The sequence below is a fragment of the Zootoca vivipara genome, chromosome 10 (genome assembly GCF_963506605.1).
Source record: "Zootoca vivipara chromosome 10, rZooViv1.1, whole genome shotgun sequence".
NCBI classification, from domain to species: domain Eukaryota; kingdom Metazoa; phylum Chordata; class Lepidosauria; order Squamata; family Lacertidae; genus Zootoca; species Zootoca vivipara.
This window is the reverse complement of record NC_083285.1, coordinates 59734209-59796115: the sequence shown is the minus strand read 5'-3', so window position 1 is coordinate 59796115 and position 61907 is coordinate 59734209. Positions and strand designations below refer to the sequence as shown.

The 61907-nt window shown below is 44.5% G+C and overlaps 2 protein-coding genes across 5 annotated transcripts in view; both read right to left on the bottom strand.

Annotated features, from left to right (window-relative positions):
- Positions 1-3298: 3298 nt before the first annotated feature.
- SLCO1C1 (solute carrier organic anion transporter family member 1C1) lies at positions 3299-29992 on the bottom strand. Its single transcript, XM_035128465.2, has 14 exons — positions 29403-29992; positions 27782-27923; positions 27554-27686; positions 26797-26921; positions 26465-26611; positions 26230-26328; positions 25794-26039; positions 24534-24698; positions 21740-21935; positions 17425-17581; positions 14977-15161; positions 12002-12066; positions 10800-10917; positions 3299-7493 (listed from the first exon to the last, which is right to left on the bottom strand). The coding sequence occupies exons 1-14, from the start codon at positions 29529-29531 to the stop codon at positions 7271-7273; spliced, it is 2130 nt and encodes a 709-aa protein (XP_034984356.1). The 5' UTR covers positions 29532-29992; the 3' UTR covers positions 3299-7270.
- Positions 29993-42574: 12582 nt separating this feature from the next.
- Positions 42575-61907, bottom strand: part of PDE3A (phosphodiesterase 3A) — a 275569-nt gene continuing 256236 nt past the window's right edge. For all 4 annotated transcript variants that reach the window (XM_035127082.2, XM_035127086.2, XM_035127085.2 and 1 more), the window contains exons 14-16: positions 61776-61907; positions 60592-60832; positions 42575-51629 (exon numbers count right to left, since the gene is read on the bottom strand). The exon at positions 61776-61907 is cut by the window's right edge and continues 24 nt beyond it. In XM_035127082.2, the coding sequence (XP_034982973.2) occupies positions 51421-51629; positions 60592-60832; positions 61776-61907 (582 nt within the window). In that variant the 3' untranslated portion in view covers positions 42575-51420. The remainder of the gene's footprint in view (positions 51630-60591; positions 60833-61775) is intronic.

The following is a 61907-nucleotide window of genomic DNA, read 5'->3' as shown; positions in this document are numbered from 1 at the left end:
ACACCTAAAGCAGTATGATGCCACTTAAACAGTTGTGCTTTCCACCAAAGAATCCTGGGAATCGTAGTTTGTTAAGGGTATTGAATTTGCCTCTATGGAATTGAATCCCACCAGAAAATAGCCACCATCTGGAATTGAATCCCACCAGAAAATAGCCACCGTCTGGTAGCACCCTTGTAGTTATTTTTTTGTGGTCACAATAAACTACTTATTGCCCATTTCCTTTTGCTCCACCTATGTGTTAAATGCATCCAGGACTGGTCCCAATTTGCAAGGTTAATGGTGCTAGAATCCAAATACTATAGATCACTGGACAAAGTCAACATCCCCTCCATTTTGCAGAAGAAGATTAGATCCATGCTTGTCACAAACTTGCTCTCGTGCAACTGATCACTGCCTGGGAGACCCGCCTTCTATCCTGCGTTGCTGAAGGCTCTATCCTGTTGGTTCACTTATTTGCAATATCCCATTTTCCATCGACAGAAAAGCCAAGAAATCTAACGGAAATGATGCACAAGTGTCAGACAAAAGGCTACCATGGTTCAAAACATACCCCGGCACTTGCTGTGTGCAAGATGGCAAGCAGCAAGGCATCACCCTGATTTAGTTGCTTTAGTGTTCCTGAGCATGCATGTTTATGAATGTGAATCAGAGACAATAATGAGCCTTCTTTCTAGGGCTGCTGCTTAACGCTTCACCAGAAAAGAGGCACCGCCTCACCAAGAAAGAGGACAATGAGCGTAAGAGAAGGATGAGCATAAGCTTTGCAGGTGCTGAATGCTAGGTATCTATGTGCATTTTGAAAGAATAAGCAAGATTGAAATAGAATTGCATCTCACCACAGTAGGGAAGCCTGTGACCAGCTGGCTCAATCTGCTGTCCAGGTGCCAAATGTTGTTGATGGGATGATGGGCAACTTCAAGGCCCTGGCTGCTCTCCCTTCTGATGGTCCTGATCTTGAAACTGGGCTTGGACCAGACAACCCTTCAGACAGATGACTTGTTCAAATAAAGGACAGTCCACCCTGACACTCTCTCTCTCTCTCTCTCTCTCTCTCTCTCTCTCACACACACACACACACACACAGACACTATTCTATCGAAAATATATAAAGGTATCCCCAAGAGAGGGGGAAAATAGAAATGAAGTACAATCTCCCAGGAATAATGATGGGACTTCCTCCCAAATCGAAGGCCTTTTGCAGTTTAAGACTCAAGGCCAGCAGGCAAATATTTAGCTGGCGTCCCTGTCCTGAGCGCTGCTATTTAGTGTGTTATGAAATGAGAAGAAAAGCAATTATTTTATGCAAGGGCAAGTACGGAGTGCAACCTAACGGCCCCTTACTTCTTCTGTAACCAGTGGAAGGAAGAAGAGATGCCAAAAGAGGGCGTTTGGGGGAGGAGGGGGAGGAAGGTTTGAGCAGAGACCTCAGTTTTACCTTTTGCGTCTTTCTGTAGTGGTAGTGGTGGCGATGGGGGGCATGCAACACCCGGCCGTGTGTGTATATACAGAGGCCCTCAAACAAGAGCACAGCACTTGTTTTCACCCCCACCCCCCAGCCCACAAATCTGAAGCTGTTTCGTTGCCTTTGGATTAGCAGAAGACCGGGAAGGTAGCCAGACCCCTTTGGCCTGGAAACAGGGGGTAAATTAATGCCTGGCATTTCTGAACTGGGAAGGCAGCCAATGTCTGCTGCCCTGACTGAGGCTGGGGGTAGGCTGAGATTAAACTTGAATGAGGTTGGGACCCGAAGCCCAGGACTGTGTCGTGCCAGAATCTGCAAGTGTTCGGGATTACCTTGATAGTCTTCCTTCAGCTGCATAGTGGGTTATTTGTCACCTTGGAGGAATTTCAGTCTCAATAAACTGGCTGGCAAATTAGACGACAGGCAGATATATCTATATATCGTATCAAATATTTTGGGATTTTGGTTTCTCATTTTTCCAGCCTTACGTTCAGTTCTCCACATTGGCTTGCAAATATTTCTAAGCTGCAGGTTTGATGACTAATTAAGTCAACAGATTGCAGATGACACCAAACTAATAATAGGAATACCGATAGATTACCCTTTAAAGCTGAGGGTTCAAATTGCAAATCTAAAGACTAATTAAGTCATCAAATTTGCAGATGGCAACAAACTTATAACAATAATAATACATTTAAAGCTGAGAGTTGTTGGGAGACCCCTATTCCCTCCATAGAGCTGCAATTCTTCTTGCCAAGGAACTCTGGGAACTGTAGCTCTGTGAATAGAAGTCTCCTAACAACTCTCAGCTGGAAGTGAGAGCTGGACCATAAAGAAGGCTGATCGCCGAAGAATTGATGCTTTTGAATTATGGTGCTGGAGGTGACTCCTGAGAGTCCCAAGGACTGCAAGAAGATCAAACCTCTCCATTCTGAAGGAAATCAGCCCTGAGTGCTCACTGGAAGGACAGATCCTGAAGCTGAGGCTCCAATACTTTGGCCACCTCATGAGAAGAGAAGACTCCCTGCAAAAGACCCTGATGTTGGGAAAGATTGAGGGCACTAGGAGAAGGGGACAACAGAGGACGAGATGGTTGGACAGTGTTCTCGAAGCTACGAACATGAGTTTGACCAAACTGCAGGAGGCAGTGGAAGACAGGAGTGCCTGGCGTGCTCTGGTCCATGGGGTCACGAAGAGTCGGATATGACTAAACAACAACTCTCAGCACCTTTAAAAAAAGCCACAGATGCAAGGATTCTTTGCAGGGAGTTGATTGTTTAAAGTGGTATGATACTGCTTTAAGTGTAGACAGATGAGGGCTATGTGTATGCATATGCTCTGCTCTCTTCCAGTATCTGGCCCCCAGCTACTTACCCTAAGCAAATATATCCCTCCGATAGTGGGTGATTGGAAAGATCTTGCACTGCCTGTAGAAAATACTGGGCTGGGTAGAGTGTTAGCCTAACTGGATATGACAAGCTCCTATGAAATTGCTCAATTCAAGCTCAGTTCCAAGCTCTTTTCGATGCCATCAAATCACTCTACCATTTTAGGGAAGTTTTTAAATGTTTGATGTTTTATCTGTTGGGAGCCACCCAGAGTGGCTGGGGAGGCCCAGCCAGATGGGTGGGTGGGGGTATATTATTATTATTATTATTATTATTATTATTATTATTATTATTATTATTTTCCACCCGGCTCTTCAAAGGAGATTGTATAAACAAATAGAAACTGCAAATATAAACAGACGTTTCTGTGTACATTAATGTAAAAATAATAATAATGAAATGTGTGAATTGAAAGAAAAAGAAAATCATAGGCATTGCTCTTAGAATATATTTTAATTTGTTTCCAAAGGATTTTTTTCAAAATCACTTATTACATCATAGCTAGAAACTGTATACAAAACAAACAAACCAAGATGTGGAATGAGATGGCCAGATCTGTGCACATTCTTTTGTCCTACTTCCAGAAAAGTGTCGTCAACCAACCACAAGATTTTGTTTGGATCCCAGTTTGGCACTTCATGAAACAGTCCATCTTGGCCCAAGGCACTTCATAAGGTGTCTGATTCAGCTTGGGGTCTCTCTCTCTCCCCCCCCCCACTATTGAGAAATTGCAGATGAACAGAAGTGGGTTGAATTTTCAGAGATGCTAGCCCATCCAGAGTGCACAAAGCCTGCCAAACTGAAAGCAAATACAGTGGTACCTAGGTTTATGAACTTAATCCGTTCCGGAAGTCCGTTCTTAAACTGAAACCATTCTTAAACTGAGACGTGCTTTCCCTAATGAGGCCTCCCTCTGCCGGTTCCCTTCCACCATTCGGATTCTGTTCTTAGACCGAGGTAAAGTTCTCAACCCAAGACACTATTTCTGGTTTTGCGGAGTTTGTAAACCGAATCATTCTTAAACTGGATGGTTCTTAAACCGAGGTACCACTGTAGTTGCAGGGGCTTCTGTTCTAGACTAAAATAGGCCTCCCCCTCCAACAAAAAAATGAATTGTCTATAACTTTATTTTGGGGTGGCAGAATTGGATGAAATTTGCAGACAAGGTCACGGCTTGTAAGGGCATATTTCTTATTCTATTTTTCAAGGATAGCTTGCAGCAGTTTCCCCACAAGAGCAGCCATCACTGAGTCCACTATTCCTCCCCCCATTTACAATTGGGAAATCTGAAAATGGCTATAACTCCCCCTTCCTTTAGGCAGAAGTGGATGAAATTCTCAGGCATACTTCCATCTCCAGAGTGGATAAAGCTTACTAATTTATATGCAAATAGCGGGTGTTGTGCATGGCAACTGTAAAGTTTCTTTTTTTAAAAAAAAAAGGAAACATGGATAACTTTTCTATGTTGAGGTGGTACTGGACAAAGGACAGCCATTGCAGTTGTAGGGTGAGCAAAGAATGGAAGCCATTCATCTTCTCATGGGGTTTTGTGGGCAACAGGTCTGAAAAATACAGACACAAGGTGCCCCTGAGTAAGAAATGTGTGAGCTGAGACAAATAAGTCCAGGAGCTTTTGTGATTGCCACTTTAAAAATAGATTTGGGATTAGAAAGAACCAAAAGGGATTCACTTTCCAGGTTAAATTATTCCCTCTGATTACAAGCTTTGTTGATCAGTTAGCAGGGTTCCTCCACTACTTTCTTCTCATTGTGACCTTTACTCTCCTTTCCTTCAATCACTCCACCTTGGCACAATGGTAAGTTTAGAGAAGCACAATCACTTTGAGCAGACACTTGCCTACAACCTTTTTTAAAAATGTCTGGATCACTGAGGGGCCACAAAGCACTTCAGGGCTCCCTATTTCAGTGTGTGCTGTCTCATACAGATCCCCCTTCACCTCTGACAAGCCCAAAATCTCTCTGAGGTGCCCCACAGCACCTTGGAATTTATCTAAATCTGATAAACACCACTAGTTTACAACGAATCGTGGAAGCCTTGTTATTTCCTGCTCAATTTTCATGGGGCCATTTGTCCCCTGTGAAGGTGGAAGGTAAATTTTGGCTGCTTTGGGGGAAATTTCTGAGAATTTTAGAGACTTATGGAGCTGGTAGGCTTGACTTCCCTTGTTTAATATGATAGACAAATGAATAATAATGGGCAAGAGGTTGTGTTTATCTTCTTTACTTTCTTGAATATATATATATATATATATATATAAAAGCTTCCCAGCTGCTTGAAGCAAATACAAAGCTTTTAAAAAATTGTACAAAAAAGGGGGAATTTATTGGGCACCCGAGGTCACCCCACCCACCAAAATGTTCTGTCATTTCCTATCCCCAGTAAGAAGATTCAATGATCTAGTGGCTTCCTGTCCCTCACAATGATTAAGGCAAAACAAAATAAAAAAATTCCTTCCAGTAGCACCTTAGAGACCAACTGAGTTTGTCATTGGTATGAGCTTTCGTGTGCATGCACACTTCTTCATGAAAGCTCATACCAATGACAAACTTGGTCTTTAAGGTGCTACTTGAAGGAATATTTTATTTTGTTTCGACTACGTCAGACCAACACGGCTACCTACCTGTAACAATGATTAAGGCAGCAATCCTATGAATAGTGGCTTGTGAATAACCCCCACTGACCTTCATGTGAATAAACATTATGGGATCAGACTGTAAATTATGAAAGTACAATCCTTTATACATAATAGCAAAATACGTGCAAATTTGGGTTACAGACAGAGGCTGTAGAACGCAACTTTTCTTAGAAAGAAGCTGGGTTACTTTGAAAGAGAATTGTGTTGCTTATTTATGTATTTGGAGTAAAATATATACTGTACACAACCCAGATTGTAAATGGCATTGTTAGTTAGCAGCAGACACCCCCATCCCCCAATAAACCACACCAAACAGTCACCCAAAGCCTTCCAAATATCTGGAGTACAATAGCTGCCCTTCAAGCTGCCTGTAGGAGAGTCACAGAAGTTATTTCCTCATCAGCCTGACCTAGCCATGTTCACTTGCGAGTTGGTCCTTACTTAATAGTAGGTAGGCTTGGGAGTAAAATGCCAGTATTCTTTTTTTACAAAGAGGGGTGTCTTTTCAATGACGACCTATTGCAGAAGAAGGGTCGATACATTGCAGCTACCCTCTCCACAAACGCTGCTTGTCAGATGGGGTGGAGCTGCAATGATAGCTTCTGGGCAACGGAATTGCTGCAGCTTAGTGGGACAATGAGCTGTAAGGTATCGGAGATGCTGGCAAACACGCCAGTGGAGCCAAGCCAGTGCTCCTGTCAGTGTGTTTGCACCGCGCTGCCTTGCCCCTCCCCATCTCCCTCCTGGTAAGCAACAATGGTCCACCTACCAGGAAGCTAATGTAGCTACTCTACCCCACCCGCTTCGGCCTCTCCATATATGCTCTCTCCAGAAGCAAAGGAAAATACCGAACCCTTTTCCTGTCTTGATGCTTAATCTCAAGGGCCAAGAAGGTGCACAGTTGAGAGCTGATAGTTCCCGCAAGCTCAGGTAGCCATACTGAGTGCTATAGGAAACCAAACCAAAATAAATAAAGGGATTGGACAGCTAAGTAGTCCACCATAGGTTGAATTCACTCAGACGCAGAAGGCTTCTAAGATGCTTGCCCCACCTTTTAAGTGTAGCGGTGAGCAATCGTCATCCTATGAGTGCCTTGGAGTTGATATTTTGCCCTGTAAAACAAGGGTGGGGAGTCTTTGGCGTGCCAGATATTGTTGGACTTCACTTCCCATCACTACCATGGTCAATGGCCAGGGATCATGGTAGTGTTGTTTTTTTTTAAAAAAAATTATTTTTTATTAAAGGTTTTCCTGGTTTACAAAGATATGTGCAATGTCTCTCATAACATTTTTACAAAGGGTAGTTGTAGTTCAACAACATCTGGAGCGCTGGAAGTTTCTTGTCCCTGCTCTAAACATCAACATAATAATAATAATAATAATAATAATAATAATAATAATAATAAATGGGAGCAATTGTTACAAGGGCACAATGCCTTCTTAGTCATGCTGAGATGGCAAACCAGCCACAACCACTCCAAACGGAAGATTCTCTCAAGGAAAGCTGCATTCATCAAGCCAGATTTTTGTTTCATGTGGAGAAGGAAGAGTTTTGTTCTGTATTTTGAGAAAGGCAAATGCAATATTGCATTTTTAAAGGCCTCTACAAGTTCTAGAAAGGTGTTTGGAAGCTTATTGTATTTAGCAAAAAGTTGTGCCCGCCCACCCAGCTCTCTCATTCAAACACGTTAACTTATAATGAAACATAGGTCAGAATTTTCCACGTTGGAAGAGAGACTGCTTAAAAATACATCGAGTCTCCCTAAAGTCGAGTTTCTTTCTCTGGCCAGTAGGTTGTCTGAATCACGTGGTCGCTATTGACGAAGTCGCTTTTCCTGCTTTTAACAGAGGTGCTGTCTCTCTCTCCAATGGCTGGGATGGTTTCGTTGTGTGGGGTGTATCTTTTCTTCAGGATGATCAAGACAGCGACACTTAAGAAGGTAGACATGGTGCCTAGAACAACAGTCAAGCCCAGATAGATATACCTGTGAGGCAAGAAGAATTTTGAATCCATTACTTGCACTGATGCTTCTTTGCTTGATTGTGTTGCCAAAACTCATAATTATCTGAATTACCATAAAATATGGTTGGGGGAAAAAATCCTTCCAGTAGCACCTTAGAGACCACTAAGTTTGTCATTGGTAAGAGCTTTCGTGTGCATGCACACTTCTTCAGATAAAATATGGATTTGCCTTAGTGCTAATTCTCAGGTGCAATATTAGAATCATAGAATCATAAAACTCTAAGAGTTGGAAGGGACCCCCAAGGGTCTTCTAGTCCAACCCGCTGCAATGCAGAAATCTCAGCTAAAGCATCATGAGAGTTGACCATCCAACCTCTGCTTAAAAACCTCCAAAAAAGCAGAATCACTAGCTTCCAAGGAAGTCAGCTGTACTATCGAACAGCTCTTACTGTCAGAAAGTTTTTCCTGATGTCAGAATCTCCTTTCTTGTAACTTGAAGCCATTGGTTCAAATTGAATATATAATATATTATTATGTAATGTTGCTGCTGTTATTAATTATTATTCATAATTAACAAGCATTATTTATTGTTGTTGTTTAGTTGTTTAGTCGTGTCCGACTCTTCGTGACCCCATGGACCATAGCACGCCAGGCACTCCTGTCTTGCACTGCCTCCCGTAGTTTGGTCAAACTCATGTTCGTAGCTTCGAGAACACTGTCCAACCATCTTGTCCTCTGTCGTCCCCTTCTCCTAGTGCCCTCAATCTTTCCCAACATCAGGGTCTTTTCCAAGGATTCTTCTCTTCTCATGAGGTGGCCAAAGTATTGGAGCCTCAGCTTCACGATCTGTCCTTCCAGGGAGCACTCAGGGCTGATTTCCTTAAGAATTGATAGGTTTGATCTTCTAGCAGTCCATGGGACTCTCAAGAGTCTCCTCCAGCACCATAATTCAAAAGCATCAATTCTTCGGCGATCAGCCTTCTTTATGGTCCAGCTCTCACTTCCATACATCACTACTGGGAAAACCATAGCTTTAACTATACGGACCTTCGTCGGCAAGGTGATGTCTCTGCTTTTTAAGATGCTGTCTAGGTTTGTCATTGCTTTTCTCCCAAGAAGCAGGCGTCTTTTAATTTCGTGACTGCTGTCACCATCTGCAGTGATCAAGGAGCCCAAGAAAGTAAAATCTCTCACTGCCTCCATTTCTTCCCCTTCTATTTGCCAGGAGGTGATGGGACCAGTGGCCATGATCTTGGTTTTTTTGATGTTGAGCTTCAGACCATATTTTGCGCTCTCCTCTTTCACCCTCATTAAAAGGTTCTTTAATTCCTCCTCACTTTCTGCCATCAAGGTTGTGTCATCTGCATATCTGAGGTTGTTGATATTTCTTCCGGCAATCTTAATTCCTGCTTGGGATTCATCTAGTCCAGCCTTTCGCATGATGAATTCTGCATATAAGTTAAATAAGCAGGGAGACAATATACAACCTTGTTGTACTCCTTTCCCAATTTTGAACCAATCAGTTGTTCCATATCCAGTTCTAACTGTAGCTTCTTGTCCCACATAGAGATTTCTCAGGAGACAGATGAGGTGATCAGGCACTCCCATTTCTTTAAGAACTTGCCATAGTTTGCTGTGGTCGACACAGTCAAAGGCTTTTGCATAGTCAATGAAGCAGAAGTAGACGTTTTTCTGGAACTCTCTAGCTTTCTCCATAATCCAGCGCATGTTTGCTATTTGGTCTCTGGTTCCGCATTATTTATTATTAGTTAATAAATATAATTAACTACTTTATATTTGGTTACAGGTAGGTAGCCGTGTTGGTCTGGATCGAAGTAAAATAAAAAAAATTCCTTCAGTAGCACCTTAAAGACCAACTAAGTTTTTATTTTGGTATGAGCTTTCGTGTGGTATCTGAAGAAGTGTGCATGCACACGAAAGCTCATACCAAAATAAAAACTTAGTTGGTCTTTAAGGTGCTACTGAAGGAATTTTTTTTATTTTACTTTATATTTAATTATAATAAATATAATTAAATACTTTGGCCACCTCATGAGAAGAGAAGACTCCCTGGAAAAGACCCTGATATTGGGAAAGATTGAGGGCACTAGCAGAAGGGGACGACAGAGGATGAGATAGTTGAACAGTGTTCTCGAAGCTACCAATATGAGTCTGACCAAACTGCGGGATGCAGTAGAAGACAGGAGTGCCTAGCGTGCTATGGTCCATGGGGCCACGAAGAATCGGACACGACTAAACAACTAAACAACAACAACAAATATAATAGACAATAGCAATTTTATTATCATTAATTATAAACTAATTTTAATATACCTGTAATTGTTATGAATTGTTATATTTTGTTGATTGTGATTATTATTGATTATGATCATTATTTTTATTATTATTAGAATGGGCTTCTGAGCCATTTACAGTTAGAAAAAAACCCAATTACATAAGCATCAAGAAGTAAAGATCCATATTGAAAATATCACAATAAAACAATTCCATTGTTCTATATATGTTCTGAATCAATATGAATTGAACTCTGTTTTTTCTTGTAAGGTCATTTACAGCACATCCTTCCACCAACTCTGCTGAGAGACCAGCTTCATCAGGCATGCGCCAGGTAATATGAAACATCTTCTACATCAATAGAATTAAGCAAATGCTTGCCTGTTAAATGGCTTTCCCATCTACAGGCAACCACCCAATTTGTGCTAAGAACATGCTATTTGTAAGGCCATGAACTGTGGGCAACCTTTAATTTAGCAGAAATTGCTTGTTGACCTTAGAATTTAGAAGCAAATGCCCTCCCAGTTCTCTATCAGCATTTAGCTGGCTTAGATGTAGGCTGTCGTGCCCTTCTGTGACTTCAGAGCAGCTAAGCCAATGGCAGCCAGAGGGGACTCCTCTTCCTTATTCACATCCTCTATAACAGGGGTCAGCAAACTTTTTCAGCAGGGGGCCGGTCCACTGTCCCTCAGACCTTGTGGGGGGGCGGAATATATTTTGGGGAAAAAATATGAACGAATTCCTATGCCCCAAAAATAACCCAGAGATGCATTTCAAATAAAAAGACACCTTCTACTCATGTAAAAACATGCTGATTCCCGGACCGCCCACGGGCCGGATTTAGAAGGTGATTGGGCCGCATCCGGCCCCCAGGCCTTAGTTTGGGGACCCCTGCTCTATAACATCAGAGGTGACCAGCAACCTACTGAAGGCTGATTCCCAAAGGATCTAGGTTCTCCAGTTATCAATAAACTCAGAGAAGATTCTGAAGACCTGAGGGTTACAAATGCAGAAAAATCTCAAACGCAGTTACCTGAATGCATTAGAATCATACAGCCTGCAAGCTCCCTGGCCTCCACACCTTTTGCTTCCCCATTTGAGGCATGTTGTGTCTATTGAGACTCCAAAGTACACTGGAGCCGGGATTCCGGCTGTACAAAGAAAAACAAACATATATTAGGCTCACTCTGCCCATCAACTCCCCTGCCATTCATAGAGTCATATGTAGAATTGGAGAGTTGGAAGGGACTGCGTGGATCATCTCGTCCAAGTCCCTGCAATGCAGGAATCTTTTGCTTAATGTGGCACTTGAACCCACAACCCTGAGATTGACCCCCCTAGAGCTTCCCCCTTCCCACCCCACACAGCCACTAAGGTGACTTCATGCAAATCCAGAGTCATGATGTGGCACTGCAAATCTTCCAATGGGTGCTGCTGCAAACTGCCCTGAGGCCTGCGGGTGACGGGCAGTATACAAATTCAATTAACTCACAGCTGTCCATGGAGGCGCAGGTCAATTCTGTGTCCAGGGCAGCTGTCTATCAGCTCCATCTGGTACGCAGGCTGAGACCCTACCTGCCTGCAGACTGTCTTGCCAGAGTGGTGCATGCTCTGGTTATCTCCCGCTTGGACTACTGCAATGCGCTCTACGTGGGGCTACCTTTGAAGGTGACCCGGAAACTACAATTAATCCAGAATGTGGCAGCTAGAGTGGTGACTGGGAGCGGCCGCCGAGGCCACATAACACCGGTCTTGAAAGATCTACATTGGCTCCCAGTACGTTTCCGAGCACAATTCAAAGTGTTGGTGCTGACCTTTAAAGCCCTAAATGGCCTCGGTCCAGTATACCTGAAGGAGCGTCTCCACCCCCATCGTTTTGCCCGGACACTGAGGTCCAGCACCGAGGGCCTTCTGGTGGTTCCCTCGTTGCGAGAAGCCAAGTTACAGGGAACCAGGCAGAGGGCCTTCTCGGTAGTGGCACCCGCCCTGTGGAATGCCCTCCCATCAAATGTCAAAGAGAAAAACAACTACCAGACTTTTGGAAGACATCTGAAGGCAGCCCTGTTTAGGGAGGCTTTTAATGTTTAATCCATTATTGTATTGTATTTTTCTGTTGGAAGCCGCCCAGATTATTGTTATTGTTATTGTTATTGTTATTGTTATTGTTATTGTTATTATGATAAACGCAACAAATGAATAAATGCCAGTGAGACGCAGAGTCTGACTCATACTTACCAAGAACTCTGATGGCTAAAGTGTAGATGCCCAATGCAAAAGATTTGAGGTGTGGATTGATGCATCTGAAATATATGAAGCACAAAAAGGCATGACGTTCAAAACACATTGTTGCGTGAACTTAGCTGCAAAGGTGTGCTTATCTCAAGGAGGAACTGCCTGTACTTTTTACAGGACAGTTGTGACTCAGCAAAGAAAGTGAGAGGGGTTTGCAGGGGTGGAAAGAGGGTTGGAGAAGCTAGTAAACTCTAGCCCAGTGGTAGGCAGGCATCAGGCTTGTTGGATCTGCTTTATATTCTTGTATATGTGATTCCTTTTCATTCTAATTTTTAACGAATAATTTATTGGGGCTTTTCCATTTCTACATCTGCATAAACCTTTTCATATACTGTATGCTACATCTATAAATAAAATTGCTTCCCCTTTAAAAGTCCCAGGAGTTAGTCTTGGCATTATACTGCCACCTTTAGGATTCTAAGATGAAATACACTTGGAAGTTCAATATTATTACAGTAAACCCTTCTCAGATCTAATATGAATAAATATTTTCAGAAACAGGCTTCCATCAGGTGGTCTGCTAGTCTTTTTTTAAAATCCCAAATGCTTAATTTAAAATCAGAAAGCTTCCACAACTGAAGAAAGCCTCCAAAACACGAAAAACATTTTAAAGAGGAGGGATTGGGGCATTTTCCAATCTTGCAGGTGGTAACAAAAGAAATGTACCACCAGCAGTAAAACTTTGATCAGCTTATCAGGTGCACCTGGCAAATCAGGGACCTAGGAAACAGCACACATTTGACAAATGCGGATAGAATGTTGGTATCGCCCAATGGTGGCTCAGATGCGATATAAACCCTCCCTTTCAAATCCCAGTAACAGAAACTCAGTGAACCTATTATTTGTCTGTAAGACACTTGCATGCAAAAGAAGACCAAGGGCTCTCCCTCTGCCCCTGCCCCATATGTGGCACCCGGCTAGCTCCACCCCCGATACCCATACATTTAGTGAAGGCCTATAACGAGAGACCTTGACTTGGTTGGTTCAGCCCTTGTTCCTACAAATGCCTAGGGATGTGGGTGGCGCTGTGGTCTAAACCACTGAGCCTCTTGGGCTTGTTGATCAGAAGGTTGGTGGTTCGAATTCCCACGACAGGGTGAACTCCCGTTGCTCTGTCCCAGCGCCTGCCAACCTTGCAGTTCGAAAGCATGCCAGTGCAAATAGATAAATAGGTGCCACTGTGGCAGGAAGGCAAACGGCATTTCTGTGAGCTCTGGTTTCCATCACGGTGTTCCGTTGTGCCAGAAGCAGTTTAGTCATGCTGGCCAGAAAGCTGTCTGCAGACAAACACCGGCTCCCTTGGCCTGAAAGCGAGATGAGCGCAGCAACTCCATAGTCGCCTTTGACTGGACTTAACCGTCCAGGGGTCCTTTACCTTTACTATAAATGGCTGGCTTCCACTCGGCAGCATTGTTTTTAAGTTCTCAGACCTGATTTGCAGCACAGTCCTACAATGTTCCGCATTTGTAAGAACTCAATCGTTTAGTGTGGCAGCTCCTAAACTTTGGAACTCCCTGCCTATTGATACCAAGCAGGCACCTTCACCAACCTCTTTTTTGCACCTGCTCAAGACATCCTTGTTTCGACAAGCCTACCTGGATGCTTAAAAAGTTGAGGTAATCTTAATTGCCTTCAGTATTTTACCTTCATAAGGAGGGTTGTAATTTTCTCTCAGTTTTCTTGTTTTATCTTTCGGAAGAAGTGTGCATGCACACGAAAGCTCATACCTATGACAAACTTAGTTGGTCTCTAAGGTGCTACTGGAATGAATTTTATTATTATTATTATTTTGTTTTAGCTTACGGTATAACGCTTTGAGGGGTTGCTGTTTTCATTTGTTTTTTTGTTTTTGCAATCAAGTGGCGCATAAATTTTATGAAATGAATAAATAAATACAAAATGTTTTGTGGTTTCCTGCCCCACTTCCCACTGATAGCCACTGCTATGGAATGCTGGAAGGGCTGTAACTCAAGTGGTAGAGCATCTGTCTTGCACAAGGGAAGTCCCAGGTTCAATCCCCAGGTATGGCTGGGAGAGAACCCAGCTTGAAATCCAGGAGAACCACTTTCGGTCAGCGTAGATTAGAGTTTCCCAAACTTGGGTCTCCAGCTGTTGTTGGACTACAACTCCCATCACTCCTAGTTAGCAGGACCAGTGGTGAGGGATGATGGGAATTGTAGCCCAAAAAACCAGCTGGAGGCCCATGTTTGGGAAACCCTGGGGTAGATAAGTGCTGAGCTAGATGGACCAATGGTCTGGCTCAACTTCTCATGTCAAAAATGCAGAAAACCATCACGTCAACATCAGGCAAGTTCCACTAGATCCCGGCTGGGAAACCTGTTGCCCTCCAGGTGTTGCTGGAGCCCACCTCCCATCAGCCCCAGTTGGCTCAGCCAACAGTTAGAGATGGTGGGAGCTTAAGTCCAGCAAAATCTGGGGGAACTCAGGCCCTCTGCTAGATGTAGATCAGGTGCTCTACTTCTGGGCTAGCTGTTAAGGAGAGGAGGGGGAATTTGACGCCAATGGCAAAGGATGCTTGACGAATTTGATTTCTGATCCACACTTCCTGGGTGGGGAAAAAATTACCAAAAAGCATTAAAGCACACATTTTAGGATAAAATATGTTGAGAACTGTGTGCAATGAGATAAATTTTATTTTACATATTTAAATTAAGTTTTTGAAAAATCATGTATGCATGGGAATGTGTGTGTGTGTGTGTGATATAAATAATATATATAAATATCACACACACAAAATGCAGATTAATGCTGAAATAGGATGGAATCAGTGAGCACATGAGACAATGACACAGCCATAGACTGATCTGTCCCCTCCTGCTAAATTTCCATTCCTACATAATTCCCTTTAGCACTTAGGGATACGTATTGCATCTAGTGGAAATGACAAAGCTATTCACCGTAGGAGTAAAATGTATCCAGGGGTCCCTCCAATGGACAGGGTAAAAGATGTGATTACTGATACAACCAGAAAATAGAGGAACATTTTGGGGCATTCGTTTCCTTTTTGGCACGGTCCCATCACAGCTGAAGACTGCCTTGACGACAATTCCGTGTTCCCCACACAGCTGCAGTTATAAAATATCTGGAACGAAGCACGTAAAAATGTGGGTTCAGATACTGGTGTGTGGTAAATATGACATGCAAGGTTAATCATGGACCAAAGCTACAGAAAATCAAGGCCTTTAAAAAAATAAAAATAAAATAAAACCAGCACATTGTTCCTAACAGTTTAAAAAGCAAAACATTCCCAACTGTGAGAAGTTTTTGAATGCTGGAAGGGACACAGTGACGACTTCAGATAGCAATACACTTTTGCAAAAGTCCTGGCATTACAGTTTGACACCATGACATTTGACTAAGGTCAAAATGGGTTGGATTCAAAAATGTCCTTCTATTCAAGAAAGTTGTCTTTCCAGGAATGAAATCAGGTTTGATAGAGCAGAGGTGCTGTTTCCACATTCCTCATGAATGCCATTTCCAACATTGTTTGAGGGCCCCTCCGTAACCATTTTTTAGGGGGCACAGAGAAATGGGGAGCAGAGATTGGCACCCACTCCATCCATTTACAGGAGCTGACTGTGTCTTATCCAGTGAGTGGACTTCCATGTCTCTGGATCCAACCAATGGACTTGGAATGGGGAGAGGTGCTGAAACAAGCACAGATATGAGCTACGTTGTGCCAAAATCATATAATCATAAGGGATCCTGAAGGTTATCTAGTCCAACCCACTGCAATGCAGAAATCTCAACCATGACAGATGGCTACCGGTATCCATGGCTATAGGGTCTGGGCAGGGCCAGTGCCAGGGCCAGTGCCAGTGCCACTTGTAAGGGATCATTGAGCAAGGTGCCCTCTAGGTCTAACCAACCACAATATGGTGGATCCTACATCCACTTTGATGGGTACCTCCCCTCACCAATAAAAACCCTTATGATGTTGCATCAGCAGGCATGGACAACCATTTCCTTTCCTTTCTTAACTAGGTGTCAGGCTTCAGGGAATTCTATCCCTCTCCCAGTGGCAGGAAGAAGCAGAGAAAAACAAAGAAGAGTTCTTACTAATGAGTTTATTCAATCATCTCAGTAAAAGACAAAGGAATGCAGTCAGTCTCCCGTTAATGGCGTTGCTCCAACTGAGCTCCTGCCCCCTCCCTTCCTAGCAACAGCACTTCCCCTTATGGTGGCCACCAGGGGATGTCTCTTAGTCCTTTGCTCTTGAACTCTCAATGAACACCAGGTTCTGGGAGAAGGGGGGGGGTCAGAAATACTCTCCAGTGACAACGTGTCAGCTGGCTGCTCTGGCTCTGCTTCCTCCTTGTCTTCTCCCAACAACTCCCAACTCTTCTGTTTCTGCCTGTCTCTGAGCTGTGACCTTCCTCAAACCACTGCTGTAATTCAATACTGCCTTCCTCTTCTCTGGAAGCTTCAGGAAGACAAGTGAGGCGGAGGCGAGCTCCACCATTCCTCCTCAGTCTCGTCCCCTGCAGTCCAGTCCCTGATACTAGGGCAGTAGGGCTGGTGACATTTATAACCAGAGCACAAAGACGACCAAGGCAGCAGACTATGGAGAGGACATTCTGGAGAACTGGAGGTGTGTTTGGTGGGGGGGGGGGTGAGCTGCAGTCTCACTCTACCCTCTGTATCTGACTGCCATCGGTCCAACTGTAAAAAAGGGGGGGCTGGCAGCCCTCTTGAGCCCTGACATTTGCAATTCCATGTTGGGAGCTAATACTTGACTTGGAGCCAGCTTGATTCCACCATTGCAAATGAGCATGAGAAGGGTTGTGAGAATTGTTCCTTCGCTTAAATTTTTTAAAATTGGATTTAAATACAACACATGAAAAGTGGTGTTGTATTTTGCGAAGAAAGAAAAATGCAAAAAGGTGTAGTAGATCACTATACCAATTGTTAACAGTTAACAGTTACCATTTTGACCTATTGGATTTCATATAAATGAGTTCCAAATTCCATTATACTTCTCCATGGAAAGTCTACATCTATATGCAATCCACGCATAGGTGGCAAGTGTAGTCATGCCTTCAATCCACTGAATAAATGGAGCCATGCACTTTTATTTTTCCAATGCAGCAACATCGACCTTTTGGGCACAGTAAGGTCACAGAGAATCCATTGACATTGTCCAGCTGTCAAATTTGATATAGCTGGTATGTAGTTAAAAAAAAATATTATCCTCTGAAAATTTTAGCTTTTTTTGGTGCAGTCATATTTATATAATTCACCATTTTCTCCCAAAACTTTGTGAGTATAGGACATTGCAAAAACATGTGAATTGGTCCTTTGCTTATCAAAGTAAAGGAAGGACCAGTTAGAAAGAAGCCACTTACCATGTCTTTCCCACTTCCATTGGATGTTTTGCAACCAGCAAGGCAAGCCGAGATGTAGGTGATTCCGTTTTCCCCGCATATGGGATCCCATTCATTCTTGGAGCAGATGCAGCCCGAGTTGCACTCCGAAAACAGAGTTCGTTCCACCTGTTTGTGGCTGGAGAAAGGGAAGGGGGAAATAATTAGGAGAGGCATTTTGGAGTATGCAGGAGGCTGCTATGGGGACAGAAGCAGTTCTGCAGGCGGGGTGCAGCCACTATGCAAACTTTTGGGCTCTCCAGAGAGGAGGAGGAAGAGGAGAAAGATAGCAAAGAGGTCAGCACGGTGCAAATGCACTGGAGGAGCCAGTCCCGCAGTCCTCTGGGTACGTTTGCACCGTGCTGACCTCCCCACAGCCTCCCTCCTGGTAAGCAACAGGGATTCACCAGCTAAAAAAGATAGCATAGCAGCTATGCCCCACTTAGCAAGCTGTCTCTGTGTAGGGAGGGAGGAGGGGAGAATTCTCCTTGCCACTAATACTCCATTGGATACAACCCAATAGTCACTGAATTTCCACTTAGGTCACAGAAGTAAATGGGCAACATTGCAGACTCCAGTAACCATTATCCCCAACCAGCCTGGTCAATGGAAATGTAATTAATTAATATACAGAGGAAGGTGTCTCATATGGAGTCAGGCCATTGGCCAATCTAGATCAGTACTGTCAACACTGGTTGGCAGTGGCTCTTCAGTGTTATCTTTCCCAGCGCTACCTGGAGATGTCATGGATTGAACTTGAACTTCTGCATCCAAAACAGACGCAGCTATAGTCCTTCACCAAAAGGCTGTGGGGCAGTTTGCAACACAAAACCACATCCTAACTGTACAACACAAGAACTGAAAAGCAAACTTTTCAATGCAACCCGTAACAACAGCAGCAAACTATTCATAAAATTCCAACCCTTGACGTTCTCCACATCCAAAAACCTGATGGAAAAAAGCATGTCTTCCACCTGTTTTCTAAAAGAAAACAATGATGTGCTAGGTGCCCATAATTTAATCGACAGCCCCACCCACACCATACATTTAAATTGTGATGATGCCACTTTAAACAGTCATGGCTTACCCCAAAGAATTCTGGGAGGTGTAGTTTGTCAAGGGTTCTGAGAGTTGTTTGGAGGCTCCTGTTTCCCTCACAGAAATACAATTCCCAAAACTGTTTAACAGTCAGCGCCTGGGGACTTCTGCCCCTTGCACTGCGGTTCCCAATTGCCCACTAGGCAGTGCTAAATCCACACAAGGGGTTTTTACAGTATATGATGTCATAATGGCATTGGACGATTGACAAGTGGGTTTCATAACCCACCTGTCAGAGTTCGTCTGTGTGGTGTGAACTGGTCTTTATCTAGTCAAAAAGCTTCCTTACCCCTAGCTCTAGGTGCACAGGGCTATGAATTACTAGGACTAGGCTGCAGAGGTTATAAGAAAATACTCAAGAAAGAGTGCTTCATTGAAGAATGGCCAATGGCAGCCAGGCGAAGTCATTTGACACTCTATATTAGTCTCTTTCGATGGGGTCACTGCCAACAGTGATTACCACAACCTTTCAAGAGATTACAGGAAGGCCTATGAACTGGATATTGATTCAAGCTCTGTTTCCTTCTCCCTCGCCACCACAGTGTGGCATTTCCCCCTCTAATGTCGAACATGCTCAGCAAGCCTGCTTTCGACGACATGGCATCCTTTTATCCGAGAAAAGCTTTTCCATGTTTACTGTTCCAGGCGCTGCCATCAACCTCTTTGAAGGCAAAGATGCTAACATTTCCAGTACGCCAGAGGCTGTGTCTCTGAGACCAGGGGTTGGATGAGGAAATGGTTTTCCCTTATGGAATACTGATCCCAGAGTCAGAATTTTAGAAGGCTTATAATAGTGTGTGTATGGGGGGTGAGGCATCTTTTGAAAAGCTGTTTACCTTCTGACTAAATCCCTTCCTGCTCTGTACATTTAAAGCAATGTCATACCACTTTAAAGAGTTATACCTTCCCCGACACAATTCAGGGAATTGTAGTTTGCTGAGAGTGCGGAGAATTGTGCGGAGGCCCCTATTCCCCTCACAGAGTCACAATTCCCAGAGTCAACCCCTTTTCCCAGTGAACTTGGGGAATTGTAGCTCTGTGAGGGGAATAGGGGTTTCCTTGTAACTCTCGGAGGCACCCTTAACAAACAACAGTTCCTAGAGTTCTATGAGGGAAGCCGTGACTTTTTAAAGTGGTATTTTGTTGGCATCTGTCTGTCTCGATAGGCAATGGAGTGTGCCTCCATGGGGGAAGTCGAGCCGCTGCACTAGCAGCACCAAAGTGACCTTCCTGGGGTGTAAGCCTGGGCAGTGTATATGGAGGTCTTGGGCTGCCCAGATGACAAGTCCCCCCTGCTCTTGGCCTTGCTGAGGTGGTCCAAAGGAAAGCAGAGCAAGACGTTTGGCACCAGCTTGGCTGCGGGAATTGCCAGAAGGAGCCGTACAAGGTGCCATCCAAACGTCTTAGGGACTCCACTCCAGATTTGTGTAGAGTTTACTCCTTAGATATCCCACAAGGCAAAGGAGGTTGAGGATTAGAGTTTTCCTTCTCCTGGATGGGCTACATTTCCATGTTGACAAGCCCCATCTGCCCCTCACTTCCCTCTGCAGGATATGCAGAAACCACTGTCTTCAATGTTGGACCCACTGTCTTCAATGTTGGGCAGATTTCAAAAGATTCCAACTGAAAAACGACTCTGCCCCTGTGGAATCGGTAACACGGAAACAGTGGGCTCACATCCTTCTGTCATGTCCCCTCTACAAAGACTTGAGGCTCAAACTTATTACACCACTCCTTCTAACTATCCCAGGCCGCCCAACTGAGGCCACGTGGTTCTTTCTTCTATCAGACCAAAATGACCTGATAACAACAAAAGTTGCCAGATTCATCAAGGGTGCAATGAGACTAAGGGCCACTTTTTGAACGACAGTCATAGATATATGATTGATCCTTTTATCCATGCTGCTTTTAATTGTATATTGTGTGTATTCTGTTGCTATGGCTGTTGGCTATGCAAATAAAGTTTATTGATTGATTGATTGATTGATTGATTGGTGGACCCACTATTGGTCTCATCCACTTAATCTCCCATGCATGCAGGGGAAGCCCCTAACTCAGGCATCTCCAAACTCGGCCCTCCAGCTGTTTTGGGACTACAATTCCCATCATCCCTGACCACTGGTCCTGTTAGCTAGGGATGATGGGAGTTGTAGTCCCAAAACAGCTGGAGGGCCAAGTTTGGGGACGCCTGCCCTAACGCATCAAGAGTTTTATACCTATCAGCTACCCTCACTTGATTAGCTGGCCAGTCGAAGCCCTTCCTGTGTTGTCACATGCTGACGGCTTCTAGGGCTGAGTACAGGGTGGGCACCAAAGGTGGATGAACTACGCCAGAAGGAGCATGGCGTGTTTCCCCTTAAAGTGGTACAAGAGCGCTCTAAATGCATGGTGCTGGTACTAAGACTCTCTGAAAAATTCACATGGCCGAGAACACAGCTGGTAGATCACACACATGTTGAGTCTGTGTGCTGCAGGAAACTTCAGTAGCAGTGAAAAGCAGCACATTACAGTGGTACTTCGCAAGACGAATGCCTCGCACAACGAAAAACTCGCAAGACGAAAGCGTTTTGCGATGTTTTTGGTGACTCGCAAGACGAAGTTTTCTTTAAAAATTGTGGTTTTTTGTTTGTTTGTTTTTTGCCGCAGCAAACTGCGCTTCGCAAGACAAAATTATCGCAAGACAAAGCAACTCGCGGAATGAATTAATTTCGTCTTGTGAGGCACCACTATAGCTGCAGTATATTTTCAAAACTTTTATTTATTTATTTACTAAAATTTATATACCCTATTTCTAAACAGTTAGAAAATATTCATTAAAAATAGCAAGAAAATAATAAATATAGATAAAATCCACAGATTTTTTTTTTAAAAAAACCACATGTATGTAATAAAAGCACATGTATTAGTAAGCTAAACTGAACTGGTTTTTGCAGACATCAAAAACACTACAATGAAGGCACTTGCCTAATATCAAAAGGCAGGGAGTTCCAGAGAGCAGGTGCCGCTACACTAATGAAATACAAGTTCTTGCCAGTGCAGATTGAACATTGTGCGGCACTTAGAAAGCTGTGAGTTCCCTAGATGAAAGCGGTCAAGTTAGTCCACACAAGTATAAGAAGAAGGTGCTCTTGCAGGTCTATTTCGAAGAGCATTTCACCAAAGCCACTCCCCAGCCCCGCTGCAGCCCAGCTGGACGTACCCTTTGTAGGAGACGGTCAGGCCTGCCACGTCAGCATTCTTGCAGCCGATGGCAAAGAGCAGCAGGAGGAGGAGGTAGCCAAAGAAGGAGGATCCCAGGGACAGCTTGGCCGCCCCCAAAACGTTCAGCCTGAATTTTTTCATGATCAGCCCTCCAGAGAAAATTCCCAAAGCCACAGCAGGGATATTGATGAGACCTACAGCCCCTCAAACAAAGAGGAAAATCAATACGGCGTGGTCTCGTTTTTAGCGACCTATAGAATTCCCCTGAAAAATTCTGGTAGCCCAATAATAATTTTTTAAAAAAAGCAGCCAGTGCCAGTTATTGCTCCTTCTGTTGGAACACAACGCAAAGGAATATAGAGAAATACAGAGACACAGCTCACATAATTCTGTATGTAATGATATAGAATTCCCCAAAGGCAATATATAAAAAAAGACATTTACATTTCACCAAGTGTCCATTTCGTTAAATATAGTCTTTACATAATGTATGCAATGTCAAAATCAGGTACAAGTGTATGAGTAAAATAAAAAAAATTCCTTCAGTAGCACCTTAAAGACCAACTAAGTTTTTATTTTGGTATGAGCTTTCGTGTGCATGCACACTTCTTCAGATCATACATTCAGTGTATGAGTGTTATTCATTCAGTAAAGAGCAAATAATCTCTACAAGAGTACTTGTTGCTAAAGGATAATCCGTAGACTGGGGACGGGGGACGACCTATTCACACCCCCGGGAGTGTTGTAGCGTTGCCCTCAATTACCCAAATTGCAGTAGCAGTGCCTCAGCTGTGTAAAAATCATTCAATTCTCTTTCTTGAATGAATGATCATTTGGATGTGGCTTTGAGACACATTCCGTATCGCACTTGCCCATGATTTTGGTATTCCATACCTTCTGAATTGGACCCAGAGGGAAACACTTGTGGAGCAAATCATGTCAGTTTTGCCTTTATGCAATAGTTGAGTTCCTGCACACATTTCAGAGGTCCTTCTCTAGTCTCTACCCAGGCAAGAAACAAGCCTTTTAACAGAGTTAAGACACATTCCAGCCAAGAATAAAGGTTCAGGGAGGGTATGAAAAACAGCAAGCCTGAGGGTAGTTCCCAGGGTCAAATAGAGAAGCTGGGAGGGCTGGATTTGGTCCCCGGGACTCATAGGTGCCAACTCCCTGGGGCCCTGGGTGCTTGAGCAACCACAAAATTCCCCATGAAGAGGCCTGGCACCCACAAATTTTGGTGTTAGGGCCTTGCACGCTGCATGGCACCCATGGCTCCACGCACCTACAGTCACAGGGCGAAGCTGGCACTCCCTGTTTTGAATTAACCCTAATATCTACTGGAGGATAATTGAAGTTTGGATGCCAGGCGCCATTTTGATTCAAGATGGTGACTTTGGCCTGACTTCACCCATTTCTTTGGCACGACGGGTCCAAGCTCATAAATTACACTATCCATTTAAAAAAATCACAATATGTTTTGGTTTCTAAAAATTATTGGGCAGCACTGGGCACACCCCCTCTAGTTTTAATATACTTTTACAAGTTGCTGGATGTGGAAATATCTGAGGTAGACTATTTCTCTCTCCCCTCATCCCCTCTCATCTCCCTACTGCCCAAAGACAACATATCGGGACCTGTTTGGGTGTCTTGCATTATTATGCTATAGCAGTCTTTGCCAAACTCGTGCCCTCTGGGTGTTTTGAACTATAACTCCCACCAGCCCCAGGCAGCATGGTCAACAATCCAAAAAGTCTGGGGGGCACCAGATCAGTGAATGTTGCCCTATAGTAACAGCAATAAACCTTTTGCCTATTCTTCGTGGCACTTCCTCTGCTTTGCATAATCTTAAATTGTTTCACACATAGCTAGAGGCTTAGCACTAAGAAAAGCTTGACATACAATGGAAGGCACTGTGTTATGGGCAATAATTGCTGCTGAGTGCTTTTTCTCCTCCTCAACAGCATTCACAGATTATACTAGTTGAATAGGTGCCATGCCAAGAAATTCCAACTTCCATCTTCGAGGAACGAGAATGCAACTGGTCCAAAAATAAAACACTTGGGTAGCATCCAGCTAAGTTCTGCTCAAAGCAGATCCACTGAAATTAATGGACCCAAGTCCATCAGGGCTATTAATTTCAGTTGAGTGTATTTTGAAGAGAACTAGCATGGGAGCCAACCATGCTATGATATATAAGAAGCTCCATGTTTGCATCACAATTCTGCAGCCTTTGACATACCCAAAGAAAGCTCTGACCTGAAAACCATGCTTTGTTTCCATACCTAGCTTCCACTCAGCAAAGCTAGCACAGAGTGGCATCTGTTTAAATGCCATACTTTTATGTGTAACAGACAAGCTTCTTTTACTAAAAAATAAGGTTCAAAATCTGAGCTCGCCTTATACGATTGGCTGCTGCCATGATCCAGAGATTGCCAGTGGATATCGGGTGTGCTATTGGTGGCTGCGGCAAGGGCTGTTGTTGATTGGCTGCTGCTGCAGCAATTGGGCAGACAACTGCCGGCTTCTGCCAGCGAGGGAACAGACGGAAAGCGGCTATTGCAACACATGTGAGTGGCTGTGCAGATCATGTGGGTGAACTATTTTCTGCAATTCCCCCTTAAAATGCTCAACAACTCTGGGCAATCCTCCCCCCAAAAGTGCAACAACTCTGGGCAATCTCCCCACATTTTCTTAATTTGTAGTCCCCCAAAATAGGGGGGTGTCTTATACATGGGGGCATGTTATACATGGAAAAATACGGCAATCGTTTTGAAAAAGCACGGCATTCATACCTATGACAAAATTGGTCTTCGAAGATGATTGCCCAAACTGCTGCTCAATGTATTTTGCTTTGTAAGTCACCATGCCAATGAGAGAATTGAACTGGGTGATGCTAGAGCAGAGGTATAAAAAAAAAACTGGGTTCCCAAAGAGGCTTTTCAGCGACGGCAGGAAATCTGCAAAACAAAACGGTGGCCTGCTATTGAGAAAGTGGCTAGAAAACAGCACGCAATGCAAAATTGTTTTCAAAGACGTTGCAGGGTTCACACTAAGCTCAATGCAATGTGGTTCAGCCACATCCTCAATGCACTCATTTGATGGTTCATCACCCAAGGGTAGGAAAGCAAGTCAGGGTAATCAGTAGAGACTGTTGCGTGCCGAGGTTCCAAGACACCCCCCCCCAATAACTCACACTTCACACAATATTTTAAGTTTAAGGTTTTGGGCATTAATTTGGCCACAACTTTATTTAAATACAACTGAATGTGAGTGGTTGCTTAGGCATTGGTTCTTGCCATCTGTCCCCCGCCTGGGACAGATCTGACTCCCACTAGCCTAGTATGGGAGCCAGTAGGTAAGCACCCTCTGGGGGAGATTGGGGCAGGGGCCACGCCCTTGACCTCACCCTCAGATGCTCCCCGAGGCTCATGCGTGGCCCTGGCCCCTGGCGGGGATACGGGGACTACATGTATAGCCCCAGGATTCCTTTAAAGGAATACCCCTAAAGGCAGCAGCAACCATGAGGGGCAGGCCCAACCAAAATCCGTACCCCTCCACCATCCAATTTGAACCAATGCCTAACCGCCAACCTTACAAGTTGTGACTTATTGCAGCGTAGTAGGCAAAAACCACCTGGCACCAGCCAATCAGCCAAGTGGCAAAATTCCTAGCAGGCCCCTGATCCAAAACAGGCGACCCCATGAGAGGCACAGCAAGGTCAATGCAAGAACGCCTAAAATTAGAGGAGGGCGGGAGATTTGTTGCGAGCAGCAAAAGTGGAACTGAAAGCTGCTCGCTAAGCATATATAGGGTAAGGCTGCCAATCAATCATTTGCTACATGCAAATTTCCCCAGCAACAGCACACCCACCAATCACACATGTGGCCTTCCAAACTGACCCGCCTCTCTAACCCTGGGATGTCTTGTTAACCCTTCCGCAACCCATGTTCTCCTCTAGGGGGAGAACCTGCTTTACCAAACTAGCTGATTTGAAAAAAAAGAGATTTTATAAAGTCTGAATGTGACTCAGTTCACCAGCCACATCGCCTCACCTCTAGCCATCTCGAGAAACTTCGCTTGCTCTTGGTAGGTGATGCGGTGTTCTCGGTTATCTTCGTTGATGAACTTGGACTGCTCAGAGGAAGTGCTGGAATCCTTTCGGGTGTCTGGTCTTGGAAGATGTTTCGGTAAGAACCAGAAAGGGATAGCAGCAAAGATGCTGACCACCCCGGCTATTAAATAGCCAAGCCACCAAGCTCCTACCCATTGGGAGTCCTTCTGAGTTATGCTTATGCTGTCTGGGGAGAAAGAAATGAAGACGTCAGCCACCAGTAGGAACGGTTCAGTGGTCAGAGTGTCAAGACTAGGACGGAGGAGACCAGGGTTCAAATCTCCACTCGGCCACAAAGCTCACTGGACGACCCAGGGCCTTTCAGCCAAACCCACTTCAGAGATTGGGATGTGTTCAACAGCCTTGCTCAGACTCACCCATGTCTACAAAGCCAATGTCTACATACAGTGTGGCACACAAGGACCCCAAGAGAAAGCCAAAGATGGGGCCTATTATTGCAACCGTCTGCACACACCCTGAAAAAGGAAGCAGAACAGGCACATTAGGCTGAAAAATTGCACTTTGACCTGGCCAGTAAGAATGGACAAACCATCTGATATGGCAGAGGGAGAAACTAAAAGAAAATACGACCTGGTTTGAAAAACAAAATACCAATGTAAAAGGCTGCACTCTCTTCTGTGGCGTGGTCATCGATGTACGCAATCCCCAAAGGCTGGATCGGGGTTTCCCCAATTCCACGTAGCAGATTTCCCAGCAAAACGTAAATCCACATGGAAATTCCAGTTTCCTTTTCGCACCCTGTTCACACAAACCCAAGAGACGAACGTTTGTATTTTGACATCATTCTCCCCCAAAACATCCAGGGACTTTCAACATATACACACCCTTTCCCATCAAATCACACCAAAGCAGCTGCCAAGAAGAATCATTGCACCAACATCATATTTCCTGGAGTAGTGCTGCTATTATTTTGTTATTCTTACCTGCATGGATTTGTGCCTGAGCTCTTTCCAAGACTGAGACAGGCAGCTGGTTCTGATCCTGGAGACACGGGGAGATGCTGACAGTTGAATTGGAGGAGGAGGAAGAAAATATCTCATACCTATAGCTGTGTAAAAACCAACAGTTTCTTTACAAAGTTACCACCTGTCACACGCTCCTGTTGAAGGCTACCTGAATTGAAGGCTACCTGAATTGAAGGCAAGGGCCACACCGAAATGAATAGTTCATGTATATCAACTGTGGTGAACCTCATTCCGCCTAATGGTAGAGCCGGCCCTGAGCTGCATGGTACCACAGGCGGCAAAATTGGAATCCCACAGGGAGAGAATCTTATTCTCCATTCTAAGTCACCCTCATATAAATTGCCTCCTATAAAAAGAGTGCAGAACATTGCAGTATGAAATGCAAGCCAGCCAGCCATGCCCCCTTTAAAGAATACTCTATTCCGTTTATTTTTCCACCTGAATTTCTGGGTGGCGTGGGGATCCCTCCAATAGCCACTCAACGTTACATGGCCATTCAGCACTCTCAATCTGTTCTCTGGCTCCGCCTCCCCGTGTGTCCCTTCCCCCCAAGTTGCCTATAGTTCTGCAAACCTTGGAGTTTCCCTGAGCATGAATGGTGCAATTTTATCTACACAAGGAATGGTACTCACCCCTGAACTTTGGAAATAGAAGGAACGATTAAGCTTTGCACATTTGTTTGCGAAACGGCAGCTACAAATTGTGGCGTACTTACCGTCCCATAAAGAACTGAGGCATGGCTATCAAAAATGTTCCGAATGACATGATCAGGCAACCGGCTCCGATGATCTTTGGCCTGTGAAGCTTGGCTCCGAAGTAGCTGACCAGGATTATAATTAAAAGGTTCCCTTTAAGAAGCAAGGAGAGGCTAACTTAAGACACACTTAGCTTGTCATCTGCAAAGTGCCTATATAGCAACAAAATATTGGTGTGTGTCACATACCAATTTCAAAGCTGCCATCTATCAGGCCAACCAAAGACGAAGGGATATCAAATCTTTTTTCTATTTGGGTGATGGTACTTTTCAGGTAACTTCCTGACAGAGCTTTCGCAAAGTAAACAAACGATAATGCAGCAAGAAAAATCTGCAATGAGCAAACAGATGAAAAATGTTTCACCAGTGTTGGATTGATTCATTGATTGATTGATTGATTGATTGATATACCACTTAGATGCCAGAATGACTTCTAAGTGGTTCATAGCTCTAAAATCAATCCATTTTAAAAAATATTACAAAATAACAATTAAAATATGGCATCAAAATATCCCCAATTTAAAAATAACAATGAACATTCATTAGGATTTTAGTGTGAATTCATTGAACATTTTCCCATATGGAATTGTCCCTAATATGCACAATTAGGTACTGAATCTTTCTCATTCTTCCAGCAGCAGGAATTTTTAAAATAAAGGTCTGGTATCTGAAGGATGCCTAGGAGCAGAGATTCCTGGGCATGGGGTGCAGATCTATGAGCTAAGACCCAGTGGCAAATTCCCCTGGCTTCCTGGGGTATAAAGTTCAGTTTTTCCTGGGTCTGCTGTGGAGTGGGGTTGGGAGCAGGGCCAGTGAGGGGTATGGCCTAGGGAGAAGGGGTGTGGCTAGGGAAGGGGTGTGGTGCAGGAAGAGTCCTGAGGGCCAAATAGAGAGGTTTGGCCCCTGGCTCTAAGTTTCCATGTCCTTGACCTGTTTAAAATAGCTGAAATCCATTGACGACGACAACAAAAAGCCTCCTTTTTTCGGGTTAGCCAGCAATCCTATATGCAGCGCAGAGAGAACGCCAACCCTGGGGAAATTGCTGGCACTTTAATATGATTGTCTGTCTATTTTTGGAGGCAATAAGCCGCTTCCTTAATGGCTCAGTGGCAACTGAAGGTTTATTCAGTGAAGGAATCGGATTACCTCTGAAGCAGGCAGAGGGGGGAATGATCTTATTTGTCTCATAATGCAAGTTTAATGAACACAACTTGCTTTTAATTCTCCAAAGCGGGGAAGTACCGGTAGTATAAGTGCCACTCCGCCCCGAGACTTGGACGAGACGATTTGGTCTCTTTGCGACAGCGTGTGCTCTGGTGCCAGGAAAAGGTGTTGACCTCTGTGTGCAAGTTTGGTGCGTGCATGTCTTGCAATACGACTCAGCCACACCAACAAGAACGCAAGTTCTTGAACAATTCTTTCCCCCAACTCACTTCTGCAGTACCAGACTGGCAGCAAGCTTCAGTTTTTGCCCCATTTTTATTGGGACGGACGTAGGCCGCTCTCACACCATACATTGAAAAACTATGGTACCAGTTTCGACAGCCGCAACTTCCTCCAAAGAATTCTGGGAGGTGTAGTTTGTTAAGGGCGCTGAGACTTCTTAGGAGAGCCCTATTCCCCTGACATAGCTACAATTCCCAGGTTGGTTGGGAATTATAGCTCTGTGAGGGGGTAAACAACAGTTCGCAGGAGAAAATATGAGCTTCAAATGGATGCTGTGATTGGGGTTGGGTGTGCCCAGTGACAAATTCCCAGCCCCTTCAAATGAGCCAAGTCCACAATCCACAGCTCTAAATTTATACTATACCTTCATTCCTCCACAGATAGTTCCTTTCTCCTTCGAAGCCGAGGATTCTGATCTTGAAGAAGACCTGTCAATGGGCAGGATTGTGTTTTTTGAAAAAAGCTGAGTGTTTTCTTTGGATGAATTCTCCATCTGAATTTTCCCTTTCAATCAATCTGAAAGACAGAAGTAAATGATTATCTAGACCCGTTTAATTATTATTACTTCCAGGGAGATCTTTCTATAATGTGAAAGATGTTTCCTAAGGAATCACATTATCAGCAGAACACCTGTATGGTGCAGAGCATTTCGGGGGGGGGGAGTGCTCTAAGGTGCTCGCTTTGCACCTGGAAATGCACTTCTGAGTATGTATAGGAGGAAAAATGACCTGGCCCCAGGGGACACTCTCCCTGTCGTGTTTCTGCCAGGAGTCACCGACTGGAAGACTCATTCAGAGATCCAGTGGGCAACCTCCTCAGAGGGCAGACACTTCTGCTGCAGTTCTGCCTTAGGAGTCATGGACTAGTTGGACGCAGAGGAATGGTTGGAGGAACCAGCTAGGGAACCACCAAGCATAGAAGGCTTAGAGCCTGTGGAGTGGGACAATGACGAGTGGTCAGATGGAGAAGAGGGAGAAGGCTGGGAAGAGGAGGTGTCAGAAGCTGAAGATGTAACAGGACTTAGTGAGCTGGGAGAGTCAGTGGCAGAGAGAAGCCCAGGATAAGAGGCAGAAGCTGAAGCAGGAGAGGAAGGAGGCCAAGAGGCAGAGATGAGTCCAGCTGGTGAAGAAGCACGGGTGTCTCCCCTCCTGCAGAACCAGAAGAGGCATGAAGATGGTGGAGGAGGGGTTGAATTCACAGAGGCACAGTCTCTGATTGCTTGGGGAAAAACCCTGGAGAGGTGGGAACTTCGATGGCTGTGGGGAGGCAGGGACTTTCAGTCTCGGCAACTGATCCATGGGGCAAGACCTACTGGGGGTGAGATGCTGTGCTCATTAAGGCTGACACTCCGACAAGTCTATGCAGAGTTAACTCCAAGTTGGGTGGCTCGCTCCTGTCACCTAGCCACACCGGATGCAGAGATGGAGACAGAACATCTTGTCTCCAGCTGAGGCTGATAGGGAAGATTCAAAGCCAGAGCAGATAATCATGCAGAGACACAGCAGACAGGCTCCTTTGCAGAGATCATAGCTCAGTAGCAGAGCACCTGCCTTGCATTCAGAAAGGTCTCGGTAGCAATTCCAACCACTCAAATTAAATTAAGTTAACAAGTGATGAGAAAGGCTTGCTTTGAGACCCTGATAAGCAGAATAGACAATACTGAAGTAGGTGGATATATCATATTATTGGAATATTCATAGGCTGTGCTTTCATAAAAATACAGCAAGGTGCTATAGAGCATACAAAATTATAATGTCAATACAAATGTCAATAAAAACACCAATAAAAACATCAAAAATATAGCCATTCTGTCCCCTTCACAAAAACTCTGGCTCACACCATGGCCACTTTTTAGCTGGAATCTTCTCCTCCCAGGTCTGCACACTTTCACTTCTCATGTCTATCCAGCACTCTGCTGAAAAGATAATCAAGCCTCTCTTGCCACTCTGAAAATGTGGTATCCCACCTTAAGTCACTACCCCAGAGATTCCCAAACCGTGGTTTGAATGGGAAGCGATTTTGCCAAGAAGCAAACATTAGGACAGAGGGCCTATGACCATTCAAAGAGTGCGCCATTCTGAGAAGCTCCATGGGTTGTTGTTTTTTAAAAGAACCTTTAACAATTTTAAATCCCTTTATTATTATTCACAAAGCAAACTTCTCTGAATAGTTCATCTTTTGAAAACATCAACATTAATAATAATTATTAAAATACTGTGCCATGGCTGTTACCATGCTGTAATTTCTGTAAGAATCTGTATTTTGTTAGGCATTTCTTATTATAATTGCATCCGATTTTTTAATTTTTTTGCGTTAAATAGATACTGTGTTTATGTACTGACTTTTGTGTTCTGTGTTGATAAACTTCCCTGTAATCTTTGGAGGAAGAACTGGAATGCAAATTTAATAAAAGAAGCAGCAAATAAATAAACTGTCGTTACTGGTGTTATTAATTCTAAAGGAACACTTCAGAAGATGGTAATTGATGATGATGATGATCAACCATGATCAAGATACATCAATGTACGCTGCCCTTTAAAGGATAACAAGGTTTTTTTGCTTTGGTAGTTGTTTAAAAATAAATTTAAAAATTGCTCTAAAAAATAATAATAATGAAGCAGGTCCCTGCCTCCAAGGAGCTTACCATACAGCAGTGCTTTCGCTAAAAATTCTAAGGTATCAGTGAGAATTCCAAGGGCACAGGAGCTTTCCAATCATGCAGAGGCTTTCACGTTAACCAGAATCATTTTCAAGCTTTTGCCACGACCAATAAACGATTGCAAATAGTTTGTTCATAGCTTCCCCATTCCCTCTTTCTCGTTCTTCGGCACCAGTGTGACAACCATAGCTGCCAAGTTATCCCTTTTTTTAAGGGAAATTCCATTATGCTGAATAGGCTTCCTCGCGAGAAAAGGGAAAACTTGGCAGCTATGGTGACAACAATGTTCTCTAAAGAACCATTCATTTCTTTGTAAGCTCTGACATGATAGAAAAAGTCATATTTCTATACAGTCCCCTTTGTTGAATGAATGAATGAAAGTGTGTGTGTTTTCTTACAGGTGATCATAGCTGCCAAGTTATCCCTTTTTTAAAGGGATTTTCCCTTATGCTGAATAGGCTTCCTCGCGAGTAAAGGGAAAACTTGGCAGCTATGCAGGTGATGAGAAGATAAAGGCCTCTGTCCACAAAGAAGGAAGGCAACTTTTGAGAAGAGCAGATGAAGACACAACCTTACCTTGGCAGTAGCGACCTCCAGTCCCTGGTGGTTCTTTTCTGGGGGTGAACTCAGAAACAAATATGTATCTCTTCTCCTAGCCTTAAAATGGAAGAATCTTGAGGGAAACCCCAGTCTGAGACACGATGCAGTGAGGTAGATCTTATATCTGGAGGTAGAAAGAGGAGACAAGAAAGACCGAAGGGGTGGGGAGAACAGTTCTTTGTTTTGCCTGTGTGGTCAGTATCACCCTCTGTCGGTCCTTTCTTGTTTACTCCTCCACCTTCAAGTCTGGTCTTTCTTCTCTCCCGCTACAAATTCCAGGACACACAAAGGACATGAGCAAAGCAGGAGCTGGAATTCTTCGCAGCAGAAAATGGTTTAAAAGTTCTTGAGATCGTTCTTTGCGACATGCAGCAAGTTGGACAGCATGCATGTGATAAAGCTTTCTTTCTTTCTCTCCCTCTCCCTCTCTCTTTTCCTTCTAAAGCCCTGATCTTCTTAATTGCTGGTTCCCAGGAAATAAAAGACTTCATGGGGGGAACCTGCCAACCAGAGGGGAGGGCGGATGGTGTAACGAAGAAACTTTCTTCTGTTTACACGGAAATCTCTTTGCAAAGCCAGCACCACCCTGTTATTTAATGGGAAGCATCCTTCTTAGGTCTTGTAATTTTTTGAACAACATTGCTGCTCCTTCCTCCCTCCCTCCCTTCCTTCCTTCCTCCCTTCCTTCCTTCCCAAGGAAGGGTAGCAGGAGAAGAAATCAGGACTAGAAAATGTGCATATCTCCATTACCAGTCATCTTCTCCAGTGTTGATACCATCCACTTACTCAGTTATTCCCAATAATCTAGATGGTGGTCCCCTCCACCCCCCCCAAAAAACCATGACCTTTATATAATCCTGCTCATTTACTTTTAATTGCTCAGTTATAGTTTCTGGAAGCTTACATAGCAGGTGCAGTTCAATTCTTGAACTGACATGGTGGTATTTGTTTCACCTTCTTTAGAGTGTGTGGATTGCAACAGGTTTTATGATGCTGTCCCATGATGATGTGTGATCCATTATACTCCATCTCTCCAGTTCCTGACTGGCGACCTGGTGTGCAACAACGCATCTCGGCTGTGACCCACTCTGCAATTCATTGCTTAAGTCATTGATGTCTGAGTAGCCATGCAAACCTAGAAAGTTGCCTTACATCAGGTCAAGCTAACTACCCCACCTCAGTGGTAGAACATCTACGTTACACGCACAAGGCTCCAGGTTCAGTCGCCAGGTAGAGTTGTGGGAGACGTCAGTCTGAAACCCTGAAGACCTACTTTGTTTATCACTGTTGTTCTGACCATCATGGTCAAATCAATCACAGAAAAGTCACCATCATATATACGAACTGTCAGGGAATGGTCTAAAGATAAGGACTGGGGGATGCATTCTATGGCAGACCAGCTTCTCTCCGATGGAGAGCTGGATGGAGGGGGAAGAGTCACCCTTGTCCACAGTGTGTTCAGAAGCAGAGAGAGAGAGACAGAAGCTGAACAGCTTAGGGAGGAGTTACCCAGTTTTGAGATAAAGGCAAGGGAACCAGAAGGGAGGGGGTAGCTAGTCGAGACATCACTTGAGAGTGTGGGGGACACCCCTCCCCCATGGACTCAGACTCCCCACGGACTCAGAGGTCTGAACATATCAGAGACAAAGGAGTCAGAGGGAGGGATGGACTTCCCGTTGGTGCCTAAAATGCGCTGGAAGGAGGGTTAGAGTAGTCAACTGCTCTCCTTGCAGAGAGCTGTTTATTTGTGCCTGCAACATGATGCTGTAATAAAAGGACAATAAATATATCAACTGCTCGTTAATTGTTATCTGTGAACAGTTACAGGTAGGTAGCCATGTTGGTCTGCCGCAGTCGAAACAAAATAAAAAAATTACTTCCAGTAGCACCTTAGAGACCAACTAGGTTTGTTATCAGTATGAGCTTTCGTGTGCATGCACACTATCGAAGGAAGAGGAGGACTCTCCATGCCTGGCACACACATGCCTACAAAACTGAGGAACAATGGTGATCAAAATAGGTCTTTACATTAAAATACATACCAAAATACTCTTCCTGCTACTAATATGCAATGTAGAAAAGGTTAGGGAAAAATAAAACAAAATATATCCTAAAATGCAAACGGAGAACCAATACTTTTAAGAGCATCCAAATTGTTTTTAAAATTAAATCATCCAATTAAATCTTTGCAGTTTGACATATTCACCTCCATAAAATTTTCTCATCAGCTTTTGGGCAGCCACTGGAAATCTCATAACTTTGACAGGGATTTGTCGGAATCAAATGTGTAATTTTTGCTTGACCATCCCCATCAGGTATTTTAATCAATTCAGAATAAACTATGCCCTTGGTTCATAATACAAGGAGCAGTGCAGTAAATAATGATATAGGTCTTCTACTGCTCGGGCACCACACTTATACAGATGATGTTCCACCAGAATTTTCCTGTAACGTCCGTCTAAACATTCCGAAGGCATAGCCTGAAACCGCAAAGTCGCACCAACTAAGTGGCAAATCATGTCAAACCCATGTGATAATTTAAACAAACACAGCTGTGTAGAGAACATCGATTTCTGGATTGCCTGTGGATCTTACTGAGCCTAGAAATCACCCAGCTTATTCTTTATATATCTCCAAGTCTGAACCAGGGACCAGTTCTTAATAACCTGCGGAATCATATCAAAAACTAACATTTGCTCTTCGTAGTGAGCATCATTAAGGGCTCATCCAGACTTCTGCTTGCTCAGCCGCTTTCCCCTAGGGGAACTGCTCAATTGGAGCAAACCTGAATCAGGTTTCCTCTGACATTTGCTGTGGTTTAGCGCTAAAGAGTGGGTTTTCCAGGGGAAAGCAGTGGGACAAGGGCTAAACCAGTTGGATCCGTTTTTTTCTAGGCATGGACAAGCAGAAGTGTGGTCTAGTCCTAAATGATGGAGCAATGATAGTCCTAAATGATGGAGCAATGGAGCCCTTATGTAGCAATGGTCGCAAGCCCACAGAGGACATGACTACCCATGGTAATTAGCCATTACACCAATGTGGAACATCCATATTCAAAGGCAATCTATTTAAGAATTTCAGACAATGAGGACCAGCAACATGGCAAGGCACTTAGGTCCCTGTTCCACTTTTGACCTTCCGAAGCCGGACAGCCACTGATGCATGTGGATTTCCCTTAAGGAGACTGGCATGCTCTTAATCTCAAATTTCGCATCCAGTCGCTGTCTTGGTGTTGCAATCTGTCCATTTCTGTGCCCCCAATCATTTAGAGGACGAAAATGGCGAGGAGTGGGCCCCACTACGTCAAAACTTGAACATTATCTAAGGCATGTAAAGGCACCACATGCGCATTGCGTGAGGCATAATAAAATTCCAGCAAGATTAGGGGGGGATGATTAAAGAATGGATAATAATTTGTATTAAATCTAGTTGGGATCTGTTCAAGGTGTTTTGTTTCATTTTTTTGTGTGGTTGGCTCTCAGCCAGTCAGAGTCTTGCTGTGGTTTTAGCTACTTAGTCATTATGGAGGAGGGGAAGCAGTAAGGGACAGAAGGAAATATTGACCCTGATGTTATTTCTCTCATTTGTACAATTAAAACCTCACATGCTGAGGGGAAGAAGCAGGATATAGGCTGCATTTTCCATTTCCCTGACGTTTTACTACCTGTTACTTTCTGCATTATAATTGTGCTTTTGTGCAATGTAAATGCCACTTGCGGGAACTACAGTGGAATACGGCACAAGTTTAACACTCATTTCCATGTTATTTGCAAACAGATTGTTTCTGAAAGCAGATAACATGGAAATGAAGCACTAAACTTGCCCCATATTCCACTGTAGTTCTGGAAGTAGTTCTTACGTTGTGTGGAAGAAAGCTCAGACATAACGTGGACTGCAACAGCTAGGGAAAAGTCATGAAAAAGAAATCCTGTTGTTGTTGTTTAGTCGTTTAGTCGTGTCCGACTCTTTGTGACCCCATGGACCATAGTACACCAGGCACTCCTGTCTTGAACTGCCTCCCGCAGTTTGGTCAAACTCATATTCGTAGCTTTGAGAACACTGTCCAACCATCTCGTCCTCTGTCGTCCCCTTCTCCTAGTGCCCTCCATCTTTTCCAACATCAGGGTCTTTTCCAAGGATTCTTCTCTTCTCATGAGGTGGCCAAAGTATTGGAGACTCAACTGCACGATCTGTCCTTCCAGGGAGCACTCAGGGCTGATTTCCTTAAGAACGGATAGGTTGATCTTCTTGCAGTCCATGGGACTCTCAAGAGTCTCCTCCAGCACCATAATTCAAAAGCATCAATTCAAAACCTAAAGAAAACCTAAGCATCACCTAATCCAACCCCCTTCAATGCAGGAATATGCAGCTGTCTTATATGGGGATTGTACCTGCAACCTTGGCATTATCAGCATCATGCTCTAACCAACTGAGCTATCCAGGCTGAATAAATTGCCAGGTGAATACAGCCCAAATAGTCACTTCTAGAACACTAATAGTATACAGGCCGTGTTTAGCATGTCATTTCCATGTTATTTGATCCTAGAAGAAATTCGCAGCCCCCCTAACCCCCCAAAATTGCAGGAGTAAAGTGACAAAATTTGGGCAGGATATCGGCATACAGTTCTCAGTTCACGTTTAAAGGGGAAACCTACCTAATTCACACTTTCTGAAACAAGATGTGGAACAAAACTGCCACCCTTCCAAATTCACGCTACTGCAAATTTTGAAATGAATGTTTTTTTCAGGCAAGTAATGTGTGCAAAAAGTGCATAGACTGGGGTAAAGTGTGGGTAGCATTGCATACATTAGTGAAAGCAACTTTTAAAAATGCATATATTGAAGAAGATTGCATACAAAAATGTGTATATTAGGAGATATCTACACTAAAATCCTGATGGGTGTTCACCCCCACCCACCCATCTACCTCTTTTCCCCTTTTCTTCCCAATGTCTCAACAAATGAAACTGATTTGCAAAAATGTTACGAGACATTGCACATATTCTTGTAAACCAAGAAAATCTTTAATAAAAAGTAAATAAAACAAGGGTGTGTGTATATATATATATATATATATAATCACAAACTGATGTGGAAATTGTTGTTGTTGTTGTTTAGTCGTTTAGTCTTGTCCGACTCTTCGTGACCCCCATGGATCATAGCACGCCAGGCACTCCTGTCTTGCACAGACTCATGTTGGTAGCTTCGAGAACACTGTCCAACCATCTCGTCCTCTGTCGTCCTCTTCTCCTAGTGCCCTCAATCTTTCCCAACATCAGGGTCTTTTCCAGGGAGTCTTCTCTTCTCATGAGGTGGCCAAAGTACTGGAGCCTCAGCTTCACGATCTGTCCTTCCAGTGAGCACTCAGGGCTGATTTCCTTCAGAATGGATAGGTTTGATCTTCTTGCAGTCCACGGGACTCTCAAGAGTCTCCTCCAGCACCATAATTCAAAAGCATCAGTTCTTTGGCGATCAGCCTTCTTTATGGTCCAGCTCTCACTTCCATACATCACTACTGGGAAAACCATAGCTTTAACTATACGGACCTTTGTCGGCAGATGTGGAAATATGGAGACCTTAATACTTAATAATATCAGAAATGCAAGACACAGAGAGAATCCAAAATTGACAGATTCGTCCATTCCAGTTCTCCAGTCTGTTGTACCCAATATTGATCTGAAAAATTATTCAGACAAGAAAAGGTGTTTAAAAGACTAAAACAAGAAAGCAACAGACTGTCATCATATTGCTTTTGGGTTTGTTTGTTTTTTTAAATGCAATTTCAGCATCTTAAGTGTGGCAACCCTGTGTCATAAAACCCTGAGTACTAATTTCATTATGAATGGGAGTCCTTTTCATTCCACTTAAATCTATTTAGGCTTTCTTTGCATTTGCAGGGAGACGGAGACAGACCACCTCTGTTTCCAAAGAAGGCGGGAAGCAGAGTAAGCCCCAGATTAGTTTCCTCTGAATGGCTTGTTTTGGTGATCTGAAACATCAAGGGTTACTCCGTAGCAGGTTATGCTCAATATTGTTAGCAGAAAAGTAGTTGAGAGGACCAGGTTTTCTTGGTCTCAGATAACAAACTAAATGAGTTAGGAACAACTTGAATTAACAGCATAGAACAGCAGAATTTGGTGCTGCAAGTGGATCATCTAGGTTTTAATTTATGTTTATCATTCATTTTATTTTTTACAAATGATTATTATTTCAGAAGCTTGCTTTTGGCATTCATTTTCTTTTGGTGCAGCTGTCCCAGTTTCTGATTTGATCCCGGTACGTCCTACTTTCCTTAGGTCGTCCCTATTTTCGTTGGAGGGTATGGCGTTATGGCGACAACCAAGTCAAGGAGATAAGTAACTAGTTGTTACGTTTTGTCACTACCTGTCGTGATGAAAAGTTACATAAATCGTAACGGCTTTGTTTTGCAAAGATTAACTTAACACTTGCAAATCTTACTTAAGGCCCCACGGACACAAAAAAGGGAGGCTGTAAGAGAATGTTGCAAGAGAATGCTGGCTAGTTAGAAATAAAAGCAAACTGAAACTGCAAGAACCGCCTATCCCCTAGCCTTCCTAACATTTTGCAACATTGTCCCGTGTACCGTATATCCTGGTGTGCAATTTGTGCTATAGCTGGACCATAAAGAAGGCTGATCATTGAAGAATTGATGCTTTTGAATTATGGTGCTTGAAATATACTCGGAGTCGAGAGTGAATTTCATGCTCTTTATTCAGCTCATAGTCATCAAGGAGAAGAAGAGGAGAATGCCCTTTCCCCAAAACCATCTGCTTATATACATTATTTACACAATGGGCCTTGCGTGATTGGCTACTTCAGGGCTACACCTGTGGGCCAATCAGGTTGTGGATTGACTTCTGCCTGCAGCCTAATTGGCTGCTCCTACACGCCAATCAGGTTGCAGATTCACTTCTGCCAGCCGCCTGATTGGCTGCTCCTGCAGGCCAATCAGGTTGCGGCTACTTCAGGGCTACACCTGTGGGCCAATCAGGTTGTGGATTGACTTCTGCCTGCAGCCTGATTGGCTGCTCCTACAGGCCAATCAGGTTGCAGATTCACTTCTGCCAGCCGCCTGATTGGCTGCTTCTGCAGGCCAATCAGGTTGCGGATTCACTTCCACCTGGAGTTGGATTGGGTAGCTCCTGCGGACCAATCAGACTGCTGATTCTGAATCCTATTGTTCTAGGATTCAGCTCAGTACATAACAGTGCTGGAGGAGACTCTTTGAGAGTCCCATGGACTGCAAGAAGATCAAACCTATCCATTCTGAAGGAAATCAGCCCTGAGTGCTCACTGGAAGGACAGATCCTGAAGCTGAGGCTCCAATACTTTGGCCACCTCATGAGAAGAGAAGACTCCCTGGAAAAGACCCTGATGTTGGGAAATATTGAGGGCACTAGGAGAAGGGGACGACACAGGATGAGATGGTTGGGCAGTGTTCTCAAAGCTACCAACATGAGTTTGACCAAACTGCGGGAGGCAGTGGAAGACAGGAGTGCCTGGCGTACTCTGGTCCATGGGGTCACGAAGAGTCAGATATGACTAAACAACTAAACAACAACAAAGCCAGAGAAAGATGGATGACCTCCCCTCTTTCTTACTTTCAATATCGCACATCGTGCAGGAGTGACAGGGAAGGCCCACACTCCTGTATTTTAGAACATATGCAATTATTCCTCAAGAGGTCTAAAAAAACAACCACAAATAAATACTCTGAAAACCCCAAGAACGTTGCATAATCAGAAGATAGCAGTTGACTCGAATCTGAGGTCAATCTGCGCCAGCATCCTGTTCCCTCAGCGACCAACACGATTCCTGTGGGAACCTCACAAGCAACACCACTCTCCCAATGGCGTATTGCCTCTGAATACCAGAGATAAGATTAAATAGTCATCACGATGAGCAGCCAAAGATAGCCTTATCTTCCATTAATTTAACTTCCTCTTAACAGCTGCCCAAGTAGGAGGACATGGCTACACCTTGCGGAAGCAAAATCCAAAGTTTCTCTAAGCTGTGAATAACTTCTAGTGCCTTAAACGGCTCAGGACCGCAATGCCTCAAGGACCGCCTCTTTCCATATGAACTTACCTGGGCCCTGAGATCATCTTCTGAGGCCCTCCTTCATATGCCGCATCCTCGAGAGGTCCAGAGGATGGCAACTCAAAAACTGGGCCTTCTCTACAGTGGCTCCCCGTCTGTGGAATGCTCTCCCTGGGAAAGTTCGCCTAGCGTCTTCATTATACACATTTAGGCGCCAGGCAAAAATGTTCCTTTTTAACCAGGCCTTTGGTTGACCTGTTCGACATCCTATGCCCTTTTAAAATGTGGCTCTTTTTTGGGAGGTGTTATTGGGTTATTGTTTTGATTTTGATTTTATATATTATGATCTTTTCTGTGAACTGCCCTGAGAGCTCTGGGTATAGGGCGGTATATGAATCCAATCAATCTACATGCCGTTATCATGCCCCTCTCATTACTTGCCACTTTACAAAAATAAAAGCCAACATGTAGCCGAGTGCCAGATTTTTCCTCACGGAGTTACTCCACCCCCCAATCACAATTTTCGCTCTTCCTTAATTTTCTTCCGTCCTTGATTTTTACCCTCCAGATTGTTTCTAAGGTAAGGCGTTTTAAGCATTCCCATGAACTGTTTTCCCCTCAGCCCATTGCATCCAAAGTCCTTGAGTCCCCTCTCCTGCTTAGCCCACTGTAACACTCAGGACAAGGTGCCCCCACCTCCTGGGAAGATCCTACATGGGTTTGGGATCTTGTTTCTGTGACCGGTTTTCCGTATTAGCAAAGGACGGTTATCTGTGTGTGGTCCCTTAATGGTATCCGATTGGCTTTCTTCCCAGGGTGGTCCAGCTGTTCCGGCAAGGATATCTTGCAGCAGGGAAGGCCTCAGAAAAACAAATGCAGAAGAGTGTCTCCTTAAGCACCTCCTTTCACCTGAAAATGGTTCCCACTTTGATGTGTCGTATCACCTTTCTGGTATATTTAGCGATCTAATGAATTGGAGGTGCACTTCATTGTAGGCCTGTTTTCCACCTAGTTGGCTTGGCTTTACGCTCCAATGTACCTCAAAGCAGGTGTGTATATAAATAACAGCTTCTCAATCTGATTTGTGCTCCTGACAAAATACGGCTGTTGGCCACGAAAGGCGACAGCACAAACTATCCCCTTACAAGGCAACCCTAAACACGTCTGCTCAGAAGTACCGGTATTGGATTCCATGGGGGCATATTCCCAGGAAAGTGACCACGATCGCGTACCCAGAAGAAACCGCTTGGGGTGTGTGTGTGGGACTTGGAGTCCAAAAATGTCTGAAGGTAACCATTTTGGCTACCCTGGTATAGCTGGTAGGTGAATGTCTGCATGTGTGAAAGAAATGGGGTGGTTGGGTAGTTTTTTTGTCATTTTAGGGCGTGAAACTTAATTTTTGCGAATTTCTTCAGGGGGTGTGTGTCTTAAAAACATGCTTATAAGGGTGTGAAGAATTCAAATTGGCTATTATTTTCACAACTGGACAATATTTAGCTTGGTAAGTCTACGTCTGATGAAGAAGCACATAATCTGCTTTTGGAAAACCAAAGAATTTTAATTTTACCTTATGAAAATTTCAGGCGATGCTAAATAAAAGCAACAATAAAAATAATATTAATATGGAATATAACTGCAAGAACTGGGTAATCATTTCTAATGAGGTCTATGAAATTTTACACACGTTTTACTTACCAAGCAAAACTAAATTAATTTAACCAAAATATTTTTTTTAAATTCCCGAATCATCATGCTACAACTCTTCGGCAGGCAACTCTCATTTTGGGAATTTGAAAGCTGAAAAATTCAACACGCCCTAATTATTGTGGGGTGGGGGAGAGAGAACATTTGAAGAGAAAGGGACAGAGAGATGAGGGGAAGGCTGTTGAGATCAAAGTGGGGGGGGGGAGTGGGATGTGGTCCTTTTATCCAAGGAGTAAGAAAGAGATGGAGGGGCTGAGCCACAAAATGGAGAACATACAAGAATGAATTTACAAGATGGAATTTGGTCACTTGATCTGGGACGTGACATGTTCCTATGGTGCAGAATGAACTTTGTAAGGATCAAAATAAGGCACTGTCATTGAAGTGCTATACAAATGCTGTATTATCACCATTATCCTAGCGGCATTTGTAGCCGTTATTTTTTTTCCTACAGAAAGTAGCGTCAGAGAACCAGCCTTCTAAGGAAAGAAAGAAAGAACAGCAAACCAATATGATACCACAGAATTATATTTGTTTTCTTCACATTGCAACATCCACATTGTTCATTTTTTTGTGTGACAGGTTTATCTCTAATAATTCTGAATACATATTTACTATTATACATTTATACCAAGAGGCACTTCCAGTAATTCTGGCAAAAAAGAGGAGCATCATTATAGTGTCTAACTTACAAAAAACAGTAAAAATAAATAATGTTTATCTAAAAGATTTCTCTCTTTGTTTTTTTGTTGTTTGTTTAAATCCCTGTACAGAATCTATTTTGTACAAAAACATTTATCAGCCATTAACTAAAAATCACTTAACAAATACTTGTGAAGGGAATATATTAAGTATTGCTACATGTCTTAAGTGCAAGGTTATCAGTGAAAGGAGAAAAAAGATTTCCGTCGGTCCGTGAAAGAGCATCATCTTTTTTTTAAAAAAAAAAGAGAAGAAAAGAAAATCGCACTCACACAAAAAAAATACAAGGCCTTGTTCTTGAAGTGTTCAAAACAAAAAGAGGAGGCTTGGTTATTACAACAATATTGACAATATATAAATATAAATTAATGAATGTAGTACTTAGTGAAAAGAACACCGTGTTTAAAATGGACCAATACTGATGACACGTCCCGTCCCCGTCCCCCAGCTTCCTATTTTGGTTGGCAGTTCTCTTCGGGCACGAGTCAGCCAAAAGTGAGGCACTTAGTCCTAATTTCAATGAGAAATCTGCAGCCCAGTCCCACTCACTGATCTCAACAGGACTGGCTCCCAGGTTCATCTGCATAGAATTGCAGCCTCAAGGAGGAACGCTGTGTGTCGCATGCCGGCAGTGGGCGGAGCCAGAGAGAAGAGTGGGAGGAGCAGCGCATGCAAATTTTACCGTTGTGCAGGTATGGAAGAGGCACAGTCAGAGGTCAAGGAGACATTCCCACTTGGCAGAAACTCTCAAGGGGGGGGGGAATCAGGACCAGAGAGGGGCATGGCATGGGGTGCTGGACAGAGAGGGCTGAAATGACACATCTGGCACCTTCGCTACCCCTGAGCTTCATTCACATGCTCCAAGACCTTATGAAATAAGAGTTTCTGAGAGAAATAGCAACCAGGCTTTGATGGCATGCAGGAGAGGCAGAGAGTGAGGGTGGCCACTACCTTCAATATCAAGCATTGGAAGTGCTGAACTGCGGCTGGATCATGCCCTTACGTTTTCGTAGATTTCTTCTTTTTCTTTTTTTAAAAAAGCGGATAGCTTAAGATATTGCTTTAGAGGAAAACCTGCAAGATTTTAGCGCCCGTAAACTCTGCAAATGGACTCTTTTAAAAAAGAAAAGTGTAAACCCATCTAATGGAACATTGAGAATGCATTCTTTAACATGTAATAAACAAGGACCGCCACGATCTGCCGAAAGCTCAGCTTGATTCGAAAACATAGCCCGTGTCATCAACAGATACACCTTAGAGAGGCGCTCCATGCCTTGAGTGTTCGGAAGCAAAATGATTCGCTGGGGGGAAAATTGGGCGTGCAATGCTTTACAGGAAAGAGAGTGTGTACACACCCATTTGTTCCAATGTGAATTTTGCACTAACAAAGGAATCTGCTTCAAGTCTTGTGACAGTCAATTACATAATCATCTTTCAAAGGGTTGCCTGGGGCACCATTTTTAACCTCAAAGGATTAGTCGTATCGAAGCTGGACATAGTTGCAGAACGTATTTCAAACGTGAGGATGTGTGATTATGCAAATGATGTGAGGCTATGTGCTTGCATCTGGGAAACAAACGGTTAAGCATCACCTGGTGTGGATGCCACACACCAAAACTAGTGCAGGCAAATGGGATCACACATATGAAAAGGCATGCCTGGGGAAAAAATGGTGGGCCAGGAATTGGCAGTTGAGGAGCCTGTGGGCCAAAGCTGACCCCCTGAGGAGGAGTAGCATCTGGGTCTTCCAGTTGCCAGAGATATGAGGTCTAGCAGATCCCTTCTGTGGGTAGGCAGGAACTTTGGCCTTCCACACACCGCCTCCTCTCTTTATGGTTGCCAGACTCAATAGAGGACAGGACTTCTGTGCCTTTAATTGCCCTGCTCTCTTTTGAGTCTGGAAACCTTAAAGAGAAACCAGCAGACCCTTTGCTTGGAAATTAAACAAAGGGTCTGTTGGTTTCTTTTCAAGGTTTCCAGACTCAAAAGAGAGCAGGGCAATTAAAGGCACAGACGTCCTGTCCTCTATTGAGTCTGGCAACCCTACCTCTCTTAATAGGACTATCCAGTAAAATAGGATCAGGCGATATCAGGAATAACGACATTTGAGCCACTGGGTCTGGTTAACCAGAGGTTCAGATAATGCAAATGCTTGGCACTCAGTTGCTCTAATCCAATTATAATCTGATTGCAGGTGCTGGAGGAGCTCCAAGGTGTGTATGGAACTCGCCTGCAAGGACTTCTCCATTTGTTTCAATTTACTTTTCAAGACATTTTACTGTTTGAGGTGAAGGTCAAGATGGCACCCTGCTCTCCATTCCACTTTCAGAAGCTGACTGGACTGGCAGACGAATATTGCTTCGATGCTGGTCAGAGGATGCCAGCCACCATACTCGAGGCACTAGAGTACTGTAAATTAGCAGAGGGGGTCCAGAACAGGCCGTTTGGCCTGTCCTCCTCAGAGGGGAGCAGATTGGGGAGGCTTACGAGGAACAGCCAGAATGCTGTGATCACTGCTCCCTAGCACCTGCCTGATCACTCTGCTGTTCATAACTTCCATCGACATGCATGATGGTATGAACCCAGCATTAGCATTTCCTGTAACAAGAGTTTCATTGCCTGGATGGTTCCTTCCATCTCAGTCCAAATTATCCTGTAACAATGTCCACTGCATCTTTAGTGACCTAAACAAAGCATGCTGGATTTTTAGACTGTCTTGAAGGGCTTACTTCCTAATTTGTAACTAAGCCAGTCCCAAATTCAGTGCATAGTGCAGATTTGGATCTTGGCTGAGAGTTTCAAAGGCAGACCTAAGAGTTTGAGTGAGGCGGGAATGATTTTGACACCCATTCACTGCCCTGGAATTACATGATCTCTTCCCGTGTTGCCTGTTAAACCATCTGAGTGCTTGCCAGCTGGGGGACACCCAAGTTTTCAAGAAGCCAGAAAATGGCACAGCTCTTTGGTGTCCAATTCTTAGCGACACCATATACGGAATCTCTCCACTGGAGCATTGTCAATGAAGGGCAAAACTTAGTTGGCATTTGATAAAGCCACTTATATTCAGACAAACAAAACCGAAACCAAAAATCCCGTAAGTGTGTCATAACAATATTTTCCAAGGGATTAGTCCTTATCCTGAAATGGATACTTTAAGAGCAATCCGCCAAACCAAGGAACAAAAAAATCCGGGCTGTGTGGGAGCTGCAACCATGCCACGCCATGACACTTTATGTGTGGTGTAGCAGTTAAGGGTTTGGGACTGAGACCAGGGTTCAAATCCCCACTCAGCTACTGTGATATAAATTTAGGGGCGGGCGAGGCTATCAATGGCTACTACTGGTTGGTCTCTGAACCTGATCCTGCAGGGATCTTATTATATAACTATGCCTATTTTTGCCTTCATCACTGTTGCGTTCTTCTCATCAGTTTGGGTTGAAAAATGCTCTTCATTCCTGATCCTGATCACTCAGGAACTCTTTAGGCTTATACGGAGGTTAGGTTAGCTACTGCACTCGCAAGAAAGGCTTGTCGAGTTAAGTTAGAAACAGCCACACCAACACTACAGAAACCAACAGGACATTGGAAACAAAAGCAGATCTATTTCTAATGACCACCACTGGCAAAAGACAATCTCTGATTTTACCCTGCTTCCAAAGTTACTCCCTCCTTTCAAATATTCTCTTTCTTGCTCACCTAAGGATTCCCAGGAGTTTTCCAGCAGAGCTAGTTTTTAGGAGCAGGCAGGGGCCTGGAGTTTGGAATGTCTCTCCATTAAAACAATTACTGTGAAGCTACAGACAGCTGTGAGCTGTGATTTCAGGGTTGCAAGCGATGCGAACTGTTGACCTGTGCATCTATTGCAAAAGAAATCATGCTGATGAAGAAAGGCCCAGTGAGTTTACCAAAATAGATTCAAGTGCTTCTGGACACCATGAGAAATGTGTTTGGGCACGATACGCAGAAAGGTTATGCAAAACACACAGCTCTCCCCACAAAAAAATGCACACACCCAGAAACTGGGATTTTGGTTAATTTGCTGGGATATGAGTTTGGATTGCAGTCATTGATTGTGCTTCAGAGAAAACTGCGAAGAGGAATATTCCTTTGGCCACAAGCATTTCGTTTAGCCCATGCTTGGTGAGGTTAACATTTTATTTATTTTTGTAAAATATCAGCAGCTCAGAGCAACCCTTGCATTTTAGTACAGAATGATCACCCTCCCCAACTCTCTTCCACCAAGCCAGAGGGGCTGTGGATGAAGGGACTTTGGAGTTCCTCTCCAAAGGAGCCTTGTGGGTTTCCCAGAAATCTGGTTCTCGAATTACAGATAGGGTGGTGGAAGGGTGCTGTGCAAAAACTTTTGGGTGCGTAAGCCAGAGACTTCCTGGTGATTTTGAGTTGTATGAAAAGAACTAGAGGAGGCTGGAAAAAGTCAGGCTAATATGAGAATGCAAGCACTCCTGAAAAGGAAGAGGGGCTTCGTTGAATGCAGGAATTGTGGGAACAAGAAGACACGAAGCAGGCAGAGAAACGACCTCTCCCACAAAAGCGCCAAGCTAGCTGAAAATACAGCCAGATTCAGGCTTGAAGGGTGAAGAGGCCATCAACGAAGATTAACCAAACAGGGACAAGGAAAAGCACTGAGAAAAATCACAGAAAGGGCTGATCCTGTGTTCACTACATCACACTGGCATATATACCACAGGCCTGGGATTCTGAAGTTTTGAAACAAGGGTAATTTCACACATCACACATCGACAAACCCGGACGTTAAGGGCGCACTCAGCTGGCACTCATCGAGGCCAGCCTTACTGTGAGGTAAAGTGAGGCAGTGGGAGGGGGGAAGAGATGAGGAGTGGTGGCAAGCTATTGGAGAACAGAGCTGTACCTGCTAAACTATCCAGCTGACCTGAGTTTTGGTGGAGGATGCCACCAGGTGGCGCCTAAGAAAGATCGAACTACCAGCTGAGTTGGATTCTGCCTATGGAATCGAGGGAGGGCACCATCTTGCCATTTGCCTCAGGAATTGAGATGTCTTGCGCCAGACCTGACTGAACGAATCCCAGTTCTTTGACAAGTGCATTTATACAACATGTGTGTTTGACATCTATCTTTTACATTTGGGGACAACCATGGGAGGAAAAACGGTGAGTGAGTGAGTGTGTGTGTGTGTGTAGAGATGGTCATTTCTGTGATTCACCTCAATCTCTATTTTTTGGTCTACTCTTGCCACTTGCAGGACATTACCAAGGCCACATCTGCACCCATTCACTTAAAGCACTGTTATACTATTTTATTAAACAGCAATGGTATCCTCCAAAGATTTCTGGGAACTGAAGTTTGTTATGGGTGCTGGTAGGAGGTCCATATTCCCCTTCACAGAGCTACAATTCCCCAAGTGGTTCAACAATCAATTCCTCTTCTCTGGCAACTGTAGCTCTGTGAGGGGGAACTGGTTTTCCCCAATGATTCTCAGCACCCTTAACAAACTAAAGTTCCCAGGATTCCATGGGCAAAGCTGTGACAGTTAAAGCAATATAACCATGCTATAAATTTGGTGAGGATGTGGCCTAAACAGTGTGAGAGACAACAGCCCCCTAATCAAGTTCCCTCTCCTTTGCCTTTGCCTTTTTCCTAGCACAAGGAAGCCAAGGACAATAAACGACTAGACTCTGATGCTGAAGATTTGTTTCCCTGGAAAATGTTTAACTTGCACATGGTAGCTGATGCTCGTAATCCTGCAGGATGTGGTACCTGGAGGCCACTGAGAAGCAAGAATGGGAAAAGAAGGCAGGTAAATAAACATCTTTGGAGCATCATGCACAATAACTAAGGTATTAGTCTCAGGAATGGCACACTAACTTTGGCACAATTTCGGAGCACACCTTAAGTTATGCAAGTAGATCCCTCTCCACATATCGTACTACTGAAACTCAAGCTGGGCAGTGATCAATGGCTAGACTCTTGATACTGAAACTCAGTTATCCTTGGTAAAAGCTGCCTCTGAGGATTGATGCTGAAGTCTAACTACCAATTATGCAAGATCTTATTTGTCGAACAAGCAAATGGCTACATTTTATTTTTTAAAAAATAGGTTTTCCCCCTCTTAAATTATCTTTACAAAAATGCCCCACCCTTCTTCCCCCTTATTATCTACAAGACCCAAAAGGCATTTCCATATTTACATATAGATAAGCAAATCATGGACAAGGAGATTAAAAAATAATAATCAGTTAAGCGACCAAAGAAAACATATTGCTGAAGACCTGATCTTCTGTTTGCTTTTCAAAACAGCAAAACTGAATTCCAAAGTAAAAATAAATAAATCCTTCTGTTGGATCAAGGAGGATCTAAGCAAGCTATTAAATACCAATTAATTCCTTGCTGCAGAGTGACATGCTTTGACCTCACTTCCAGTGGCTGCTCTCTCTCACACACAAAGGGTAGGCCTCTGTGCTCTTCAGTTTAAGCACTGCAAAGGTCCTTTGACTTCAAAGATTCTGGGTGATTCCACATCTCTCATCCTGCTGCTTTTAAAGACTGAGAGTGAAGCCTCCTTTTAAAAATAAAACCCCACATGACCGACATTAGGGGCTGTGAGAACAGGGGGAAAAATAAACACTGACAATGTGCATTCAGTCCCTAAATTCATATCATTTTCTACACCAGGTGTGAGGAACTGTCAGTCCTCCAGCTGTTTCTGAACGGCGACTCCCATCAGCCGCAGCAAGCTTGGTTATTGGGAGGTGTGGGTCTGAAACATCTGGAGGGCCAAAGGTTCTCCACACCTGTTCTGCACCCTCCCCACCCACCCAATCACAATGCCTCCTTAAAGGTATTTTGAGAGGGCCTTGAAACCTAATACATGCATTTGCCAGATTATTGTAGCCCTGCAAGCATACTTTTATAGGAAAAGTTAAATTATAACTGATTCTACATAGGATTTTTCCAGCGGACGTCAAAGGCTACATGGGAAACAACCTTCACCGAAAAGCAGAAGCAAGGTTAATCCCTGTCCTGAAAGAGGAGCATAAAGATAACCCCACCCTCAAAAGTCCCCCCCCCACTTTTGCACAGATGCTTTCCACAGGCGCTTCTGCCAAGAGTTAAACCCGCCAGTAGTTTCCCAAACTGTGTTTCAGAGAACTCTGGGGCTCTTTGGAAATCTGCCATGGCTTTTTCTAGGAAGGGGACCGATGTCCCTCCATATGTTGAAAGATTACAATGCCCATCGTCCTTGACCACTGGTTACTCTGGCTGGCGTTGATGGCAACTGGAGTCCAAGAACATCTGGAAGGCCACAAGTTCCCCTCCACTGCTTTATGGGAAGATCCGTAATGGTAGAATAACTCCCCCCCAAAATACAGCTTGCTTCTCACTACCAACGATATACACAAGATTTGCAGCAAACTAATCAATGCCGAACACATTCCCCCCAAAACAGACAACCTGAAAGCTGCTGTTGCAGAGGACCAAGTTTGATGACCCTCCTCGCAAATTCCAGTATTAACTGAAAATATCACAATCAGACGTGACCAAGCATCTCCGGTCCTGACTTGACAATAAACTGAGAATGAGCCAATACGCCTCTTCTTTCATAAGTCCACAAGACCCCTGAAATCATGTGATTATTATCAAAGGAGGCATTGAAGAGTGCCATGCAAATATCTCTCCCCAGCGCTTTCTGATTCACGAGACTGGGAATACCTTTGGACATGACGGATGAGCGCCAGTGGTTGGTTGTGCATTCCCTTCTGCAGGCAACTGGTGTCGGTTGCTTGCAACGTGTACAAAGCGTACGTGTGATCCAGTGTAAACTTGTACAGTCTGCAGGTGTGAATACAGCTAGTGTTAACTTGCCAATGGATCCCCCTTTTAGGAAACGAGCAACCAGCCAGCTGCAGAAAAGATTGCTCCAGCCATTGGCTGCCCTTGCTTTGCAGAGCCCAAAGGTGCCCCTGGGTTATGTTATGCCTGCCTGAATTATTCTGAGTTGTGCGGAAGAAGAAGAAAGACAGAGTGCTTCTAACACAGGCTTCCCGAGGCTGAGAAAGAAAAGGGGGTCACATTTGCAGACAAAATTTACACCCCATGCAGTTGCCACTTTCGTGGCATTCTGGGGTCGGATCCTTATGCCCATGTGCTGAGATAACACACTCTAGTGCCACAGCCAGCCTCACATCCATTTGTTCAGGGATGCTATGCGTACCGCCCCCACATGTATATCTATACTGGCAGAACAGAACCAATATTTCACGGATAAGATCACTGGCGCCATATCATGGAGACAAAAGAACAAGGGCAACTGCCACTCCCTTCACTGCGAGCATAAATCACTCCTCCTCCTTTCCTCTTTCATTATCACAGTTACCATAATATGCCATCATTAAAAAAACGAAAACAAAACAAATGAAGCTGATAAACCCAAGCTAATATTCCCATCCCATACGAAAGTCTGTAAAAGTTGGTGTTGCAGTGTGAAAGCTTCTTTGAGTGGAGGAGTCTAAAGGTAAAGAGAAACAACTTAAACAGCTGTAGGTGCATCATCCCCGTTTTTCTACAGTGTTGTGTCTAAGTGTTGTGCTGGCTTGTAAAAAGGAACAGGTGCGCAAGTCATCTTTGTCTCGAAATACTGCTCAGCATCCTATCCTTGTCATTGGTTTGTCTCGGGCGCTTTGCTTTCCTCTTCCCCTCTGGGCTTCCCTTTTTCTTCCTCCTCCTCTTTTATAGCCTCAATCTCTTCGGAGGGTTGCTTTTCTGCCCCAGCTTTCCGTTCCTCCTCCGCAACGACTTTCTTCCACATCTGATGGTTCTCAAGTAGGTGCTGAGTGATTTGGCAGTAGATTTTCCTCCTCTTTTTCCCTGCAAAACACCACAGGGAAAATGATGCCTTAAGCTGCAATCGTGGGCAGAGTACGAATAGAAGGGGAAGGCTCTGTGGCAGATGGGATGTGCTTGCATGCAGGGTGCCCCAGGCTCAATCCCAAACACCTCCATTCAAGGCTGGGGAAAATTCATTGTCTGAAACCCTGGGAAGTTGCTGCCAAACAGAGTAAATCAGTAGTTTTCAACTTTTTTAGACTCGGGACCCACCTTTAACCCAAGCAAGCATTTCTTAATTTCTTACTATATAATATTTATGCAGGGTGGGAACGTGCATCACGTTGCAGTTCACATGTCTGGCAGCAGGGGGCCGCATGAACTGCAGTGTGACAACAATGGGCAGAGTGGGAGAATGAAGAAGGCAGGCTGGTGGCACAAGTTAGCAGGCACACAAAGCAAGTGGGCATTACCACTGCCTGCCCACTTGCTCACTCACTCGCATGCACAGCAGAGGGAGGGAAGCCTGGAGTTTAAGCAAGCAGGCGGCCCAGCTGAGCAAACAAATGGGCAGATAGTCCAGTGGAATGAGCAAGCAGGCAGCCAGGAGGCCGATCCAGGCAGGACTTCATGCACTCCCCGTCATTCTTGCTGCAGTGTCGGGGAGCAACATGGGCCGGGGGGCGGCGGAGCTGCTCCCCTGACCCACCAGCTGAAAGTCAAGGGTGCAGAGACCAGGTCTGGCCTTCCTAATGTTGCTGAATGACAAGGTCCATCACTCCTCTGCGTTGGTCTGGTGTTGACAATGCTAAGCTAGATAGACCTAAACAAGATAGCCTATGTTCCTATGCTCACAGATGGGGATTTAATATTGCACATGGATTGTTAAACTATCTCAAATGGGTTGTTGTCACCAGGTTGTTTCTTTATTCTCTCATATTACAGGATTTCCTCCAGATTAAATGTAGGGTAGGGGTGTAGAATATAGCTTAGCATTTGCCCGTGCCATTGTGTGGACCCTGCAATAAATCTGAATGCATCAAGAGCACCCATCCCACAATGGACACCTCTCTGGAAGCACATTAGGGCTTGTTTCTGGGCATACACAGACCCTCAAGGTAAAGGTAAAGGGACCCCTGACAGTTAAGTCCAGTCATGAACGACTCTAGGGTTGCGGCGCTCAACTTGCTTTACAGGCCAAGGGAGCCGGCGTTTGTCTGCTTCTACAGATAATTTTTCCAGGCCATATGGCCAGCACGACTAAGCCGCTTCTGGCGAAACCAGAGCAGCGCACAGCAATGCAGTTTACCTTCCTGCCGGAGCGGTACCTATTTTTCTACTTGCACTGTGTGCTTTCGAACTGCTAGGTTGGCAGGAGCTGGGACAGAGCAACGGGAGCTCGCCCCGTCACGGGGCCTCGAACCACCGACCTTCCAATCGGCAAGTCCTAGCAGCACAGTGGTTTAAAACACAGCGCCACCCACGTCCCATACACAGACCTTATCTGCACCATAAATTTAAAGCATGATTACATTATTTTAAAAATCAACCTGCCCACTGGCCTAACCCTCCCAGTAAGCAACAGTGATCCACCTGCTGGGAAGCTATTGATGTGGCTCTGCTTCTTCATTCTCTCTGTCCTGCCCCCCCCCCCCCGCTTTTTATTTACAATCAAGGTCACATTTGCACCATACAGTGGTGCCTCGCTTAACGAATGCCCTGCTTAACGAAATTTCCGCTTAACGAAAGGTTTTTTTCTAGCGGAGGTTGCCTCACTAGACGAATTCGTTTTATGAAAAATTTGTCTAGCGAATCGCGGTTTCCCATAGGAATGCATTGAAATTCAATTAATGCGTTCCTGTGGGCAAAAAAAAATTCAAAAAAAATTCAATGCATTCCTATGGGATTCGCTAGATGAATTTTTCGTTATAAGAAAAGACCCGTGGAACGAATTAAATTCATCTAGCGAGGCACCACTGTACATTTAAAGTCCTATTGTGCCACATGGAGAATCCTGGGAACTGCAGTTTGTAAAAGGTGCCTGACCCACCATGCTACAATTCCCAGCACCGTTAACAAACTACAGTTCTCAGGGTTGTCCGTGATTATTCCAGTGGCAAGACAGTACTTTAAGCACATGGTGTGGCTGTGACCTGAACCAATTTACAAAAATGTGCTCATCATCATATACCCTCCCCACCATAGGAACTAAAGTAGCCTTCTCCAAGCTAAGTTGGGAATACAATTCCCATGATGGGAGATGTCAGGGGATTATTGCGGCTACTCCCGAGTAAAGACACTCCAGTCCACTCTGTCTTTGAGAGTTTTATTGTGCACACTATTTACAGTGCAGAGACATCAGAAAACATGACTGCTTAGTCGCTCCCAGAATCCGGCAATACCGCCTTCCGGTTTCTGGTCCAACATAAGAGCTTGGGGACCCCAAAACACCTCCCCTTCGCCCTACATCTGCGCGCGCCTCAAATCGGGTGCCGTAAGGGACTGCGTCCCATCTCCCCTTGTTGGCTGGGACATTGCTGTGACTCTGCTGTGTCACTGAGCCTTCCTTCCTCTACTGGCCGTCTGAATCGGTGCAAGGGCTCAGCAGCATCTTGGAGCCCTCCCTCCATACCACTCCCTGCTGACCCGCTGCTGACGCTATCGCTGGACAAAGTGCATGTCAGGATGACTGGGGGGGGGGGCTCCCTGTAAGGAGCCCCCCTGACAGGAGATATAGTCCAAAACACCTGCAGGGCGCCAGGCTAGCAGAGGCTGTATTGAAGACATAGATTATGATTTAATTATCAAAAACTACTGCTCATTTCCCCATACTTTGGAACTCCCTGCTTAGTGACAATTCACTGTTTCTGTTCGGCACCTGATGAACACTGTTTTGTTTAGGCAAGCCTATCTAGACACGTATAGCGCTGACACATGTTTTAATCTCGTTTTCAGCTTATTGGTTTTGGGTGTTTCTTTTTGAATGTTTTAAATAGCTGTTTTACACTGGTTTGTTTTTTAAAAAACTTTTTTCTACTGTTCCATTCTTTTTTACAAACCACTTTAAGGTTTTATTATAGTCAAGCGGCATATAACTTTTATGACATGAATAAAGAAATGCTGTAAGAAAACATATTAAGTCTTTTAATATTTTCATTTTCGTATTACAATTTGCCCTAACCTCTGACCAATTAAAACCAGCCACCGCCGATTTATCAACTAAAAAGTTCAGTTGACTGATCTGTACCACTTGAGCAAATGAACTGTGTGTTGTACAAGTAATAATCCCACATGCTTTTGTGGAGGTTTCCCGAGACAACTGAGGATCGGGATGTGGGCTGAAACCTTCTCACGCCACAGAGGCAAACGTACCGACTCTGGGCTCCAGAACCACTGAGCTGAAGTGGCAAGAGTTCTCAAGCTAAGAATCTTAGCAGAACAAACACTTAAAAGTTGCTCCTTTGCAAACTCCCCCATTACCTATCCTTAGCAGCAGCAGCTACAAACTTCAGCGATATGAACCTCTTCAAGGTTTTAATGAAGAGCCAGTGGGGAAGGAAAAAAATGACGTAGAGGAATGTTTTGTCGCAAAGAAATGTGTGCATAGATTAGCGTTTCCAGGTGGCCTTAAGTGTGTGTCAGGAGCCAAACCGTTGAGTCCTTCAAGCTTTTCAACGGCAAACAAAGAGCTTTTCACTGTGGCACAGCCCAAATCCAGTTCAATCCTTCATTAGAAAGCTTTCACTCCCCTGTAGGAAACCTGAAGGTTTTAATCAGGAGAAAACTCTATTCCGCACAGCACTCCGTGTTAGAACATTCTATCCCTGGTTTCCCGGGAGACAACACCCCCCCCCCCCGGCCACCCTCCCAAGTCTTGCAGCTCTCCGCAGAGGTCATTAGAGCATTTATCACCACCTGAGATTCTGCTCGGAACCACTGCAAACCTAATCAGGCTAACTGCTGCAACTGCACTCATTTGCTTTTAGGTCAGGGGGTTGCACCGGAACGCAAGAACTGCGGAAGGCTCATGGGGTCTGAACTGGAGGCGAGGGACCCGAAGTGAGATCTTGGGGTCATAATAGATGTAGCTCGAGGAAGATGTTGACCCAGTGTGTGGCGGTCGTCAAAAAGGCATGCTCCGTGCTAGGGATCGTTAGGAAAGGAACTGAAAATGAAACAGCCAGCATTATAATGCTGCTCTGCAGGCGTGGCTGTGTTTGGAGTACTGTGTACAGTTCTGGTGGCCTCACCTAAAAAAGGATATTGTAGAGAGTTTGAAAAGGTTGAGGGAAGGGCCACCGCGATGGGCCTTTCAAGGGAATGGAGGAACTCTCCTATGAAGAAACATTTGAGCTGTCTGGGGCTTAGAGCAGTGGTACCCAGCTAAGAACTGTGGACCCCGCTTTTCAAAAGCCAAGCCATGGACCCCCTACTTTTGGAAATGTTGATGCCCCAGCACAAAACCAGGATGCGCGTCTTCTGGGTGGTCTCCTGTGCAAGTCATGTGACCTGTGTGTTTCTAGTTGCCACGATCTTGTGTGTTTTGGGGGCAGTGTTTGAAACTTCCATTGTTCCAGTGTCAGAGTGCTGACAGCAGCTCCTGGCTGGTTGCCCAGGAAACTATAAAGACAAGGAAAAGTTTCTTACAGTCCTTTTTTTATTTCAGACATTACAAAGAATGGCTATAGAACACAGCCTCTTGGGTAATGGCATTGTCCCGAGTGAATCTCCACCCTGTCTCTCCCACTTCCTCATTCGTCGACATCATCACCTCTTCTATGGGTGCTGCTACGTGCCCTCTGTCTTTGAGCTCTTTGCTCTCCTACTTTTAAGGCTTGCCGGGTTCTGGGATATGGTGGGTCTGGAATGCTTTCTAGTGACAACGTGTCAGCCAGCTGCTGCTCCGGCTCTGTCTCCTCCTCCTCCTCCTCCCCCATTATTTCCCAACTATCCCCTTCATCTGCCTCTGAACTGTGACCTCCCGCAAACCACTGTTGTAAACCTATACTGTCTTTCTCTTCCTCCTCCCTGGAAGGGTCACGATGCAGAGGCGGTCTCCACCATTCCTCCTCTGCACTGTCCCCGATATGTAGGTGTGTTTTGCAACAGGGAAATTCATTAGCACAAACAGTACTGATTCTAAGAGAGGAAGGAAAGGAGGACCTTTTTCTGCCTCCGCAATTCCAGCTACTCTCTGAAGACTGGAGAAGAGACCCTCTTAAGAATATTAGGGGGGTGGGCAGGGGAAGGACAAGACCATGTGAAAAAATGAACATATTTTAGCTGCCGTTCATTCGTTTTCAGCTTTGTATTCTTGTTATAAGAAAGCAAGCCTAGACATTCCGTTGTTGTGCCCATAACCTAGGTTTAAGGTGTCATGTAGCTCCTACCGTGTTTCTCACATTTTAAGACATGTCTTATATTTATTTTACTCAAGAAAATAAGCCTATGGCTTATTTTCGGGGGGTTTCTTCTTTTTATTTTTTTTTAGTAACCAGTAAGTTGCTGCTGCTGCTCAAGTGCCGACAAAGCGCCCAGCAGCGCGCGCCGCATGGAGTCCCGAGCCAGCGGGACCCACTGAAGCGCCGACAAAGCTCCCGGCAGCAGAGCGCCCTGAGCCGCAGGAGGAGCACCGTGGCTCTTGGCCTCTCCGCCGTCCCGTTCCTGTCTCCGCCACAGGCGCCACCGCCTCCTGCTCCCTCCCGGGGCGTCCTAGGCTTTGCCCCCTCGGCAGCGCTCCATGCAAAGCCAGGGCGAGCGCAATTCCACCAGGAGGTTCCCTCCGCGGCACCCATAGAGACCATAGAGGAAAGGCGCGCGGCAGACACACCACTTCCGTTACCCTCACCCACTCCTGCTGCGGCTCGAGGCGCTCTGTGACAAAGCGCCCGGCAGCGCCGCGCAGAGCGCCCCAAGCCACAGGAGGAGGAGGATTCAAAGTGCTACAGAGCACTGCTGGGTCCCGCTGGCTCGGGGTGCTCCGCATGGCACTGCTGGGCGCATTGTTGGCGCTTCAGCAGGGCCCGCAGCACGCACCGCGTGGAGTCCCGAGCCAGCGGGACCCAGCAGCGCGCCCCGCTGAAGCACCGACAAAGCGCCCAGCAGCGCCACGCGGAGCACCCCGAGCCAGCAGGACCCAGCAGTGCTCTGTAGCACTTTGAATCCTCCTCCTCCTCCTGTGGCCCAGGGCGCTCTGTGTGGCGCTGCCGGGCGCTTTGTCGGCGCTTCAGCTGGGTCCCGCTGGCTCGGGGCTCCACACGGCGCGCGCTGCGGACATTGCTGGGTCCCGCTGGCGCGCGCTGCTGTATATCTTGGCAAGGCCCCCCAGAACTGCACTTACGGTAGCAATACGGCTTATTTTCGGGGTATGTCTTATATTTTTTCAAAGCATGAAAATCGTGCCATGGCTTACTTTATAGGCACGTCTTAAAATGTGAGAAACACGGTAGCTTTCGTACCTCAGTTTCTAACACTGTTTGGGGCATCATGTTCTCACGCAATAGCTCAGCTGTTTCCCTTCTTTAAAAAACCCCCACTTTCTGCTAGCCCATCTTGATAATTCCAGGTATCTGAAAACTAAGAATTCTGCTCTTTTTGTACCCATGGGCCATACAGTAAGAGGAATTAGTAGACCTTTTGAGTTCCACTGAGAGCTTTTGTTGGTGGCATACCCGACTGAACTTGGAAGAAGATGGAAGAGATTCTAGGCCAACGTTTCCCATGTACTAAGGAGGAAGTGCCACCTGGCACTATGTTGTCACAAAGAGAAAGGGCTGCATTAAAGAGTCATAAGTCATGAATGTTTGCCCAAATAATTGTCTGAGGGGTAGGCAGGGACCAGAAAACATTTCCTCCTTTGCACAGCTTATCCTTTTCAGGTTACTGAAAATCAGTAAAAGGAGAACCTCTAGGGAGGACTCATGAAATGTGATGAGAACAGGAAAATAAAATATAAACTAGAAAAAAGGGGGGCAAGGTTCAGTCTCTGCCCAACAAGTGTATGGCGTAGACGCTAGGAAAGTGGTAGAAAAGTGATTCAGTTTGCATTTAAAGGTGAACCTACCTAATTCACACTTTCTAAAACAATGCACAAACTGAAACACAGCTCTAATCCTTCAAAATTTGCCCGTCTCTGGATTTTGCAATGCATTTTTGTAGCAAAATGATGTGTACAAAAATACACATTATTGGGAAAAATGTGCATTTCTGCATGTATTAGTGGAAATAACCAATAACATGCATTTGTAAAATTGTGCATGTTAGGGAAAACTGTGCAAAAGAAATGTGTATATTAGGAGAAATTTGCACAAAAATCCTGATGAATTTTCATGAGAACTTTTCTCTCTTTTTAAAAACCCCCATAAACTGGGAGAACTGAATTTAAGGTCTGAAAAATGGAAACAGAGAGACTATGAAGGAGGCAGATTCACTCTTCCCCATCAGAAGCACGTCATAATGCAAGCTGGACTGAAGCAGCTATGCACATCTCCCCAAACACAGCTCCTCATACATCATGCAGTAGCATTCGGTGGGGGACCGCATCGTTGCTCGACGGGCTGCCCCACGCCGAGCATCGCTGCTGGTTATTGAGAGGCAGAGGGGGAAGTGTGAGCAGCAGGAAGCTCAACACGGAGCTGGTACGGAGGCAAGAGCGTTGACTTGGTTCAGCTGCCCTGTCCTGCTCCCTGTGATCTGCCCCTTCCGCTCTTGGTAACAGGCAGCGGCACTCAGGGTTGGGAAGCACAAGGAGCAATATTGCCATACCAACCAAGACTGTGTGTGTGGGGGGGTGTTATTGGTTGGCTATATTATATATTTTGTGTTCTCATTTTGTATTTTTATGTTGTGAACAGTGCTGTGATCCTGGGGTGAAGGGTGGTATACAAACTTAGTAAGAATAATAGGACCTGCTCCCTGTTGCTGTTGCCGTTGTTTTTTCTATCTTCATTTTAGATCTTGTGATTTATGTAGAAATTGTCCAGCTTGGTTGTGTATTTTTTGATATTTTGTTTATTGTTGATGACTACTTTTGTTACGTTGCAAATACACACACACACACACACACACACACACACACACACACACATTTATATATATATATTCTGGTTGTAAGCTGCCTTCAGCATGGTTTGAACTGTGGAAAGGTGGCATACATATGTATGTATGTATGTATGTATGTATGTATGTGATTGCCCAATGCAGCAAGCAAAGGACTTCCCCAGCAGCTGTGGCCTCCTTCAACCCAGGTGCTTATGTACAAGCTCATCTGGCCTCAAATGCAGGAGAAGGGGGGGGGGTGTCTTCACAGCCACAGTTAGGACTGCCATCCATGTGGTATGTTACTGTGGAAGATGGTTTAAAAAACCCAAACCAAAAAACCTCAAGCTGCACTTGTCGGGATAGGACAGTGTTGCGTAGAATTATCAAAACAGTAGAGAGTATCATTGGTTGTTCTCTCTCTATGTTAGAACATATCTATACCGTCAGGTGCCATACAAAGGCACTAGACACATCAAGAGATTCATCACATCCGGGTCATCGTTTCTTTGAGCTCCTGCCATCAGGATGCAGATACAGAACAACAAAGGCGAGAACGAGCCGTCTCAAGAACAGTTTCTTTCCTAGAGAAATTTTGGCCTTAAATGGACTTTGAAGTCATTTTATTTATTTGTTATTGTTCTGTATTGTATTGTGCTTATTAGTATTTTAATTCATGTGGAGTGTCTTGTCTGAGTTGATACAGCAACCGAGAAATTTCGTTGTTCCCGCAAGGGGACAATGACCATAAAGATTTATTCTATTCTATTCTCTTCTCTTCTTTTGTACCATTGTCCCAATTAAAATGACCAACTGAAGTTGCTTATTTTTCCCCTAGGGCAAATAGCAGCTTTAGGGGTGAGTGGATTTTTAACTAGGAACACCACATGGCAGGGGAAGAGGGAAGGGTTAAAACCCAAGGTGTTGAGTCTGCGGGAGTGAGCACATCCATAAATAACAAACTTACTTGACTCGGGGTTTTCATAGGTGTCCATGTCTGCCGCATCTTCCTCCTCCTGTTCATCAGTATCGCCTGACTCATCGTTATCTTCGACCCACTTCCCTGGCATCAGCCCTGCTGAGTCATAGGAATTGCACAGCGGTCCCACAATGTGAGAGATGAAGGATTCCTGGAGGTTTGCCAGCTGCGGAGCGGCACGATCCATGAAAGGGCTGATGGGGAGGCCTAAGCTGGCTTCCTCGTCACCCTTATGAAAAAGGAGAAAGTCTGTTAAGATGCTATCTTGATCCCTTAGAACAGAAATGCACATTGTGTCTACCACTGCGGTCCTGATCTGGGACTCTCAGCAGGTGAGTCCAACAAAGTGAGGTCAGAGACCTGGTGCATTTTACTCCCTCCTTAAACAACAACAACAACCACCCCACAAGGAGCTAACAGTTAGAACTTGATCATGTGCCTATCTGAGGCCAACAAACCACAGTGTAATCCAGTGTAATCCAGAGATAAATCAAACCCTAACTCTAACCCAGTGGTTCTCAAACTTTTTTCTCTGGGCCACACCTATGGAATAATTAATTTGCTCATGCAACACCATTTTTTAAAAATACATAAATACATTGGAAATCAAACTACTCCCAGCAGTGCTTGATTTATAACACAAAACACAACTAATTTATAAAACGATCACAGGACACCATAAGAACATAAACCATTCCCAAAATATAATTATAAGCGAGCCTCTTACATATGTACCTTAAGTATGTATACAAACTCAATGAGAGGTGTGAGCTTGCTTTTGCCAGGTAAGCTCATTTATATTACCTGTAGGTCTAATTTGAGACAAACTCTCATCTCCTCAAAAACACAAATAAGGCTTTCTCTTTTCTAATCTTTCGTATTTGTCAGAGTTGAATATTCCTGCTCACAACAATAATTTGTGGAGAACTGTAGAAGAATAGCCAATGCTCTTAAAGACAGGCATGCATACATATAGTTTCCAATTGTATACCCACAATACGCTGAAATGTTCGAATGTTTGATTGTCCTTGAATCTTCCCGCCATGCTTGCCACCCTCTCCTGCCACACCAGGATGATGCGCCACAACCTTTGACAGCCATTGCCCTAACCCCTTACCCTAGAGGTTTGTGTGTCCCCTTGCTCCTTCCAGCAACAGCTCAAGGCTAGTTACCTGTTCGTAAAATTCGTTGACAATGCCCTCCGTCCACTGCAGATGCAATTCTTTGCACTTTGCGGGCCCGTTGATGTCAGCCAGCTTGATGCACATCTGGCAAACCAGCAAGCGGTCGTTCTCGTTCGTCCA

What these genes read in the sequence shown, in the direction of transcription:
- SLCO1C1 (XM_035128465.2), bottom strand. Translation starts at nt 29,531, where the DNA reads ATGGAGAATTCATCCAAAGAAAACACTCAGCTTTTTTCAAAAAACACA. An exon ending in CCTCAGTTCTTTATGGGACG is followed by an intron (nt 26,922 to 27,553) that starts GTAAGTACGCCA and finishes GTTTTTACACAG; the next exon opens with CTATAGGTATGAGATATTTT. An exon ending in GGATACATTTTACTCCTACG is followed by an intron (nt 12,067 to 14,976) that starts GTGAATAGCTTT and finishes CATATATTTCAG; the next exon opens with ATGCATCAATCCACACCTCA.